The sequence below is a fragment of the Sphaeramia orbicularis genome, chromosome 18, assembly GCF_902148855.1.
Source record: "Sphaeramia orbicularis chromosome 18, fSphaOr1.1, whole genome shotgun sequence".
In the NCBI taxonomy this organism is placed as follows: domain Eukaryota; kingdom Metazoa; phylum Chordata; class Actinopteri; order Kurtiformes; family Apogonidae; genus Sphaeramia; species Sphaeramia orbicularis.
Genome location: NC_043974.1, coordinates 23,682,151 through 23,741,563, shown reverse-complemented (window position 1 = coordinate 23,741,563; position 59,413 = coordinate 23,682,151). Strand labels below are relative to the sequence as shown.

The 59,413-nt window shown below is 41.6% G+C and overlaps 2 protein-coding genes across 3 annotated transcripts; both read right to left on the bottom strand.

Moving 5' to 3' along the window:
• Positions 1 to 4,148: 4,148 nt before the first annotated feature.
• kdm6ba (lysine (K)-specific demethylase 6B, a) lies at positions 4,149 to 13,183 on the bottom strand. Of its 2 annotated transcripts, none has more exons than XM_030161608.1 (13): positions 10,728 to 13,183; positions 10,460 to 10,586; positions 10,197 to 10,302; positions 9,788 to 9,993; positions 9,561 to 9,667; positions 9,412 to 9,480; positions 9,178 to 9,326; positions 8,976 to 9,090; positions 8,287 to 8,474; positions 8,028 to 8,169; positions 6,676 to 6,802; positions 5,916 to 6,086; positions 4,149 to 5,806 (listed from the first exon to the last, which is right to left on the bottom strand). In XM_030161608.1, the coding sequence occupies exons 1-13, from the start codon at positions 13,148 to 13,150 to the stop codon at positions 5,789 to 5,791; spliced, it is 3,948 nt and encodes a 1,315-aa protein (XP_030017468.1). In that variant the 5' UTR covers positions 13,151 to 13,183; the 3' UTR covers positions 4,149 to 5,788. The 2 variants fall into 2 exon arrangements, with proteins under 2 accessions (XP_030017468.1, XP_030017469.1); XM_030161609.1 differs by having other exon boundaries at positions 9,412 to 9,477.
• Positions 13,184 to 13,378: 195 nt separating this feature from the next.
• On the bottom strand, positions 13,379 to 53,549 carry LOC115439011 (lysine-specific demethylase 6B-like; the record flags this gene model as incomplete). Its single annotated transcript, XM_030162904.1, has 12 exons — positions 53,464 to 53,549; positions 38,015 to 38,080; positions 20,075 to 20,161; positions 17,582 to 17,698; positions 17,074 to 17,197; positions 16,757 to 16,852; positions 16,320 to 16,605; positions 16,145 to 16,222; positions 15,766 to 15,936; positions 15,436 to 15,627; positions 14,712 to 15,254; positions 13,379 to 14,260 (listed from the first exon to the last, which is right to left on the bottom strand). Coding segments are annotated over exons 5-12 (2,367 nt in total), but the record flags the coding sequence as incomplete, so codon positions are not given.
• Positions 53,550 to 59,413: the final 5,864 nt, after the last annotated feature.

Below are 59,413 nucleotides of genomic sequence, written 5' to 3'. Positions count from 1 at the left end.
AAATGGAAACTTTTCTGTTGACTCCAGCCTGATTTTTTTCACACGCCTGTCTAACAATAGAAACCTCACGTTGAGGACACAAGTGACAGAGCGCTGCCAAACATTTGCCACAGCCGAGGGATACGAGGGAGGGGTGTAAGTAGATTTAGGTGGATTGTGTAATGGTTGTAAGACGTGGGCTTCATGTTGTTGCGTTCTACAGTTGTGTATTGCTGATTTTGTTTTTATTGAGCTGTACAGCGGAAATGATAGAAGTTTCGGAAGGAGCTGAGTTGGTTAAAAGGACATAAATAAATGTGTATTTATATAATCTTATGCAGAGTGTGATTGTCAAAAGTGAAGCAAGGTTATTATCGTTAACGAAAACGAACGAAATGACGAAAACTAAAATTGAAAAAACATTTTCGTTAACTGAAATAAATAAAAACTCTAATTAAAAGAAAAAAATGATAACTAACTGAAACTGTATTGTGAGCTTACAAAACTAACTAAAACGTATAAAAATTATGGATACAATTCCCTTCGTTTTCGTCTCTGTCAATGTCGGATTGATATGAAATAAATTTATTTCACTTCAGCAGTTTGAGCTGGTGACACCATACGACACTTCACAGTCTGTCATGTGTGGTCACTGGTGGTTTCCAGTGGTCTTCTGGTCCCCACTCTACCTGGAACATACAGACTAAAGCTGGGACACAGCAGCACAGTCCTGTCTGGGGTTTACTGGAGTGATACATGGGTCGGGTTTTTTTTTTTTTTTTTTTTTGGCGTACAGTGTGTGTGCGCGTGAGTGACAGACAGAGCAGAGCTAAAGGACAGTCAGTGTTGAACTAGCATCCAGGTTAAAACTGGAGAGTTTATCACCATGAAAAGGCCTTCCAAGCCCTGAACTGCACAGTTTAGAAGAGGAGAGAAGAGGAGGAGGAAAACTAATCCAATTACAGAGGTATGGAACCTGTTAGAATGTTAAAAAACGTTTGATGTTACTAGCTACAGCTAGCTGAACTGAACTGAAGCAAAGTTAGCTAATAATGGAACTGGAGATGATTAAGAGATGAGAGATCTGCTAAGGTGTGGTTTACTGATGAGGAACTGGGTTATATATGTTTATAAGTGGTTTGTATATGTTTCTGTCTGCTTTAACTGCTGGTTAGCTGGTTTATAATAGGTTCCTATCTGGTTTAACTGCTGGTTAGCTGGTTTATATATGTTTCTGTCTGCTTTAACTGCTGGTTAGCTGGTTTATAATATGTTCCTATCTGCTTTAACTGCTGGTTAGCTGGTTTATATATGTTTCTATCTGCTTTAACTGCTGGTTAGCTGGTTTATATATGTTTCTGTCTGCTTTAACTGCTGGTTAGCTGGTTATATATGTTCCTATCTGCTTTAACTGCTGGTTAGCTGGTTTATATATGTTTCTATCTGCTTTAACTGCTGGTTAGCTGGTTTATATATGTTCCTATCTGCTTTAACTGCTGGTTGGCTGGTTTATATATGTTTCTATCTGCTTTAACTGCTGGTTAGCTGGTTTATATATGTTTCTATCTGCTTTAACTGCTGGTTAGCTGGTTTATATATGTTCCTATCTGCTTTAACTGCTGGTTAGCTGGTTTATATATGTTTCTATCTGCTTTAACTGCTGGCTGCTTTGTGCATCTCCTCTCATGCTTTGCACATCTTCGCATTGTTTCACGTAAGTGACGTTGTGTATGGATTGCACCCCACCTCAACCTGCTATAGGGAATTTAGACATTGTACGGTACATTGTGTCTCTGCTCAGTCCATGAGCCGCCCTAACCCGACCCCCAAATAAAGTGTCCAGGGTAACCCATATCCACGCCTCACTAATTTCTTTGAATAGGATGATGAGGAAGATAAAATGTATGAAATAACTAAAACTAATACTAAAACTAAACTAAACTAAAACTAAGCATTCAGAAAAAAACGATAACTAATAAAAACTAACAAACCTGCTCTAAAAACTAATTAAAACTAACTGAATAAGAGAAAAAAAAAGTCAAAACTAATTAAAACTAAACTATAATTAAAAATCCAAAACTATTATAACCTTGAAGTGAAGGTAAATAGTTAGATTTTATGATGTCATGTTCGTAAGTTACTTGATTGAAGTGAATTCATGTTAACTGATGCAAACTGTTGAGTTGCAGTGATTAATTGTTGTTAATATTTATTCGTCATTAAATTACTCACCAGTTATGTTTTTAATTTTAGTTTGAGTATTTTTTTTAAACAAAAAAAAAGAAAAACTTATTCTAGTTTCTTTAAGTTTAACTGTTTTCTCATTTAGTTAATTCCTCCTAGACAGTATTAGCTTGTGAACCCAGTACGACTTGGTCTTTGGAAAATACTCATCATTAATTAATGGACTGATTGAGCAAGAACTGACAAACTAACTGACAAACAATTATATTAACCCTCCGGTATCCGGGTGCGCCTTTTAGATACACTTTGCACTTTGTTTTAAAAAACTTCATATTATTTTTCACAATTTAAATAAGGTTAGAATTCAAAAGTTGCTCATTTTTGCATGATCTTTCAAAGTATGGCCACCAACTAAAATTTGCACATTGTAAACAAAAGAAAATTGCAAGACTAGCATCTGTCTCCCAAGTGTGCCTAAAATGTACTATTTCTTCCATTTGATATGTATGATTAGGGCTGACCTTGATTTACAAAAATAAAATCAAATTAGAGCAGAAAAATAAATCAATATATATTTAATAGTTTGATTTATAGGTGTGTCATTTTGGCACACTTGGTGACAGATGTTAGTATTTTTGAACATTTGACCTAGCGCCAAAAATAATAATGCAAATTAACCAGTGTTGGAGTTAATCATTGACATATGCCAGGCTGCAAAAATCAAATAATATGTGATCCACTTTTTATGTAGTATATTGAAAAAAACTAATTTTTTTTGTATTTTGCATCCAAAAAAATGGTTTGTTTACATTACCAGCACGGCATTTACAGGGTTAAAAAATGTGACAATTATAGAGTATTTGGTATTTTTATTTATGACTCAAGTTGATGAAATAGAAAAAAGTGTAAAAGAATTAAAAACAAACTGTATGAAATTTTTTATACATTATTCCACAAGTGTGCGAAAAAGGCACACTTGGTGCTTAGTAAGGGCCTTGCTGGATGGGATACCGGACGGTTAATTATTAATTATATTAATAAGTTGTAGGTCTAGTCAATTCTGAAGTCAGCAACCACCCGATCATGTCATGAGCATGCACTATTTTATCTAAATACTTAAAAGCAGTTTTAAAGTAAGAGTAAAGTTTTTTACCTTGAAAATTTGGACATTATTTTTGCGGTCATGGCTAAAAATTTTAGATCAAATTGACTCTTTGCATAAATATGACTTATTTGCATGTAATAATATTTAAAACTGCATTCAAATGTTCAGTCTAAATGAATAAATAAATGTCTAAAGCAAAGCCTGTTAAAACTTAGCACTACAGCTGTTCATCTTGTGTTCTACTTACATGATAATATTGTGGCTATTTCATTTTTAATCTCCGCAAATCTTACCTTTTTCGTACTTACTGTTCGAGCTCTATAAATATGAATATAACCATATGATATTTTCAAAGGATGGTAATAATTTTTAATCAACGGATAAAAAAAGCCATGAGCAACTCAAACCTCCACAAGCAACAAATAAAACCCTACTTTAGGTTGCTAATTTTTTTTTATTATTTTTTTTATTTGATAACTTAAAGTACAGTTTGTAATTAAATTCTCAAAATAAGAATATACCATAAAAAGAGTAAATTCCATAATGTGAGCAGTTATTGCACCAAAGTCTAATGTATAAAAAATAAGGTTGAAAAAATAATTCCAATAATAATTTCCAAGTCAAATCCCATTATACCTTATTTATCTTACACCTCACAAAAAGCACGCTGACTTTTTTTGTAGCACAGTCTTCAGAGCCTTTGAGAAGTACAATGAAATGTTAAATTTTATGACTGCACTATCAGTGTTTTTTCTCAAGCTATGTCCAGGTTTTCCATGGCTTTTGGAACTTTAATATTTTACTGATAAATTTTGATTAACTTGTGGGGTGTATGAGATGTAACAAAGGTGAAGAGAGAAAAAAGCATCACACTCACTTCTGGGTTTATCAAAAAGCGTTTATTATTAATAGTCATAGTAATGTCACACAAATTCACAAGTGTTTAAGACATGTCTGGCTCAGTTTGGTGTGTGTGTCTGCAAGTATGTCTGTGTGAAATCTCTAAACAGTGCAGTTATAAATAAATGACCACAAAGAGAAGGAAAAGGGTAATATTGCAACAGGAAAAATAGAATTCTCATTTTAAGAAGACAAACAAAAAAAAGGTTGTTCAAAGAGAACATTTAGCACCATCTATCCCGTTATCGTATTCAACAGAAAATATCGTAGTCATTAAAATCTTGTCTAAAAGCCCCCTACATAATTAAAAAAAAAAAAAAAAAATTACCATTTCTCAAAACACTTTGGAAAAAGGTTTTGTTTTTCCTTAAGCATACAAACACAGCATTCCATTAGTCATCTTCTCTACGTTAGCAGTGTGCCTATTGTCTACAGGAAAGGTGGCGTTAATATTCAAGATAAAGATATTATTTAATATATATTCAGAGAAAAAGGCAGGAGTTGTGAGAGGCAAGCACCAGAGAAAACAGCAGCCTCCACTCCCACGGACACACAACCCCCACATTTCAGTTCTTACAGAGCAATCGGTCACCATTTAAAAAAAAAAAAAAAAAAAAAAAAAAACTAAAAAAAAAATTTGCAAACCCTGTTAAAAAAGGGAGAACATTGATATATCCAATAAATAGAGGAAACATTTTAAATTAAATGTACAATGCCAAGAAAAAAAAAAAAAATCCAGGAAATACTTAGGCTGCATACTGGAACAAAACAATCGGAGGTACAACACACAAACACCAGATGACTGATTTTTTTTTTTTCCTTTTTCTTTATAGAGCTAGTCATACAGAGATGGAAGAAATGACCAAAAAAAAAAGACCTGATGATGTGTGACAACTGAATAATAATCTCCAGAGAAAACAAATTCATAAAAACAAGATTTACAACACATACAAGACTCTGAAAGACAAAAACAAACCCCCCCAAAAAACAACCAAAGTCGTTAAAACCCGTATGTTTTGAAGCATTCCAAACAATTGTATTTTTAAAAATTCTTAATGCTTTAGAAAAATGTTCATATCTCTATTATTAGTATTTTCATTTTCTCTCTTTTCTAAATAGAAGTGACAAGGCCAATGTGGTATATATCTAGGCTGATCTAGTATAGAAAAAACAAAACAATAAATTATTTTAAAAAAGACAGCACCCCACAAAAATTGCAAACAGCATGTACAAATTTCAGTATTCAAGACAACAACAACAGAAAAATTCTTTCTGGTACTGACAGAAACACGCCATTGAAACCATCAACCATAGTTTGTTCAATGGCAGCACCAACTGCCCCCTGGTTCTCCAATTCACTGTGGCCAGGGTTTTTCTGGTTGAAAGCACCATCTGAGAGTAAACTGGTATTGTATTGGCGGCTTGGTATTTCTCTTTGTAAACAGTAATGATGAGTAAACGTATTCAACTGGCTGTTCGGCAAGTATTAGCAGTAGTAGTAGCAAAAATGATCTTAAATAATGAAAGGATAAGTTGAAAAACCAAAGTGAAACTGTGTCTTTTTGTCCTGTCTTGCAGGAGTTTTGGTTATGGCTGAGGAGATGCAGGAGGGGAGCTCTGTCACCGGGAGGAGGAGGCCTGGTGAGAAGAAACACAATACACAATTAGCCTGAAAATCTGACATACGATGTTTGAGATAAAAGTCATTCAGCTACTCGATTGTGGACAGAAGTAAGCATGTGCCTACCAGGCTGAATGAATCATAGGCGTTCATGAGCTCCTCTATGCGATACTGCTCAAGCACCACTACGTTGGTCAGGGATGGACTTCGCTGACGTGCGCAGTCCTCACAATGAACCACATATGTCTTCCTGCTGCTGTTCTCACTTGTCACAAACAACAAATTGAACACCTCCACCTGTGAGCCAAGAGAAATTCTGTTTAATTGAAGCACTCCTCATAGTCCAGTGCAATTCACTAAAATGTTTAATAACACTTGTTAAAAAAATGCAGTAGTGTAATGCAGTTTACAGGTAATAATTTCCTCTCATGGGTTTATCTAGTGAAGTAGATTTATTGTAATGGGAGAAGCAAATCACATTCCTGAAAGAATTGCCAATGTCATTAAGAAAACTCAACCAGAAACTGAGGATTTGATTAACTTTGTGTAGCCTGAAAAAAAAACTCTGGCAATTATTTTAGGAAGGTGACGAAACGTGATTTACATATTTCATCTTATTCCTCTACTCCAAAGTCGCACATTTTATTATTTAACTTGACAGCAAAATACAAACAAGCGATAGTGTGTTACCAGTAAAAAGATGTTCATTATTATTGGCCTTAGACCTTATTAATGTACTTTCATATAGCTACACCGTTCTGACTAACCATATCACTGGCAAAATTTCCAGTACATTTGTGATATTTGCTGAAGCTGTCATTTTAGTTGCTGTTATGTTGTAATAGATGACTTGCATAAACATGACTGGGTTAGTGACAATACTCACATCACACTCGTTGCAGTAGTAGGCAGGCTCATCCTTCACCCGACTCTGATATGATATCTTCTTGCCATCAGCCACCAACTGGTCCCGCAGGATCTGAATGTGCTTCATGGACTGTAGCAGGCAGTGTCTGGCAGAAGGTAAATGCACAAACATTAACATCAGGTACTTAGGATTATCTATGTTTTGTAGTTAGTCTTGGAACATTGTATACTATGTTAGTTTGTAAGTGTAGCTGAGGATAATGAGGTTTTACAACTTTGACTTGGTAATAACAGGTAGTTGTGCTCAGAATTTTTCATACCCTTGCCGTTTTTTTGTGAATTTTTATACTTGTGATGAAATGCATGAGTTTTGTCAAGTTTGTTTGACCAGTGTGACGCTTCAAGAAATACTTTTAATTTCAGGGGTATTTTATTCATGGAGTTTATACCCCCTACCACCATGTTCAAAATTAGTCATACCCTGGGTTTACTTAGTCTAAAGTCTTTTCTTAATTTTCAATAGTGTAGACCTTATTCTTGATGACTGAGAATCTCCAGCTTGGTCCTATGACATTAAGAACAAAGTCTACTCTAGGGACAATTAAGAAAAGACAGTATGCTAAGTAAACCCAGGGTATGACTAATTTTGAACATGGTGTTTGTTTTTTAAAACTCATGAATATAATACTCCTGAAATATTCTTTAAGCATCACTTCTTGTTCTTTCACTTATCGCACAAGTCATACTTGACAAAACTCATTAATTTAATAATTAAAAAAAATAAAAATAATCACAAAAATTCCAAGAGTCTGAATAAGTTTGAGCACAACTGTATCTTTTTTACAACAAAGTTTCCAATTTACTTACACTCTCCATTGAAGCTGGAAAAGTAAATTAAATACTAAAAAGACTTTATGTCTGATTTAGTTGGAGCAGAAAACTACAGCAAGAAATATTTGATTTTAGAGTTAATATTGCTGAAATTGTTTTAGACTGGTTTTCAGAATAATGCTATTAACCACGTACAGTTTCCCAAATATAGAGGTTAATTTCGATTATTTCAAGTTTGGTTGTATGAGGAACATATCGTTGGAGTCTTACCTGCATTGGACAGTGGTCAGCACAGTCCTAGTCTAGAGAAGCAGCCAAATGCAGGTAAAAATGCTAAGCCTTGATGCTCCTTCAGCAGCAGCTTCTCTCTAATGGGCCTGCACTGACTGTTGTCTACTGCTGATACCATACAGACTATGGGTATGTTTACATGTACAACCCAACTTAAAATAATACCAACTAATGATCATAATCCTTAATGGGGGTATTAGGTACGTTGCTGTTCATTATTAGGTCAAATGCAGTGGTTTCTGTACTCACTTGAGCATTTTGTAGGTGTCAGGGTCAGTGATCTTGACAGTGCGGGCCACGTTCCAGGACACGTGAATCATGGGGACGATGGACTTGACCTTCTTTACTTCATTCCATTCAAACCTCTCCAAGGCCAGCTGGTATTGGTAGGCTGCAGATGCACACACAACAGTGTTACATACAGTAATCCTCTCATTTGCTGCCACTGTAATATATAATGATCTGTGCTTGTTGAAATAAAATGTACCGTCACCAGAGGGCGTCTTACCATGGAGAGGGCCTACATTCCAGGCGATGTTGTTGCACCAGCCAACAGCTTGAACCCAGTGAACAGTTCCAGCGTTGATCCACACCAAGTCTCCAGGCCGTTGGATGAAACGGTACACAGGTATGTTGGCGTTGTAGAGGTCCTCCAACACTGGCCACCAGGACCCTGTCAGGTAGTCCACTCCATGCCTGAAAGAAAAAAAACAATCCATTTCAGTCGTATAACAGTGTTAAAGGTATACTGACGTTTTACTCCCCTGAACTTATGACCATGTTGGTGACAAGTAAGTGCAGATTGAGATCATTAACACCAAATTTACTAAATAAATACTTATGTATCTTTTTACTTATTTGTGTCTTTCAAAGCAGTCAAGGATACTGGACAGTGACTTGCTTACTTTTTTTTTACCTATATCATCAAATTCTGGCTAAGTTTTTGTATTTCTTAATAAAATCTGAAAACGATGTAGGTGACATTATAAAAATGTTCTTTTCACCTAAATTGGACATACATCTTGGAAAGTTATTTAACTAAGAGTATAGATGAACAGAAAAGTTACACAAATTAACCTTTTTCTAAACCGATTGATATGCTAATAGAATTTAACAGTATAATTAGACTAGAGAATAGTGGTTGTATCTTTGAGGTAAGTCTGCTGTCTTTGATATGTAATAACATGATCTACTCACTTTTCACAGAAGTCACTGATGGCCTGCCAGTAGTTCTCATGAACTGAGAACCATTCACAGTCTCCAGGACCGATGTTGATGTTCACCGAGCAAAAGTTGTTGTTCTCCTGGTGACCTGTTGAACAAGAACATGTCCTTGGTTTAATGTCTTGAAATAAACCTGTATTCATATGTCAGAGAAGATTGTGTCTGTCTGCTTTACCTGGCGTTCGGCTTCCTGGGACTTTCATGTAGAGCTGAACAGTGTTCATGCCTAAAATGGTGTGACCCACGTGGCTCAGCATGTTTCCACTGGACGCTACACGCATGAAGGCCGGCAGCTTCTGCAACTCTTGCAGCTGGGGCTTCCACCTGCGTAGAGACAGTGTGTTCATTAGCAATTCATAAACTTGTCCAATTATACAAAAAGGAAAACCTGTTGTAGTACAGTACTCACCTCTTGGGATCTGAGAGGTCAATGTTGGTGCCAAATTTAATGATCTTTCCCACTGGTTTCTGCTCACTGCTGTGAAGAAATGTGAATTTTTATTAAAATCAGTGTTTTAATGAACCTTGAAAGCCTGTTTTTCTCATCACAGCTCTTACCTGCTGCTTTCCTTTGAGCTCTCCTTGCTTGGTGCATCAGAATTGTTAGATGGCTTCTTCTCCTTGTCGTCATCTTCATCGTCCTCTTCATCACTGCCTTTCTCCTCCTAAAGCCAAAGATTATAGCATTTTAATTACAAGAATTCAGAAACATTTCAAGTGGTGCAAAAAGAAATTGGGGTAGGAAAGAATAGTTGAGCGGCAGAGAGATGGTCATTGTTCTATACCTGTAGACTTTCCTGGAAACTGGACGCTTGGTACTGGGCATACTTTGCAATGGTGGTGTGGGAGCGGCTACTCTCACAAGGCCATGTCTGACCGGTCCCACTAGGGTCCCAGTTCTCATCTGCGGGCTGCTGCACCTGAGTCCTCACCTCCACTGCCTGCTCTGCATTGGCTTCCACCAGTGACTTTGTAGAAAACAGCCCCAGGTCTGAACAAGAAAAGAAACATTAGATTGTAGGTTAGCTGCTGTGATAAAAGTAACAACAGTATAAGTGGGTATGTCTGTTAACATCACACAAAGCTACATTTCGTCTAGCTTAAATATCAGGTATGTCTTTATTAATTCCACAAAGGGAAATTCCAGTGTTTCTAATGAGCTTTGCATAAAAAAAACTTTAACTAAAAACATACTGAGTCGTAGAGATCCTGCCAGGCCTCTGATGACAGTAACAGGATTTTTGGGGTCTGTACAGAACTGCAGAAGCACAGGAGAGAAGGCATCCCTCTTGCTCTCCAACTATAGAAGAAAGAAAATGTCAGTGCATAGAACAGCAATCTTTCACATTCACTGCCCTCTAGTGGCAGTGCTACCACAACATGCCAAAATATCAAAAATATTATTTCACTGCAAATTCAGTGACATCAAAAAAGCTAGAGAGCACATGGTTCCTTACATAAATGCTAGGTGTAGGAGGGTTAAGTTTCTCTCGAGGAATGGGCTCCTCAGAGGTCATGATGGGCTTCACAGAGAAGGCTGGTAATAAATAAGATTCTCTGAACTTCCGTTTTATTCTGGCACTCCTGGAATAGAACCAGCAGCAAAGAAGCATTAGCATTGAGACTGTTCATATTTCTAAAAATACAATTGTGGTCCATTCCAAATTATACTGACATTTTATCTTGACTATCTCATCACCTGAATATTTTTTGTCATATACTTACTTGCAGGCCCTGATGATTTCACTGGCAGTGTTTTTGATACTGATTTCCTCCAACGGGATCCTCTTTTCCTCCACCTCAGAGGCGATGAATGTCTCCCTGTCCCCACTCTCCACTTTAATGAGGCGAATTTTCAGCTCCTTGGGGGGACCATCTGACAGCGCCTTAAGTTTCAAGAAGTCTGTGGGACCTAACGAGGAACCAGATTCAGTGCCTGTTTTGTGCTCGGAGGATCTTTCTCCAGAACTTCTCGAGGTCCACTCTGCAAGGTCCCCCTCGCTTGTCGTGCCTGATGCTTCTTTGCGCTTCTTTTTATCAGTGTCGTAACTTCTTCCTAGACTCTTTTCGCTACCCTCTTTGCTTTGGAGGTTCAGGTCCCCAAGAATCCTGCGGTCTTTCTTTTCTTTGTGGCTCTTTCCATCTTTGTGTCGCTTGTGGCTCGAGCCCGAATGAGTGGATGAAGAGGACGATGACGACGAAGAGGAAGATGAAGAAAACGCCATCTCCTCTTTCTTTTCTCTATGCTTTTTCTTTTCTTTTCTATCTTCATGTTTTCTGCTACTGCTGTGGCTGTGACCATGCTTCCTCTTCTTGTCTTTGTCCCTCTTTCTGTCCCGGTCTTTGCTCCGGTCTTTGTCCCTATGTTCCTTCACTTTGTCAGCCTTGTGTCTGTCCTCCAGTTTGCTACGACCGTCAAGTTTATCAAGGGAGTTCTTATTGGTAAGTGACTGTCGGCTAAGCATTACCTCACAGCTCTTGCCCAGCTCTGCCAGTGACGATTCAGAGATAGTTGTTAACCCGTTCTCCTCTTTGACCACCCTGATGGGCTTTATTGAGGGAACTGTCTCCTTTTTGCTCCTTTCCTCTATTGTTTCACTGCTGTCCTTCCAGGTATCTGCATCTTCTATTTTCAGTTTCTTGTCTTCCAGCATTTGAGGTGGGGAAGACTTAAGAGGTGGGACAGCTGGACTGAATGGTGGATTGGTTGAATCTGATGTAGGAGAGTTGCCTTGCTGTTGGCGGCAGATATCAGGTTCCAATGACAGTGAAGAAGAATATTTGACCCCGACCAGAGCAGACGGAGGGGGTCTGCCAAACGGACCACCACGGTACGCATACTTCTGGCTTTCTATGACTGTTGCCAGGGACTTGAACATGCTGTTGACACCTGTTTGATGAAGGTGGGGCCGCTGCGGTGGAGGGGAACAGGAAGGGGTCTCTGAATCCTCTTCGTCGTCATCCTCATCTGCTTCGCTTTTAATGGCCTCAGGGAGACCATAAAGTTTAGCCAAATCACTGTGGCGGTAATTGGTGTTTCCTGCACCAGTGATCATGTCTGCTGACTGTTTGGGGTTCAGAGGGACATTTGGAAACGCTTTAATGTAGTCCTCATCCTCCTCGTTGAGGGAGGATGTTCGACTGCAAGGAGATGCCAGCGAGCCTTGGCGGCTGAGCACAGGTGGGCTGGCATGGGGGTTGGATCCAAAGTCGTCCTGGTTTGGCTGATGCTTTGGGGCTGGAATTAGGTCAGGGGCGCACAGGTAGCTTTTAATTGGCTGGACGTTAGGAGTAAAGTTATCCAGGAGACCAGAGGAGCCTGTCTTTTCACTGTTAAACATCTCCTCTTCCTTTTTGATAGATTCATCCAGCATTGCCATAATGTTCGCTAGGCCATCGGGGAGAAGCGTGGACATCTCGGAGGGTTCCTCTTCAAACTGAGCGCTGTCAGAATCAGTGCTGCACCTGCTGGGCTTGTTTAACTCACTTCCTGTCACCCGCTTCTGGATAATTCCCCCAGTAGAGCTGGAGGATAAAGGTGGTGGAGGAAGAGATTCTCTGGGAAAAGCTTGATACAATTTCGGGGGATCTCTAAGTGCCATGGAGGGGAGAGAGTGCTGGCTGCTGCCATCTCGCTCTCTGGCTGAGTCTTTGGATTGGCTGGGTGCGGCTTGCATTGCCGGGGGTTTGTTGGGGTATACCGGCTGGTTCATCCCTGAGGTATTATGTGTTGTTGAGGGACTGAATGTCGTTCCGCTATTGTTGCTCCACATCTCCCGCTGCCTCTGCTTTTCTCTGGCGTAGTCAGTCTGAGGTGTAAGAGGAGGCGGCCGCAGCCTCTCCAGAGGAGTTGTGGAGGGGTTCTGGCCTGGTGGGCAGGGTGGGATGCCACCGCGGCTTAGCCAGGGGTAGGGGGGTGAAGCCTGGGAGCTGGGAGGTGTGGAGACAGAGGAGGAAAGGCGAGGAGGTGGAGGTGGAGGCGAAGTGTTGCAGGACAGCAGTCTCTCCAGATTTTCTATGGCGTTTTGCTCCTTGGCTTTTGCGCTGCACCGCTGCTCCTCCTCCCTCTTACGCTCCATTTTCCTTTTCTCCTCCTCTTTCTTCTCCAACTCCCTCCGTTTTCTCTTTTCTTCCTCCTGCCTCTCCATTTCTTTCCTCCTCCTCTCCTGTTCCTGCCTCTCTGTTTCTCTCCTCTTCCTCTCCTCCTCTTGCCTCTCCCACTCTCTCCTCTTTTCTTGCTCCTTTCTCTCCCATTCTCTCTTCCTTCTCTCCTCTTCCAGCCGCTCCATCTCCTTCATCTTCCTCTCCTCGTCTTGCTGCCTCTTCTTTCTCTCTTGCCTCTCCCATTCTCCCCTTTTCCTCTCCTCCTCCTGTCGCTCTAGTTCTCTCCTCTTTCTTTCCACCTCCTTCTTTTCCAGCTCCTTCCTCTTCCTCTCCTCCTCCTGCTGCTTTTGCTTCATTTCCCATTCTCTCCTCCTCCTCCTCTCCTCCTCTCTCATTTTCCTCTGCTCCTCCTCTCTGTCCCTCTTCCTCCTTTCCTCAGCTTGCATGTGTCCCTCGAGCTCAGCATCAAGCTTGTCAAGAGCCTCTTCGATGGACTGGGGAACGGAGGCCGGGGCTGGTGGACAAATCTGGGCCTGAGAGTAAGCCTGATTTGAGGCACGGTCTGGTTGAGGACCCAGTCTGGAGGAGAGGGCTGGATTGGATGGGCAGTATGTGGTAGGAGAGTTTGGAACAGGTTTTGAAACTTTGCTTGTTATTACACTGTCCCCTGACCTCTGGTGCACTGAGAACAAAGACGAGGATTCGGCCTGAGAATAGTACGACGTCTTCTTCATGGGCTGGGACTCGGTGGATCCCAGTTGTGGTCGTCCCTGATTGTGAAGCTGGTTGGCAGTTGCAGCTGGCTTCTGCAGAGCACCCAGCGGAGAGTTGGGGCTAGTCACAACGCTGGTAGATTTTTGGGGTAAGGGATCTCTTCCTCCCCAACTGCTGCCTTTATACATCGAGCAACCAGCAGAGGGTGATGTCACTGTGGAGACACTGGTGGCGCCACTGGAGCTGTTGCTGTAGCTGCTGATAGAGCAGGCCTGGGATATGGGAAGATTGGGTGTGATGACTGGGGTACGGGTTGGAGGCAGGGGAGGGCTGACGTGGTGGTGATGCTGAGGGGGAGCTGGAGCCAGACTGTCCACAACCCGATTGTGGTTCTGCTGGCGCTGAGGTAGCAGTCCTGGTGGCTTGTAGGTGCCTGACTCCTATGGAGACACACAGAAAGCACAATTCAGTTCAACTGAAGCCAGATTCCGCTGTTCAACTGACTATCTTTATGTTGGAAATAAAAAGTGTGCACCATTTTTTTCAACTTATGACAACACATTTAACTCCTGAGGAATAAATTGAATTTCTGTGAAGTGTGTTTTATTAAAGTTTTCCAATCCTCTCCATATTTAAAGGATGAAAGTATCAGAGAATATGACCCATTTTCATTGCCTTTATATGACTGATGCTTAGCTTATGTCAAAAGCACTCTGCTTTTAACGAACAACTGCTTATAATTGTAATTAATTTCATGTTCCAATTAATTTTATGACAGCTCAAAATTATATTCAAGACATTAACACTTTTGAAGGACTTACAGAAACCAAGAATAAACATAAAATATAAATGTAGCCCAAATGATCTGCAGCCCAGATTGCTTATACTCACCAGGGAGTGACTGCTGGGCCTGCTGTGGTATCTCCAGGCCTCACTGGGCCCACTTTGCTGTTGCTGAGGTACCGAGGTGCAGCTGACAGGAGGAGGCGGAGGAGGAGGGGGACCCTGGTGCCCCAGCCCTGGAGGCTGAAACTGGCTGTAAGGCACACTGCTGCTTCTGCTGTTGCTGGTTGCAGGAGGGTTTGCTGGTGATGATTGGGCGTGTAGGTACTGATCTCTGTTACCCCTGGTTGGGGTAGATACCATGTGAGAGGTAGCTTGGTTGCCACCTTGGCCCCCAACGACAGGGCCTCTCTGGTTCTGAGCACCTTGAGGCTCCATGGCCTGACAAGTGGGAGCTAGTCCCAGTTTGGAGCTGGGGCTGGAATAGGAGGAGTGAGGGGACTGCTGATTCATAGCCTGAGGTTCAAACTTATCTTTTTGAAACTGAGGGCCACAACCCTGGTTGTAGCCCCCGGGAGAGGAATTTGTTGGGGTGGAAGGGGCAGGAGAGGACTTTGGGGTATAACTGCCCATTCCTTGTTTGTTATTTTCCTGTTAAACCAGACAACAGAGGAAAAATACAAGGATTACAAGGCTGTACTGTATACTACAGCATAAGGACCTGATAACTGGAACAAAATATTGAGCCTTGGTGTTCAAAAACTGATGATTGCAGAAAAATTGGTACATGTAAACCATGAGTTTATTTAATTAATGAAGGTTTTTTTCTTACAGTTCGGACCTGGAAGTCCTGTGAGGAGGGTGGGTTCTTGCGTTCAGATGTGTGGGGCTGCCATGGTGTGTTGTCCTTGTGAAGGGGGTTCCAGAAGGCCGGTTTTGGTGGGAGGTGGTGGGCTGATGACTGCTGCTGAGATAACAAACCCTGAGGAGGGCCAGAAAATCGCTGCAGCCCAGAATGAAACACCTGCACAGGAAATTAGACATTAAAACATTAAATAATTTAAAGATCTGACATACTATTTTAGAACTGGGGTTTGAAAACACTGCTCCCTGAGACAGCTTTGGTACAAATGGAAACAATGAGTTTGTTTCTGTCAAATACCTGATCTGAACTCTTTTTCCTCTTGCTGGGACTGGGACAGTCCTCAGCAGCTGGGCGGGAGGATGGGTGCAACGTTGGTGGAGGAGTGTGCTGGATAACAGAATGCTCCCCCAACGGTGGGCCCGGTCTCTTCAGCTGACCTCCAAGCATTTTCCCTGGGTAGCCCCTTTGCTGCGATGACAAATTTTTTAGAAAAGATGGTTAATAAAAGCAACTACCTCAGTCATAATCACTCAGTATTTCTTCCACTTGACGTAGCTGGGGTATGTCTTTCAGCTGGACGGTTACAGTCAGACTGACAGGCAGTAAAAGGGTTTTTGTGTCCACAGCATACGTAAACATGATGAAACATGATCACAGCCAACCAGAGAGCTCGTACCTGGTGCACCTGAGCCCACATCTCCTCTCCCAGAAATGGTGGACCCCTGGGAACATGCTGCTCCTGAGAACCCCCAAACTAAAGCAGACAGGAAGTAAAAAAGCATTAAAAGTGAAAAACAATGAAAACTGCTCACACCTACAATCATCTGTGGAATCATATTGATGATGCTCACCTTCAGCAGTTGGGTTGGCCTGTTGGGGGGAAGATGGGGGTTAGGAGGAGGTCCGCCACTGCCTGCATAGCCTAGGTTATGGAGACGAAGTGAGTGCTCATTGGGTAGGGATACAACAGGATGTCCTTGAGGAGGGAGGTGGGATTCATACAGCTGGCCCAGCTGCTCCCATGCCCTATGAGGAGGGGGGGGATGAAGATGATGAGGAGGAGGTCTCTGCTGCTCCCTCTGCAGACCTGGTAACATTGGTTGTAGGATCTCCACCTTCTCACTTCCTCGCATGGGACTGAAGAAAAGAGAAAGAAAAAAAAGATGAAAACTATTTCAACCTTTCATAAGACACTCTGAAAATGTATGTTACATGTCAATCATGTTCACTGGTCATTTTCTGAACTAAAACCTGCTGTTTTCTAACAGTGATTTTGTCAGTGCCTTACCCATTATTAAAGAATTTACTGGGTTGGTTCAGTCCGCCCATAGGACCAGGAGGTAGATGGGGAAGAAGCTGGTGTTGATTCATTCCAGGCAAACATCTAATAAAAAGAGACCATACACATTGATGAAAAGATGATTATTTATTGTGTAACAGCAGTTCAACAGCTTCAGTATTATGGTGAAAAGAATTTAATCTACTTCAGCTCCTGGATAGAACAGCAGTTTAGAGTTCTCATTACAGGTCAGGTAAATCTGACAGGCTATCGTTAACAATAGTGTTTGTGAAAGTTTTTGTTTTTGCGTTGTCACAGCAACTGACCTGGCAGATGGCTGCCAGGCGCGGCTGCCCACGGGAGCCAGTGGTCCCCGGTTGAGTCCATCCAGAGGGAAGGAATCCCGTGTGCCACGCCCACCAAACTGCTCTACTGCGTGATGCATCCAGCCTGTGGATGTTAATGCAGACATACAAATATAACACTGTATTTAGAATTTCATTCACTGAATTGTTCATGTTACAACATTCTTTGGCTCTGTGGTCAAATGCTTATTTGCACACAGACCTAACAGATCACTTTAAAAATCAGGTGCACAGCAATCACTAGGTAGCCCATCAAAATTATAGACTGCAGCTAAAGAATTTGATTCAGAAATGTAACTATTTTAAGCCTGCTTTGTTCAAGTTCGAGGACAGAAAAGGAATACAAGTGATATTTACTGGAATTTCTTACTGAATCTTTAATATTTTCACAATGCTAATACCATATTCTGTACATTATATATTCCCTGTAGTAAGACTCCATTAAAGAAATCATAGAGCTTGTACTCACCAGACTAGCTGTGTCTGTGAAGCCCTCCACTGCAGCAGAGAGAGGGCCTCACTCCAACACTGAGAAAATCTCTACTGTCCAACTTCTCTATCTTCAGCACCAAGCACCCAAAGCTGGCTATAGGGAGAGAAAGAACAGGAGAGCCACTGTGAGAAAGAGTTAGACAGAGATAGGGTGAAAAGTCAATAAATGCCAGTGGGCTCACCGTTATATAGGCTAGTTGGTGGGTGTATGTGTGTGAGAGTTTGAAAGCTTGGCAGTGGAGAGCACAGGATGTAGGTATTATGTGAGACAGGGGAGAGAAATGGGCAAAAATCCAAGAATTTAACAGCAGGTATAAACGAAACGAAGCTCTCTTACTTGTGCACATTTAGTTCTCATATTCCCTTTGCTTCTGATTAAGACATTTACCCCAAATGACATTAGGACAACCAAACTTTATGTGATGTTTCAAACCATAAGTGCATGTGCCTTTGTCTTTTGTTTCTCCAAATATTTTTGCTGAAGAAAAATAGGACAATTCCAATCACAGAATTACAATTTACCTTCCTTTTTGCCAAGTATATACATATATGCATATACACACACTATTTATTTATTTACACACACATAAACAACATATGAAAGAGCACTCTAATTAGAATGTAGCAAATTAGATAAATAAATAAAAAGTGTAATGAAATGAACAAACTGCACCCCCCGACCCCAACCCCACCCCACCTCTGCTCATCCTCACCACTACAAACTAATGGTTACTTGTGTATTATAAAGTACAACAACAACAACAGGCACACATTCAATTGGGCAGTACCTCTAAGTTTGTAAAGTAAGAAATACAGGTTTATTATTTGTGGAAATACATGTCAATACACCTTTTCAATGTGTGTTTAATTTTCTCGAGTTTTAGAAAAGACATGTTGTCTTTAAGCCACTGGGAAATGGAAGGATATTAAGCAGACTTCCAATGCAATAATAAAAAAGGTCTTGCTAGGAAAGATGGTGTAAGTTAGAGTACCCTTTTGTATAAAGCTTTGTCTTTAACTGGTTAAGTTTTAGCAAGCCTGTAGGCGGCGCCAGTGAGCTATAATGTACAGAAAAGGCCTACTACCGAGACCCAGATGGCTCAGTGGGGAGCTCACCTATGAGGACCGACCTGGGGTTACTGTAATCCTTACTATGGGCCTCCTGATAACAAGAAACACAGGCAAAGACTAAGAGAGAGGGGCCTTGGTCGCACGCCAAGTGTGTGTACGTGTGCACGCACAAGGGCTGGAAGTACTGCCAATTGTGCTGCATGGTTGTGTCAGTTCTGTGGTGGTTTAGTGCATTTGGAAGAGACAGTGTGCACTCCTAAATGGATGATTGTGTGTGCTGTGCTCTAAAGGGTGTGTGTGTGTGTGTGTGTGTGTGTGTGTGTGTGTGTGTGCGCATTGCCTGGTGGATACACTAAGGTTTAATCTCATTACGGCAGGCGTGATGGAGAAGGGGAGGGGGGTTAGCAGCGACAGACGGTCTAAACAGGATGGAAGGAAAGATTAAGGAGAAAAGATGGAGATGGAGAAGAGGGAAGGGATGGAGGGAGGTGGTGTGGAGTGGAGAGCAGGAACGGTGCCATGAAAACACCCACACCTTCCCACACACATATACTGTATACACACATACACTGAGACAGCACAAAGGAAAAGCAGTTAAAGGTAAAATGCATAAAAGAAGCAGCGATATCTCCCACCCCTCCCTGCTTTCTGAAGCACTGGACACACACATACACACTACAACAAACAGAAGGTGTCAAGATACAAAGAAATCCACAGTTCAAAGTACCTCCATTAAGAATGACAACAAAAGAGGTTGTGTTCACACCCAGACAGTCACCGGTGCTTTTAAAAACTAATGTTACATACCTCAACAACTTCTGTTGTACTGGAGTATAAAGGTATATCACAAATCATCTCATATCCTTATTTAGTCATCTGTGTTAAATATTACACTATGTCCCACTGAGTAAAGATAAGAATACTATTGGATCTTGTCCAGGTGAGATGTAAAATGTGCAGTTTAAGGAACTGAACAAATAATATACCACTATAAAATGTAAAGTAATGAGCCTGCTGCTAACAGACACATAAAGGTTATGATTCATTTTCTCTTGCTCAGCACAGCAGCGCTCTTCCAACAGCTTTCCTAAATTAGCTCTGGTCATACGCAGTCCTTCCTCCCACCAGTTCCTCTTCTATTCCTTTCTTCCTCCCACCAACTCTGGCTCGCTATGTCTCTATTAAAAGCTCAGAAAGGGATATATCTGTGTGCCTCTAGCTCGTCTGTTACACACCACCCTCTCTATCTTTTCCCTTCCGCCTCACAGGGATCATGAGCCACCAGACGCTGCTGCTGCACAAAGATAGGTTGACAGAAAAGTCTGGTGCTAACTGTCAAGACTGTATTCGACACGTGTTAAGACAAACTGAACCAAACACAGACTCATGCTGAGCATACCTTTTAGAATAGCACCAAGTTATTGATTCACAGTTGTGTCAAGTCTCAGCTTCGGCTGCCAATCATCTCTCTGGGGTCTCCTCAACCCTGAAAGACAGACAAGAGAAAAACATTCATGTCAAGCTGTCATAAAAACAACATGAACGCTGGATCAACACAATACTCGAAGTCATGATCAAAGCTGTCACGCATAGCTGCCTCTCATGAGCCTGAATTGTCACATAAGATGATAGAATACAGTTTTAAAGGTTGTCCTTATGAATCTCTTGGCCCCGGCTTTTCTTTCTACACAGCGAGTCACCCCTGCGCAGCTGACTTCTAAGGTGACGCCTGGTTTCAGAATAGTGTGGAAAACCTGAGGGTGGCTCAGAGGCAAAGGGGAAAATCAGCAGGGAGGCCGACACAATAGGAGCGAGGGGGGCTCTTGTTCGCTCACTCACTTTTCTTTTCACACACAGACACAATGGTGAGACTCACTGTGGTAGCTCTACACTGATCCTGCTTTAACAGGAAAAGCTGGGCGGGCTAAGTCAACTATCACATGTGAAAAAGCAACATTGAGGAAATATAGTAAAAAATAACTTGCATGGCATTGTGGGGACAGGAAAGAGAGTGTAAATTGGCCCAAAGTTCTGAAAAATCCAGCAAGAGACCCAGCTGTGACTCAGGAGTGCAAGCAGGGACACAGTGGCGTGGTTGTAATTACAACTTTTATAGAGGGTGTGTGTTTATGTCTGTTGTGACCAAACGGTCGTCTATTCCAGTTGCTATCCTGGCTATCACATTGCTCACAGCCTCTCTCCCAGCAGAGTGTGAGAAACTCAGTACTCTGAAACCAGATCGTGTATACAGACGGCAGACAGTGTCACATACCAGCTCAGGTATCTGCGATATCAAAGTGATGAAATGCGTTTATAACAGCTATGAGTTATTGTACTACAGTATGTGACAGGGAAATGTACGTCTGAGTATGCTTTCATTTCTTTTTTTTTTTTTTTTTCGGGGAACCCCCAATGAGTCAGTGCCCTGGAAAAGGGCTTACCCAAAACCGCTCCCCCTAAACGCCGCCCTCATGGGACACTTCTTACAATCAGGTGACCGGGGGCGTGTTCCTTTGATGCTGATGTCACAACAGTGGGAATTTCTCGGACGCCATGATGTAATTTCTGCTTCCTATGTAGCCCATAGTGTTGATTGTGCATGCAAGCGATTGTGTATTTAGACAAACAGGAAGTGATGACACACTGTAGGGGGTTTTATGACCAAGAGAAGCTCCAAGACGATAAAAACCACAAGTTTAAAGAGAAATGATCATGCAAATTCTACAAACACGATCAATCGCAACTTCAGGTTACCTCTGATATCATCATATCATACAACCATTAGTAACAGATTTTGTCCTATAAAACCCAAATATTAAGCTTCAGCAGCATCCCTAAAGCTCATGTTGATACTCGTGTTATTTCATTTTCACCTGCTTACCTCAGTACTCTTAGGTCCTTTACGACACCCAAGTGTATACAGGTTCATTTGTTTATTTATGACACATTATTAGATTCAGTTAATTACAACAAAATTCCCCCACGGTATCTTTTTCAAGTGAAATCCCCCCATCGATGCCAGACAGCAGAGAGTGGTTCCTGTCAACACCCCCGCTGTCATAGCTGTGCAAGTTTTTGTCCTGACAACACCAACAATCAGCTGGAGGAGGAGGAGGAGGGGGGAACTTTAGCAAAGCTGTGTCAGCCGTTGTCAAACGCACTGAGCAAGAAGTTCCAAAGAAAATGAAGCAGCCGTGTGGAATCAAACAAAGAAGCACAACCAAACAACTGAAATGAAAAAGAGGTCCACCATAATCCAACATGTCACAAAGTTATAAGCTTGAGGCTGTGAACAGGCTGCTTAGTAACCAACAGAAGCTGAGGAGGGGAACAAATGCTTGAAATTAAGATGTTCACATAATGTGTGACAGTGCAGTAGCCTAATTTATTCACCCTCCTTCATCCTCCCCCTGCCAATGACTGGCCCACTCTGGTCTCCAGCCAGGCAACCACACAGAGGCCATGAGAAGAAAACAGACTGCAGGGAGGGCTTACACTGCAAAAAATAACAACATAAAAATACACCATAAAAACACGAATATATATATAGAAAAGGGGAGAAAATAATAATTTCACTTTGAATGAATCTGGGGCAATACAGGTAGAGAAAGCACAGGCTTATGCTGTCTCATGTAAGAGAAAGATGAATGATACTAAAGGCTGAACTTTTAGCAGTGTGGTGTAGGAGTACAACAGAGACATAATAAATATAAAGATAGTTTTTACAAGACATACCCACAGGAAAAATGACAAAGAATAAGATAGCTGCATATTAAGAGCTGGAGGGGTTGAATGCATAGATGGACAGTGTTGAAGTCCTCATCAAGCCACTGCAGAGACTGTCTAAAAAGACATGACCAGATAAGCCCAACTACTCGAGGCAGATGACCAGAGCTGGGGTCTGCTCAAGGTTTCTGCCCATTAAAAGGAAGTTTTTCCTCACCACTGTTACCGAGTGTTTACTCCTGGAGGATTCTGTTGGATGTCTGTGAATTAGCTTAAGGGTCTGGTTTAGACCAGCTCTGAATGTAACCATGTCACGAGAAAAGTTTTGTTATGATAGGCCGGGAGAAATGAAAGATAAGATAAAAAAAAAAAAAAAAAAAAAACAGTGACGCAAAGTGGTGGCAGTGTTCTAGTGAAAGACAGCATAAAGGCCAGCATGGTCCTCTCTGACTCTCTCTCTGTCTGTCTCGCTCTATCCTCCCTCGCCCTCTCTACTCCATTTGGCCATTACATAATCAGTCCCAGATAGGGATCGTGTTCTGGAGGAAACACCACAAATTTTTCTCTCTCTCTCTCTCAAACACATTCAGGAACAGTCAGCCCCTGCATCCGTCCGCCCTCGCCTCGTTGCCAGGCTCCCTGTGTGCGTGCATGTACGCCACAGTATTTATTTGTTTGTTCTTGTGCAAACGTCAGTGCGTGCCGTTCCAAGAGAGTGATGTGGGCTATCACGTCCACATCCATACACACACACACACACACACACACACACACGCACACACGCACACACACACACACAGCACTGCTTCTGGCAACTCACACATAGTAGAACAGGTCAGCTGAGGACACAACAAGCAAATGTGACGGCTGCGAATCAGACCTCTGTGATGGATGATAATCTCTAAAGAACATCATCCCATCAAACCAACCTGTACATCCAGAGGAATGAGCACTGGCCTAACCTTTACCCCAGTTACACCCAGGTCCTTAACGCTCACCAGCAGCACACCAGGCAGTCACAACAGGCCAGATAAAAGCTCTTATTTGTTTCACTTCATCTGCTCCTGACTTAAACACATCTGCTCTACATTCAGACCATGACAGAGAAAGGCCATAAAGCAAAGAAGACAGAAACCTTTCATTTCACCTCTGCCGGACTTAAGCTGCTTCTAACATCTAGATGATATTTAACAGTGATTGGTGGCTGCTGTTGACTGAAGGCCTCTCATGCTTACGCTGGCCTGTTTTGGCTGTTAGTGGAAATAAAAATGTGGTTATCCTGCCAGCATACTGTGTGGTTTTGTCACCAGCTTATTTTCTTATCAACTTTTTATTCTAAGGAAGTGCTTTGGCTGCAAAACAGGTGATGAAAAAGTTCATTTCCGGACCCCCTGTGACATGCTGCTGTTAGCCTATATTTTTGTCTGTTTCAGGAGGAGGAGCTTGAAGACAAATACGAGAACATGAGGCCCTTTTTGTCTCCTGCACTCACCGCTGTCACATCTGGGCCCTCGACTGACAGCACACAACAGGGTTACTGTGGTGCATCACACACACATAGATGACATGCACGTGTGTAACGTTAACGTGAAGGGGAACAGAGCTGAAGGAGAGAGGAAGCTGTCGTCACAGCCACAGGAAATAGGCCTCCCTCAGGGGTGTGTAGGAGAGGCCTCAGGGAGGGGTTTGGAGGCTGAGGCTTCCTGCTGAACAGACAACTCAGAGTATCTGTTTAAGTGCATCTACAGAGGCGTTTTGGCTGTAAAAATAAGATAAAAGTGATCCTGGGTGACTGTGAACCTCGGCAGATGTGAAACACAACAAAAAATCTGTCTAGTTTCACTTACGGTTCTTAAAATATAACTCAGACACACAGTCATCTTGTGTGAATGGCACGTGTGTTTAACTCATGACTCACACAAGCCTCGTCAACAAAACAACAGTCAACTGACCTGAAAAACCATTTACTTGGCTGTGACCCTGGGTGCTAAGTGAAAAGCCTTGTTTCTCTTCTTTTTAGCTCCTGGTAGAAATGAATGACAAACATATGATGGCAGAGTGAGTGTGTGTGTGAGTGTGAGTGTGTGTGTGGGTGGACTGAGTAACTCCTCTCTAAGTCACAGGCACTCCTCCCCGCTTCACTTTCACAGAAACTCTGTGTTAGAGATTTCTCGACAGACTTGATAACACCTCAAAAAACATCAGAGTCTAAATCAAGATGTGTGTATGTGAAAGCTGGGAAGAGGATGACTCAGCATCTGGCTTGTAACTGTTAAGAAAGGAAAACTGCATAAATCCTGATAAACCGGAAACCTGAAAAGACGTAGGCGTTTCAGAGAGAACTGACAATGGCTTGAAAATCATCATTCTCGATTTCCACACTTCACCAACCTCAAAAGCCCCAAATTCTTCTCTGTGTTTCTGGGGTGATTTCTGATAAACAATTCTGAAAAACAAAAAACACAGAACATCACTCTGCCTCTTGTATGAAACACATCCTCTAGTCAGAATGTCCTCTCATTTTTAACATTCTGTTTGTCTCCAGGTGCTTTTATCACCAGATCAAGACCAACACACACTCCTAACTACGAAAGAAATGCACACACAAGCCACAAACAAGATGAGACTTGGATACCTTGGCAACAGTTGTCAGGGGAACAGGCCGCGTCTTCACTAACAGTTATTAAACTAAGCTTTAGAGGGAGAGATAGGCACAGGGAGGAATTCATAATAGGTTTATGAGAGGACTACAATAATCAACATGTTTACTGTGGTACAGGATGCTCTGACCTGATACACCATCCTCTTCCTCCTTGGACTCACAAGCAGCAATATGTCTCATCAGCAGTCTGCATGAATACCCTGTATGCCTCAGAGATAATGACAGCATGCATACAGATGGCCAGTCCAGTTCTGTTTTTACTGTGGGTGTAATTATGCACGATTATTTTGACTTGACCAGGACAACAGTGACGCAGGCAGAGTGGTTTTGTTATGACGTTACCGTTTGTTCCTTTAGTCAAGCGAATATCCAAGGTCTGCTTACTGATTCCTTAAATACAGATGATGATAACACATTTTTTTCTTCCTCTGTATTCTTCTCCTCCTCCTCTCATTTCCCATGATGCTCTCATTGGCTGAGTTATCTTTTATTTTACCAACGTGGTCGTAGTGAGGGGAAAAAAGCAGCCACAGGAGGTGAGGGGAGGTAAAATAGGAAGGAAGAAAATTCTTTCCAAGGTGTAAGTCTATTTGTAACACTATGAGTCACAGACACACACACACACACACAGCATGTAGGTTTGTACACCACCCTTCAACTGTGTCATCATCATCAGTGGCAAAGAGCCAGAGATAATAGAGGAACTGAGCTCAGAGGGAAAACTTTCCCTTTTTTCTCCAACTTTGTTACACAGGCAAACAGATACAGCACATAAACACAGCGAAGTGTGGCAGAGCTCTTCCTTTCCATTAATTAAATCCTGAGATATTCTGCCATTCTCTTATGTAATTCTATTGTTGCCTATATCCATAAAATGCCACCATGGCTTATTTGCTGCAGCTTTTGGCTGCATTTGATTTACTGTCTGTTCTTTTAAAAGCTCTTAGTACATTTGCTGCTTCACTTCTGGATTACATTACACAGATCTGGTTTTCTTTACTGTTTTCAGGCCCAAAACTGAGTGTAACAGAAATTGGAGCAAATCCACAGCTGCATCATGACCACTATTTATAGTTATGGATATTTGCGCCTCGTGGTTGGCTGGCAGTATAGCAGAGTCCTGCTGTTCCATAGAAACTAATGAGAAATAAATATCACAGACCATGACTTCATCCATAAGTAAGTGATTAATGTCATCCAAAGTGTGTGTTTTTATATTCCCGGCCATAAAAGCCTACAAATGCATAAAAATGGTTCAGTATATAGACCTTACAGAAGGCTGCCTGCATCGTGTTTTTTGGCACTGATCTCCACTTTACAAATGCAGGATCTACGGCAGGCAGTTTCACACTGCGTGGTGGAATTCCACACCTGGTGAAGTGAGTTTTTCCCCCTATAACCCTCACCACCTCTGAAACCTTCAGCCTGTTGTCAAGAAAAAGATGCAGTGTTTGTGTTAACTACGGGACACTAAATAAACTGACCAGGGTTTCAATCTAATGATATGAAATAATCACAACTAAGACAAATGGTAATTCAAAATATTCAGTTTCTAGATTCTAAATAGTTCTGCATTTAACGTCTATCACGTAAGTAAAGAGCAATAAAACATAGCAGTGCATCATGAGGTGTGAAGTGTCTGCTTTGGTTCTGACCAGATGTAGTGGAAAATGGTGAGTTGTTTTTAACTCATGTGCCAGCTACTACAAAGAAGAACTTGTGTTTTGACACCTGACCTGTTGGGAGTGTGGCAGATGTTGTGCAGCACCTCCCTAATTCCCCCCTCACTCTCTGTGTCTTGTTTTGACCAGCCCTCTAGAGAAACGACACCTTTTACAGGAAAGGCTGCGAGAGTAGTGCCACAAAAACCAACGTCATTTCATTCACTTCCTCTTCCACTAACATCATTGATGTACACAGAGAGAGGTTGTGTGTGTTTTTTAATTAAGAAATAGCTCTCAGTAAGGGCTTCAAAAGGACAACTGACCAAATCTGTAGATGGCCACACAGCTCCTGTTTCCTGACAAAGTGGTATTAGATGAGTAAGCACTTCAGCTCAGCCTACTGACCCATTTCTCATGCCGGTCATGTTCATACACACACAAACACACACACCCTTAATGTCAATCAGGTGAAAATCATTCATTTACTTAACACTCCCCCCAACTCTCCCATCATGGGATCACTTTGGATGGGGGTGTTGGGAAAGTTGCACACGTACAAACGCCTCCCCTGCTTACTTCATGTGTAGATCTGTGTGACTCACAATAGTTGAGTTAGCAACCTCATTTCCACCGTCATCTCACTCACTTCTCTCCCTGCTGGCGGCGTGTGTATCACTTTAATATTCCTCCATGTTCGTCATCACTCATAGTAGAATGGGCGGCGATTGTTCATTCACACACACGCTTCTATTGAGATCACGGGACAAACGGAGGCGGGGGAGAGCTGAGGCAGCACACAGCCGGCCCAGAGTTTGGAGCTTTAACTTTTTACAACCTCCGACATCAAACGCACCACTGATTTCCATGCCAATCGATTTGATTGAGGGGAAGTGAACCATCAAAGTCTTTTTTGTTTTCTTCGCGACCCCATGCCAGCACAATGCGCTCTTCCTGATCATGGCGCGTTTATAACGGGTAATAAAGCGACAAATACCCCCCCAAAGTCAGCAAACTCTCATCAACTACTTGTCCTGTGGCTGGTGAATAGGTATGCTGTTAAACGTCTGAGGGCGGTGATGCAATGACACCATCAGTATCAACAATGGCCAGCTAATTATATCACTAATAGCTATTACTAAGAACACAACGAGTATCATTATTTTCACATGCCATGCGCATTGGCACCGTGCGTAATTACGGTGCCAAATGGTTGTGCGCACTTGGCACACCTTAAAACCTCTTACTCTAACCAGTTTCATCGCTTTAGGGAGTTGGGAGGGAAATTACACTTCCACAAATACAATATTAAAAAAAAAAAAAAAAGAATCCCTCCATTGCGCATTCGGTGTCAGTGGCCGCTCCAAAGTGATTTTTAGACAGCGGCTCAAACAGACAAAACAACACTATGTGGTCAGACTTTTGTGCACTGACGACCCCCGAAACCCAAATTTCCAGGACCAAAACACCACCCCACCCCCCAAGAAGAGAGGTGATGCAAATCACTTCCTTTCAGTCCAGCTCTTTGTGTGCGTAAGGATTGACTGGGGGTGGCAGCTATCCATTCACTTTATACGGCTGCCGACCTCAGTGCTCCTGCCCACCCCCACTCCCACACACACACATACACAATGGCGTGAGATCTCCTTACACAGGCAATTTTCTTTCTCTGTCCTCTAGTTCTCCTTCCCTTTTCTAGCCATGGAATGATCATGTGTTTTCAGGACAGGAATGACTAACATAAGACCGGGGGTGTACCACATGAAGAAGGGTGGAGGATGAGGTTATTTCCAATATTTCATAAATGTACGACTAGATATATCCTATTTACAAGCCTGGTCAAATATACCCAAAAAATAATTCCTTGGGGGGGGGGGGTATGTAAAAAGTTGCCGGGGATATTTATGAATGCTCCTCCTACGTATATTCACAGAAGTCAGAAGTTACTCTAATCCACGTGTTATGAATGATTAAACACGTCCCGTAATGATGAACAATCGCAGATCTGGAGGAAAACACTGAACGCTGAACCACAGAGACACGCGTGGGATTAAACAATCATGTACGGGTGAGAAAAAAACACTACAAAATTCCCCCACCTTAACAAATCTAAGCGATCAACATCTCCTTTAATCGATTACCATAATGAACTCATCGTTATCTTGACTCACCGAAAAGATAAAGTTCTCCAAAAGCAGCTACGGAATCTGGGGGGGGGGGGGGGGGGGGGGTTCCCTCCAGTCAAAGCGGTTCAACTTCTTTACTGACACTGACTTCCCTGGTTCCAACCAAAACAAAGTCGGCTGGACATTTAAATAATCCCATCTCAGTTAACACTCACCGTTCTTTCAAGCATTTTCCCGATGGCCGCTCCACAACATGAAATATTTCCCCCCAAAATTAAATATGTATCCGGCTGGGTCTTTATCGGCTTAGTATCCGCAAGTTTGGAGTTCCGAGTCTGCAGAGAAATTCCCGAGCAGCCGGCTGAGAGCAGCTCCAGCCCTGTAATCCTTCCAAAGTCTCCGCCGCTTCCTCCCGACACAACCACCAAACTTAAGGCGCACGGCGTTCGTTATTCGGCGCGTTCCTCTGCGTATTTCTGTTATTATTATTAGTATTATTATTATGATTGGTATTCCGTTTAGACGCTGCCTCTGTCTGTCCGCGTCGAGCTCTTATATTTTTTCCTCTGCACACACTCGGCAGCAGCAGCCAGGCAGGGATCCTATTGCGCTGAGCTCTGTTGGTTTTAAAGGGACAGAGCCACGCACACTCACAAACACACGCACACGTACGCCCGTCGTGACGTCACCGCACGGCCCAGGAATTCCCTGACAGCGCAAACTGGCACCGACTCTTACTCCCTCCACGACTCCCGGTACCGGAGCACGTCCCACTGCCGCCTCCTCCTCCCGACACGGTCTATTTCAGTCTAACGCACTCCTGAGGGTTTAACTCCATTTTTTTGGGGTTTTTTTTGGTTTATGTCGGGCTCGTGACTGACGGTGGAGCAGCGCACGAGCTATTTCCGTGTAACCGTCTATTTTTGGAGGAGGAAGAGTACTTACCCCCTGACGCCACGGAACCACAAGACAAAGATCCAGTAACAAAATGTGAAGATTAGATTCATTTGGATATGTATAAATAGGACCACATTTGTGTGAATGAGCTGAAATAAAACCTTTGGGTGTTACGATGACTAATAAAACAATGTGTCATTACACCACGTTTATGTCATTCTTATTTTTTTTTAATATATATATATATATATATATATTATATTCTGTCTTTGATATACTTCATAATTTTATTGCTAATACATTATGCTCAGTGATAATATATGACTATATATGTCATCATTATAATAATCAGAATAACTAATTTGAGTTTTTCTTTGCAATGTTTACATACTGAATCACAAATATTGTTCTGGAACTCCATCCCACCATCCATCCGTAACTGTGATTCTCTCCCTACATTCAAATCCTGACTCAAAACTCACCTTTTCAGAGTAGCCTACCCCCCATTAGCTCTACTCTCCATTTTACATCTTCATTTCTATATATAGTAATTATTATTATTATTTAATCTGTTTATTTCTCTGTATTTTATTGATTGCTTGTTTTAGCTTGTTGTACAGTGTCCTTGGGTGTCTTGAAAGGCGCTTAAAAATAAAATTTATTATTATTATTATTCTAATATGCAGATATATTTATGAATAGAAAAAGGACTTTGCTCGTTAGTCTTTAAATGAAAGTACTATTTTCCCCTACGTCCATGCATGAGAGAAACTAGTCACTCATGAATATGATAGAAAATGCATCAAAGACAGAATATAATACAATAAAATGGATATAATAAAACACTGTATTATTACATTAGGATTGTAATACATGTTTTACTTTAATAACCTATATATTATACTCAGTGAAATTGAACCAATAGTATATTATTAATATTCACACTAATATTATAGCAACAATAATATTTAATACTACTAATAATTTGCAGCTGCAGTTACAGTGTTACTAGAAACATTTCCTGTGATCATGTTAAATTAAAAGGACAAACATAAGTTTTGAAACGCACTCCAGGAACAAGCTGCGGAAAACTCCCGGAATGAATTTAAAAAAAAAAAAAATATATATATATATATATATATATATATATATATATATATATAATTGTTGATATTTTCAATGCTTGCTTGGTCGATACCTTTAACTACTGATTTTAGTAACTTTTGGCATTATTTTTGAAAGTGCAAAGCCTGAATTTCTTTTGATTATTGAAGAACTTATATTAAAACAACCGGGAACATGAATGCATGTTGGTGTGTCCTGAAGTTGTTGCACTAATTAAAGATCAAGGTGCAGTGGGTTTGCATCCTCTCTCTGATGCTTTTATCATGTTAACTGGTGAAAAACTAACCATATGCAGTAATATAGAAAATTGTTGATGGGATACATTGAGATGTATTAAGATTCACTGTGGATTTGAAACATTGACGGATGAATCACAATCCAACCAAATCAGTGGGCTAGTGAAGATTCACACCTCTGCTTCTAATACGACTTAAGTGCACAGTATGCTTGACATAGTTTGGGTACATATTATCAGTCTCTAAATTTCATTGGTTTCAAAGTGTAAACAACACAGTTCGAACTAATGTGGGTTTGCTAGAGGGCAGAGGAAGCAAGAAAAGATAAACAATAAGGGGAAATCTTTGTTCAGATTGTGATAGGATTAGAAACCCCTCCTCCCTTAAGTGTTTTAATTTTGTTTCTTTATTCATGTTCTTAAACTTCACTTAAATGAGCCGAGTATATTGCCACACCCTCTTTGCACACTGCTATCATGCAATTTGAATGGCTGCTCAAAGGGAAACTAAGCCTGTTTCCTAACAGCAAACACTGTTGCAATATTACCTGTGCTGTCACGGAACAATGCAAATGGTTGCACCTATGAATAAAATTTGAGCTATAAAAGTAAAACACACAGAATATCAGCTCAGGTAGCCAGCTGAGCTGCTCTATGAAGTAAACAAGGATTAGACAAACACACATGGGTCTCTTTAATGCAGGAAACATTTGGTGTTCCAGGCTTTCCTGGCCAAAGTTACCATCCTGCACCACAACCAACCGTATGCGTCACACACTGTTAAATACACACACAAAACCAAGGGGTTATATTTAGAAAGGACTGCCTCAGCAGGACAACAGGAGGCAAAATTATCTGCTGCAGGAAGGATGGTAGTGTGTCATGGATGATGCTGAGGTGATGACATAAACATACACACATTTATTTATGATCGCAGAGATTCTAAAAACAACATAAAACACCATATGCTGCAATATGAGAACCACAATAATGTCTGAACATTATAAAATGTCTCACTGACTTGGCAATGCTATCAGACTCTCATATCACGACAGGTTACTAAGTATATTTTGTGCTAACTGAGGGTATTTCTACTATCATAGGCATGCAATGAGGTGTGACAAAACACGTCTGCGGGTGTGTGTGGGTCAGATTCAAGCCCCTGATGAAGTAAGTGTGTGGCATGTGTGGTATGTGCCACCAGGGTGGATCAAGAGTATTGTCAAGTGATAACGAATGTTCAATAATGTGTTTTGTTTTGAGGAAGAAGAGGCATGCAGCACAGTGGGGCTCTTCACAACACTGGAAGGCAGTGTGTTTGTACGGAGGTTTTGTTTAAGCATTTGTGCTTCTGGGACCAATACAAACCTCTGTGTACCTTCAAACATAAAGACATGCAATAAATGAAATGAATCAGTGAAAGAGTGACTGCAGAACAAATGCTTGCATCAAATGGTAATACTACAACTATCCATTTTGTTGGCTTTAATAAAAATAACACTTCTGATTTAGCTGCTGATTACCAAGCTCTGCTGTGATTCGAGCAACGTTAATAATGTTCAGGAATAAAAGGGCTTTGCATAATATGGGATACTTAATAAACAATGATTTTGTAAAACTCTATTTGCATGGGACAAGTACTACATGTAGACTGGTTATTTGCAACAAGAGTGTGAATCTGATATAAGCTGTATAATAAAAGTTCCACCACAACTATTCTGCCTTATCCCGGCAAACACAGTGGTCCTGTGATAATATTAGTGCAGTGCGAATGGACATCTGTTTCCACTGTGCATTTATTCAGCCTATTTCCAGGTTGTGGACTATTTAGGCTGCACTAGTGACTCTAAATGAAAGTTTTAAAAGTGTTTTGGATGGAAATTCATGAGGCTAATGTTGGGAAATAATATGAAGATTGCTTAACTGAAAGAACAAACTTAAATTCTTCAGAAAATCAACCTCTCAAAAAGATGAGGAGAAGGATGACAAGCTAAACAGCTACAGCAAGGATAGTTTTCTACATTTCTACAGTTACCTGTAAGTGATGAGCCTTGACATCAGATCTGGAGAATGTCAGTAAATATGAGTAAAAATAACAGACTTGCCCCACATCAAACACATTCAGAGGTTAAATTCCCAAGTACCAGAGCTCCTTGGGTTATGCTATTCCCATGTAAGCTTCAGTCATATTTTTTATCAGGTATATTTTCATTAAACTAATTCAAGTTTCTATGATTGCTTCATAATACTAGAAATACTAATGCTTAAAGTACACAAAAACTGATTAAAGTTTGAAAATTCTCCAAACGAAAACTACTTATGTATTTGTAAGACAGCTAATATTAAATCAAAAATCAAACCGATGGACTAAATTATATTAAAACTTTCTGAAAATCTCAACACTATAATAACTCTACAAATGAGTAGAGGCTAATAATTAAACTCCAGAGGTCCTCTAGTGTTTGAGTAGCCAGTGTACGAATTATGATGCATCTAGTCAAATAGAAAGACACTTTACACATCTGGGAGTCATCACGTTTTAGATTGCTAGTCTTTAATTATACTTTGTAGAGCTGTAAACTATTGCATTCAGGCTATATATTATCTGCTGCTCACTGTTGTGTATTCTGCCTCCTCTTACTACAAAAAATTGTCCTGCACAAAAATACCCAGACCGTAAATGTCATACAAATGCGGCGCCGCTCATGTTTCTTGTCGCTTTCTAGTGTCCGCGAAGCAACTTATGTTTTCTATTTTACCCAGATCATCAAAAAGCTTTATTGTGTTCTCATGTTGCTCCCACAATGTGAGATTATTACACCCATATATTCCCTTAAGTGTGTGTGTGGAAAGTGTCTGTAGTCTCAAGTGTGTGACTCTGCTTTATGTATTGTATTGTATGTGTGTGTAATTGCACTGTTAAGAGTGCGGTGGGAGACCATTAGCCATGTAAAGTGAACAGGAAGAGGATTGCTGATTGATGTGGGCACGGGTGGGACTCTAGTGTACCACACACACAATACCCCACACATACACTCATACGCGCAGCTGTTTCGATCATAAATGCACCACACTGCAATATAATAAGAGTGTGAGAATATTAAATGTATGTCTGAGTTCAATCGGCGTCCTTCCTCCCCCAAAACAAGGAAGCGGAGGCATTATTGTGTGTCCCTGGGGAACAAAGTATGTTGTGGGGGTTTTTGGTGTGTGTGGCAGGAAGGGACAATAAGGGGGGTGGGGGGGTCAGAGACGCACTGTGTATTTAAGTGCTTACAGCTCATATGCTATGCAATCCTGTATTAATGTGTGTGGACTGGAAGCAGGCATGGGTGTGTGTGTGTGTGTATGGTGGGGATTGTGTGTGTAATTAAAGAGATCAGGGACAAGGACGGCTCAGTTCTCACACTCCAAATATATATATATATATAGCAGCTCTCTCATGGGTACAAGCCCCAAAAAATTCCTGTCATACCAGCTACATAGGCAGATGTTGAAAAAATAAACAGTACATTATTCTGATGAGGTCCAGACAGAGCAAAGAAAAAAGTGTGTAAAGTATGCCGGTAAGTTAATGTGTCTTTGAGTGTGTACTCCAGTCGTAGGAGACCATGTCCCTGGTACAGATGGAACTTCTCAGCCTCTGATATGTAGGATTGTGTGTGGGATTGTGTGTGTGTGTGTACATGTGGCATACCGTGAGTCAGCCTTTTGGGTACACTCAGCCCGACAGACATGATAATAATCACCTCCACACACAGTCACACACACACGCACCCCACCAGGAGACGTACTGAACCACACAGACAGACTCACTAAGCACACCCACATATAGCAGATATGAAGCTGGCTGAATGAAACACTACAGCCCTGATAATTAGGGTCCTTATTCAAGCAGAGAGGAGCCGACAGGGAGCCCGGCTTTTAATCTAGTCCCCCAAACAACCAGCAAATCCTGACTGCAGCTCGATGATAACTTAAGAACTACAGTCCTGTTTAATTATACTCAAAATCCCAAAGTTATATACAGGGAAAAGTATATTTTAATGTAGCCTTAGAAGCTCTTCCAGAGATACAGTTTAAATAAATTGTTTAGTTGGTTGGTTTTACTCTTTAAATGTGAAACCATGATTGATAAAAGCTAATACTTAAAAGGTACAACATGTAACGTTTACTTGTGCTTGTGTGAAGTTTGTGTTGGAGACTGTTTCCAGTATTAAACTGCTGGTATCGGCTTGACTCGGCATGATTTGGCTCATTTTAATTAACCCCCAATGTACTGCATTTCCACTGCAGGTGTAGAGCCTGTCCACACGGCTATGAAATTATGTCAATCCGCAAAAGTTTAATATCGTTTCGGCCTTTCGTCCATATGACACCAGCGTTGTCGGTGTCCTGAAATGGTATTTTTTGAGAACGGGTCCAAGAATGGAAAAATCTCACAACGCCGCCCTCGTGTTGCTGTGTGGATAGGCAAAACACTACTTTTTGGAAATGATGATGTCATACCATGTGACCAGAAGAAGAAAACCCCTGACGTAACATCCGGTAACAACAACAACAGTGGATTACAGAGTTGTGTTTGTGCTGCAGGTGCTGCTAAGTTTATTAGCACAACTACAACAAAACCTGGTAATGCTGTATCAACGACCAGAGACGCATAAACAGATACAAGCGTCAGATACTTTTAAATCTACCACAGTGTCCTGCTAGAAGGGCGAGCTGGACCCTGGATTCTTCTGTGATTTTAGTGTATCCTGCGGCTCTTTCTGTGTTTGTGCACAGCGCCACATATAGGTGTAGCATATGTATTACACTGTTTGAACCCAGTTTTTCTGTTTCCATATGGACGCCAATATTTTTTGACACAATACATGTATGAGTGCTACCTCACCACGACTGATCTTCACAGCAACGCAGCATAAAACATTGTGAAGTTGCCTTCAGCGCAACTGTTGCTTTAAGTGGCACAACAATGGATTATAATCATACTTAAACAGTGAGTTAGAATTTTAACATTATATTAAAGTGTTTATAGAAGAATATCCAACTGTTTAGACTTCAAACCTATGGTTGATTTATCAAGACAGAGCCGACTCAAAAATTTGCTCCAACATTTTCAGAGACTTCACAATAGCTTGCTTTCACAGCACCATGACATCCATATGGATTCTAGATCAACCAGTCTATGATCTGCATGACTTAATGCCATGTTAAGGCAAAGACACACCAACCCGATTTTCAGTGGTCGGATGACGTCGGGCAGTCTGGCGAGGTCACTGACATTACACTGTTTGGTGTGTTCCATGCGATCGGCCATCGTTTCTGCCGTAGCCAGTCTTTTCTGCCAATTCAACATGTGTAATCGGTCACCACCAGTTATTCAATCTGATTGGTGGAGGGATAGCCCTTGACTAGTGAATCAGTGAACAAGCAGTTTACATGTCAATACAGCTACGCCAAGGTACTTCACACCATTATTGTCTCCTATAATAGGCCATTAACTGCTTTTATTGTATCTGAATGAGTGCCAGTCAGTGTTGCCTATGGACTTTATTCATTCCATGAAATGAGCACTGTTAGCATTGTTAGCATAGTGCAAATTCTCCTCAGTTTTTGCCTGCGACATCTTTCTTCTTCCACAAGAAGAAGCCTGAGAGCTGACAACACCAGTATCTTCTTATTACTAGCCATCCGTTCAACGAGTACAACAACAACAACCCTTCTTGACCACTCAAAACTCTATGCTGACAACAATGACTGATGACAGTGAGCTCTGTGTTTTGGTCTAGAGACATGTACGTCTTTTCATCTCATGCAAGTGCAGAACGTACGCTCACACTGGTAGCCGATTTGGTGCGTTCTTCAAACTTTTTTGACCGTGTCAGGGAGACGAGAGCCGACTGATAAGTCGGGCTACCTTTTCTGGTGACGACTGGCAGTCGGGTTGGAGTGTCTTCGCCCTTAGGTATCACTTTGACCTGCTTAGAACCTCTGCAAAGGTGGTACTAGACATAGTATTCAGCAGTATCTAGTAGTCTATGCTTTCACACAATGGAAGACCCCCAAAAATTCATGCCCCATGGAGCAGATACCAGCAGTGTAAAAGCACTGAGAAACTCAAAGATGAAGGTTGGAGTAGTAGCAAATTTTTCAACACAGAAATAAAAAAGGGCACTTATTGTCACATATTGGACTTTAAAACCTTTCACATTTTCATTTTTAAGGATCTGACAATATTAAACAGTATCAAGTGCAAAAAACCCCACAAAAAACCTTCAACTTTTTTCTTTGTCGACATGGGAGTAACAGCAGAGCAGCAATAGTGGGGATATTTTTGACAGTAGCGTTAAAGGCTAAACACATTGAAATAATGTTTTATAAGTGGTTGTTAACTTATCCAGCCAATAAATACAACACATACATATTATAGAGATAAGGCTTTGAAAAGCTGAGTTGAAGTATCTGACTCAGACTCCTATTATCTCACTCTTTAAAGACTTGCACAACCAAAAAACCACACAACACAGTCTCAGTATTAGTTGACTGTTGGTGAACGATTGAAAAAGGAGCAGCAGTTTACACACACCCCTGATTTCACAACCCACTACTTTCTTTATCTCTATTGAAATGTGTGTTTGTATAATGTACAGTTTTTCTGTTTCCTCCTACTCTTGGTTACTCACACTTTTCACACATGTCTAGCCTGGTTCTTTCGACTGTTTAACCTGCATACAATGGTGTTATGCAGTATAGTGTGGAATCTTACAAGTGTGCTTAACTAAAACACCAAATAAAAGTTATCAGTTCAAGCAAATACATATGGTAGGTGCTGTGCTATGGGATTTGGAAATTAAATGAAAATCAATGGAAAACAAATAACACAGAGTACAGAACATAATGTTACCTGATGATCACGCATAATGTGTTTGGTCTCTTTCTGTCAGCAGGCCACCATGACACGTCCCACCTCCTGAAAATTACAACATGGAAAAACTGAAATCAGTCTAGCGGTCAGTGTCAGCATGGACAGCAAGAACCTGGACAAATATCAACATTAGCACAGAGACATACAGGACATACATATTAGCATAAATAACAGTGCATTTGAACCAACATTTAGGTTTATTTATCACTGATTTTGATGCATTTTTCCACAACCTTGCTTGAAATTAGCCAGCAGCAAGTTTGTTAAGGACTATATCTATTTTTACCTTTTGTCAAAACTGGGTCAAATACATTTATGGGATTCCAGCGCGGGTTGAACCAGCGGTCAGCAATTCATCAACACTTTAGTCAAGGGTTAAAAGATCAACAGCCGGTGCTGGCTTCACCAGAGAACCACAGCTCTTTTCTCCCTCATTTGCTTCATCATGCACGCATGACGTTTGCTAAATGTTATGTGGTCATAGTGTTGTGGATATATCGTCTGATGTGGCTTATGAAACCAAACTGTGTGCACGTGTGTGTGAGTCCAAATGCACAGCGTGGCCTGGACCGGTGCTGTGGCCATCTGTGTGTGTGTGTGTCCCTCATGTGCCGCCTGTTCAGTGATTCACAGTGTCAGTGCAGGGCCACATGACTGAGAACAGGTGGCATTCTGGTACGACTCCCTACCCCCAACATGCACACAAATACACACACCTCCAGTTGCACCCTGAGACGCCGCCGCACCTGCACTAGAGCTCAAACCAGTCATGGTTAGACACAAACTCACCACACACACACTGAAGAAAAAAACCCTCAAACTCTCACAAAAATGCCTTAAACTCAATAAATGTTGCCCCTTCTTTCTTCCTCTTCATATGTGATTACATTACCCTGTCCTCTCATCATAGATTGTGTTGAACCTTGCCTACAAATACGAAGGTTGCGTCCAAAATCACTCATTCATTTGCATACAATAGTTCACTCAGTAGTGAGCAGTAAAGACACTTATCACTGACAGACAGATCTGTAAAAAGCGACACATGGCACTGGATTGTCAGCAGAAAGTGGTGTTACTTCTAAGGTTACCACTAGTCACATTACACTGTTGGATATTTTGAAACAACTATATAGGACACTGTATAACATTTCTATACATTTGGTGTTGCCATTCGGTTCCTACTCTCTCCATCTCCTCCTTTCCTGGCTCGAGGAATCATTGAATTAATTCACCAACACAAAACTACTGATTGATTTGAACAAAGCCAATCAGTTTCTGTGACTGTGCTGTTGGTTGTAGTCCATGCTCAAATGTACCATGTAACAAGAATGTGAATGATCTACTAAAGATACCAGTTTTACTCTGTTCTCATTATTTCAAGTCAGTCCTATGCTAAAAAAACTTGCTTTTATATATTCTCTCTGTCATTCCTGTTTTATTTTTCTGTTTTCTTGCCTTCCTTTCTCTCTCTAATAATCTACCTGCAGGGCTACAACATAAAACACGCCCACACATAGCGGTGTCCATATGTTTTCCTATTGAGCGTGTACACACAGAACCATTTCAGCATACATAGCCCGAGGCAGGTTGTATATGTGTGTGTGTGTGTGTGTAACAGTTGTGTCAATAAGAGGCAGATATAGCTGGCTCAGCCTTCACTGATCTTGAAGCCTGGTGGTTAAGACCGGCACCTTTGAACCAAAGGTCAAAGGTCTCACCCCCTAAAGGGCCACAGCTGGCCTCACTGTAAAGGTGGACTGATATTTGTCTGTAGATGTAGGTGGGTGAGGGAGAATGTCAGTCCACCTTAACAAAAGGTATCCTGAATAAAGTGAATGCGTGTTAGTGGCATGAGTGGTGTGAGTAGAATATATTCTTTTGCGACACATTGAATAAATGTCACAGGCTTTGACATAATCATTTGACCTTGATCGATATCAGGACTGTGAGGGGAGAATAGAGGGAGGGCTGTATGGGAAAACAAAGACACAGCAAGAGTAAGACCTTGAGAAATGAAGAAGAAAGGAAGAAGTGTGGCAAGGTGCAACAGAAATGCACAATGAGAGAGAAATGCTATGTTCATGATTGGTGTCGAAAAAGACAGTAATAGATGAAGAGTACGAAGTATGGGTGAGAGAAAGCATGCAAGAAAAGATCAAACGTTAAGGCTGAGAGATAAAGAGATACACAAAATGGTGTTATCTTTTGTCTGTAAAGGTCAACCTGTGGGAGCATCTCTCTTTGACATTAAACAGCACACAGAGAGACTTGAGGGGGGTCAGACGGGAGGAGTTAAAGTGACTGTGCTCAGAGGTGGAGAGCAGAGGAGGTGAGTAGGTAGAGAGGAGGATGAGGGAGGAGGACAGAGAGATGGACCGAGGATGCACTGAGACAGGACGAGAAACAAAACAGTGAAACAGGAAAAGAGAGTCATACCACAATGAAAAAGAAAGCATCATATATGCAAGTGTCTTAAGGTGCAGTGAGAATATGCAATAAAATTCAGAGAAACCTGTTTTCTAATAGATTCAAGAGTTTGAAAGAGTATTAGACTCCAAAGCAGTATGAACAGACCTCACCACATGGCAGTAGTCTACCCTGATATAGACTATTCACCAGTAAAGTCTGTTTCTGTCTGTACCCCGACCAGTGAAAGGCACTGACCAATGATGATACTATGTTTTGAAAATGTGTGGGTACATTGGGTACACCAGCCCAGTGAATACTGTTTTTATTAAATACAATATTCACAAAGTTGCTTTGAACATCTAAATGTGCTACAATGTGTCACAGAGTGAAAAAAAATTAGAGTGAATATTAAAAATATTGTGCAGTACTATGTGTTAGTCTATGTACAGTTACAGTGTCTAAGCTATGTTCAGACTCACAGTACTGCACTACCTGTTTGTTTTACCAGCACATCATGGGTCACACTCTACCATTATGTTCTAGGAATGCTTTTTAAAATGCATCTTATTTAAAACTGCAAGAGTTGAAAGAAATCTGAAATCCTTCCTAAAAGTAAACCAGACATCATACTATTATGGAAACCACTTCTACAAACTATTGTAGTGAGACATGGAGCAGAGCAGTCCAGGTCATATCTGACAAAATCTGATCAGTAATTACAGCCATCATTTATATATTTTAACCCCTACTGAAAAGGATTAGTCAAAATCTAAGTGTCACAAGATAGATTTAATACAGCTTGAAAAACACACGCAAGGAACAGATGCAGGTCTTACATCGCCTCAGACCTTGAATTTCAACATACGAATGGTAACCATGGAATTATTGCCCACTGACACACAAAAGAAACTCTCTGCAGCTTTAATAGTGACTTTTACATTGTAGTCCTCATGTTTTGAAATTGCCCCATGGGATAAATGAGATGGCTTGACTAAAACTGAGTGGAGTTCCATATGTATGCGATATGTCAATAATGTGAATCACAGAAACTAGGTTGGCTCTTAGGTTACGTAGATTAAGAAGGTAGGGCTGCAACTAATGACTATTTCAATAGTCAACTCGTGATCAACTACTGTAACAATTAGTCAGATAATAAACTGCAACAAAAAAATACAATGGCTCTTATTAATATTCATTGCTGCAATAAAATATAGTTTCTTTCATTTAACCAATATTGGTGCACAAGTAGAATGCATAACATTTGTTAAACAAATATTCAATTCAATATTCAACAAATATAGCAAGCAGCAATAAAATACTTTCCACTTAAACGTGCATTTGTGAATAACAATTACAGTGCATAATATCTACAGTTTGTTAAACAACTAAATACTAAATCCTAAATACTATTAAATTAGTAGTTAACTAATTTTGCTTTTGTCTATTTGTTAACTAGTTGACTAGTCGTTGCAGCCCTAAAAGAAAGCATTGTTTTTGTAGAAGTTATCTAAAACATCATGGTCAGACTTGTTTTCAGAAGCAACAAACCTAAAGGTTACACACCCCCACACACACACCACAGAAAGTCACACAAACCTATCAAAAATATTCACCTTTGCTATGCATGTCACGGCAAATACTGTCATGTACAACCACAGCAGTAGAGCTAAACTGCTTTACTGCAGGTTGTACATGTTGACCTAGAGTCAAATAAATCTGCTTAGATATTCATTTAGTGGAGAACACACACGTGACCAGCGTGTGTGAGCTTGTATGGCGTGAGTAGAGTGGCCATGCTTGGGCTGCTCAGGCCCTTAGTCACTGGTGATTCAGTAGTTCAAGTTGAGGCAACAATCCTCATACCTACACGCATGCGCACAAGCACACACACACATGCGCGCGCCCACACACACACAAATTGGCAGCAGCTGCTGCAGGAGCATTAGTAAATGACGGCTTTTCTTCTTTTAAGTGTTTCTTCTTTCTGTCTGGGTGCACAGTCTGCCGGTGTGTCTCTGGGCCTTAGCCATTTGTCTGCTGTGTAAAGTGTTTAAAAAGTAGCCAGCTCAGACATTAATGAACCCAAAGTAATCAGCCTGTGGTGGATAATATAAATATTGATTTACGTAAACAAGTCAGAGAGCCTATCAGGAGTGAGGATGCTTTATTTGGGGCATAACTTCAGATCTTTTTGGAATGCTGGAATGCTGTTACACCACATCCTGAAGTTTTGCAGGATGCGGCTTATAAGGCCAGACATAAATGTTGTTTGAAAGATGACAGAAGGTGGAAAGACCTGCCGTGACATGAGCATTCAGTACTTTAGTTTACAGATTCAATAAATTGTCAGTGCTTCTATTAGATAGTTGAAAATTATGAGGGATCGAGGGCTGTGATTTTGTGTTGTTCCTTAAAAAGCTACGGTGGTTAACATATCACTCACCACTCAGACCCTATAAACTGGATTTAAACTCTGGGTGGAGGACATTATTTTTGTCTGCATGCATTAGAGAGGCTACTGTTTTCTGTGTCATGTGCTTGTAAACATGCACGTGTGTGCAAGGCCAGAGCTGGCAGCACTACAGACAGCGAGGAGGAGTGTCAGGTTGGCTGTGGTAGGGGATGTTTGGCTCAGTGAACTTCTGCCACATGGCTACGGTAAAAGGTCATGGTCAAAACCCAAGCATGGCTCACAAACCATCACACCCACACTGATTCCCACGCACAGACACCCATGTGTGCATATAGGGAAGGATGTAGAGATGCAATGACAGACGAGACACACAGACAGACAGACTTCCTCTTGGGGACAAGCAGAGAAATGACACCCACATAAAGAGGAGGAGGGTGACAGACAGACTCACCGACTGCAGCCTGACACACACCCTCTGTCTGAAAATCCTGCAGCCATGAGCCCACAACCAGACAAATAGGAAAAAAAGGAGACAGAGAGAAGAAGAAAAGGCAAGAATGAACAGTTGGTAATAAATCGTGTCTAGACAGACGCTAATGAAAGCAGCCCGGCAGTGTCTGCTGCCAAAATCAAGACCTGTGAACAGTAGAATTTGTGTGCAAGAGAATGTGTGTTTGTGAAAGCACATGCAAACGAGTGTTTGATTAATGTAACCCCTTTAACACTTGTCATGCGCTGTGTCTACCCTCACTGTCCTTTCTCTCTTTCACACACAAAGCACAGCAGTCGAGCAGATACTGTAGCTTCCCTCACAGCTGTACGCAGCGTTCAGCGCCACAGCAGGTGACAGTGGCGCAGCTGTGTGACGTCAGTCCTCCGAAATTGAACATGACTTTGTCAACTTGTCAACTCAGCTTTAAAAAAAACATTACTAGATTCATATTTATAGTGTTAATGACCAAGCATAAAAATACATTAGTGAGATATACTTTGTTCTTCTACTTCCACCATCAGGATAGGACTCATATTTTACAGAACTTCAGCAGACTCAGCAGACTTTTTGTGAAACTGTCTGCACATTAACACACTGCAAAATGGTGAAACAGACAAGGAATGCTGACCACTAAATCTTATAACATGCAACTTACACTGCATCAGCTACACAAGTCTCTTAACACTGAAGACTGAGGTAGCTAAAAAATAACAACACGAGAAAGAAGAGGAGTACGCGGTCGACGAGCCTAAACTTGCATCACCCACAAACATACACATAGTCAGAAAAACGTGGCCTGAGGCACCCCCTACATAGAAGTTACACTAAACAAACACTTAAAGAACAAGAAGAAAAGAAAGCAATCTCATGTTGAAAACTGTAAGTGGTGGGACTCGTAATGAGACACAACAACACCTTTAAGGAACTTGCTGTGTGTATGAGCAAGGACTGATTGTGTTTATGAGCAGGATGTGTTTAAGGCATTACCCTGATGCAACCTTTAACATCTCTAGGGCTTAGTATGCATGTGTAACTGTGTGAGACAAGATGGAGAGCAGTTAGACAAGCCCTGCCAAGCCTACATACCTGTACAATTGTGCTAAACTGTAGTGTACTATCCAGTTGCACAACACCATTTAAATTAACTGTCACATACCAAATGGACTGACTCAGGGCTTTATAAAAAGGCTGCTCTGTGTGTGTGTGTGTGTGTGTGTTCACTCTAAACCACAATGATTTCATGCCTATTAAATATCAAAGGCGGAAATGGAAATGTCTCATTGAGTCAGCTGAGCTCAGGATGGACTTGGAGGTAGAAGCTGGCTCAGGTACAGTTTGCATGCAGTAGACTGTTTTTGTATAGGTTACTATGTGGGTGTGTGTATATATAGTGTGTGCAGAAATGACTGTGTGTGACCTAAGCTGCATCTTCTGCATCTGCTCACAAAGACCCCTTTATCTGGCTGTGGCACACGTGATCCCCACATGGTGGCTCACACCGTCTTCTCAGGACCACACACACTTGCAATATGACAAGCACTCGATCACTTTTACTGGCAAGTATGCATCCAACTGTACGACATATACACATACGACCCCCTCCTCCTGTTCTGTGTCTAAATGGTGAGTCTCTTCCCATAGGGACTGCACTTAAAGGCAACATATCAGTGTCTGGGAGGAAGGGGAGGCCGTCTGGATCCCCTCCAGACACTGTGACCCCGTATTTCCGGACTTGGGCCGGCGCCACAGCAGACGGGCGCACACATACACAAACATACACAAGCCCATCTGTAATCAGACTGCAATTACACATCTACTACACACAGATAGTACAGTACAGAGGGTGCAGATAGACAGTAAAACAGATGTGTGTGTAGGTGGTGAGCCCCTCCTAGCTTTACCTGTCACACTTCACTGTGTAATATCTATTAAAGTGGAAATACCATAACAAAGAAACCAAGTCTTGTGTGGAGACAGAAAGCAGAACAGAACACAACAGAGAGAGGCTTTGCAGAAATCTATTTCATGGTGTGGATGAGAAACATTTCAGATCCTCTATCTCACCATATTTAACGCAAAAGGAGTGTGACAAGTAGGGCTAACCTACGGCTTTAGATAAACATGAATGTGAATATTTTTCATCACAGTCTTTGTATTGAATTTTTATGATAATATACATCTCTAGTAAATCCAAGTATTATGGATTTAAATACATTTTGCTGTCTTTACTGGCTTCACCTGCTGATAGATTAGTATATAAATATGACTGCAGCTAAATGCTTTAAACGACAATTAAAATGTGGGAAAAGGTCTTTAGTGGAGGAATAATTTTTACTATAAATAACCAGCTCTCCTGTATCTTATAAAATCTACCTTGACATGAACACAACTGCGCTGATGTCTTCAGAGGACGGTGATTCGCTGTGTGTGTTACTGATCACTATGTTTTACCACATCTGATACATCTTCAGGCATGAAAAATGAACAACTAGTATGAGCGTTGTCTCCTCAGAGATAAATAATCAAAGATGCCTATAAATATTGCAACATGAGAGTGTTGCTGCAAATATGTCTGAACTGAACAACATGCAAATATCCCACTGCAATTATTTTGACAGCAATAAGGTTGAGTGGGAATAGTGGGAATATTAATCATTGCTTTTCATTGTCACTGAAAAAAATATCAGAAAGGTGTGATGTTTACAGAAGTCTGTACCAAACGTGTTCTTTTACATGTGGAGTATAATATTTGTAGGCTTGAGCATTAGTGTTGCACCACAATGTTCATGTACAAAAAGGTATGCTGTGATACATTTTACCATTATGAGAAAAATGCAGTTCATGTGATTTGCATATTGCACATGGTAATACCGCAAGTGCAATAGCATTTAAATGAATCATTTGGCCCTTGTGTCAATATGACCTGCATGAGGAGGAACTCAAGCGACTTTATTCCAGGGGGCTGGTTTTTCTTGATTTGCAAATCTGTCAGCGTCGCCATGGAAATACTCTACCAATCGTATTGAAATCATTCGTGTAATCCTTTTCCATAGGAATTTGAGAGCAGGCAGCCTTATGAACATTCACCACACACACTAACATACTTCATCTACACTAATGTGGCTTGTGATCCATTCACATTGTGTATTGTGTCTTTATTTGAGGTGTGTGCAGTGTGCATGCCTCTGTTCTCATATTTGATGTGAGCATGTGTGCGTGCATGTTCATAACTATGTGTTGGAGACATGCCTGTGTGTGTGTGTGTGTGTGTGTGTGTGTGTATAAATGTGTCCTTGACCAGCTGCACAGAGCAGAGGAAATGAGGCGGAACTCAATCTGGTCCACACCTGTCTGTCTCTCTCTAGAGGGTGGAGCCTAAGGCCTCAAACATACATACACATACATGCACACACACACATCCTCCAAAAGGCTGTGTTCACACTCTGTATGAGCAGATAGATTATGCATGCAGCAGCCAGCTAAGGAGCTTGGATCTATTAATGTATGCACCGAGACAGTTTTATGTTTGTGTATGCTTCATGAGAGACAGGGAAGGACGGAGAGAGAAGGGGAGAGCAATGATGTGTATGTGTGTTTATGCTTCATAATGTGCAGCGAGAAAGGGAGACATTAAAAGGGTGACACACATTAAGTGTAGAGGAAGAGAGGGTGACAGACGGCTGAGTGGAGCGACTTCTTTAGGAGGAATCAGACAGGAGTGAGGGATGAGGTGGATGGAGAAAAGATGAAGAGAGTCAGAGCCACACAAGGACACAGTGAGAGAAAGAGAGAGAGAGAGAGAAAGAGAGAGAGAGATTGCAGCAGTATGGGAGGGTGGAGGGGGGTTACTCCGGGACGCCAGAACCCTGTGACATGACACAGATGCACAGTGCTACTGTGCAGAGCGCAGAGGGGCAGGGGAGGAGGGTATAAAACAGCAAAAGAGAAGAAGAGAAAAAGAGGGGGGATGGGTGTGTGTAAGCGCTCACTGCTTTACTGCTCTACTTCCACATTATTCTGTGGAGAAGATGACACCAGACACAGAGTGGCGATGTAAACATGAGCGTTTGTGTTACACCGTAGGAGCTACATGAAGCATCTTAGCATCGAATTATAATGAGGAAGCTATCATGGATATTATGACAAAGAGCTATATTTTTTACGTGTCTTTACCAAGGTTTCTCTGGCTGTTTTAAATTCTAGGGCAAAGCTAGTAGACTAAATTATAGTCTCCGCATTACTGCAAGATCAGTGGATGGTTTTCTGCAGTAAATTTCATCATGCTGAAGCCTACAAGGATAGAAACTGCACATGGTGGGTGTACAAAGACAGGCAATGTAAAATGCACACATCTAAACATGCACTATTTTGGATGATATGAAGGATTTAAAGGAGATGTGATGTGTTTTGACATTCAGGGTACTTCAGTGTTTCAACCTGACAATGTGAAGCTTCCAGACTCAGTGATAATATGTGAAAAGAACAACCTGGCACCTTTTAGGGCTGTTACTGATCAATCTGCAGATTATTTCCCTGTTTAGGTGACATCTTCATTGTGCTTGTTTTAAGCACAATGCCAAATTAATAAACTGACATCTTGAAAATTTTCCAAGAGCTGAAAAGCAAATACTTGACATTTACCCTCTAGAAAAATCCCTTGAATTGCCTGTTGTCTTTTTTTTTTTGATCCACTAAACTGTTATGCGATTCATCACCTAAGCACCTCAAGTATCTTTAGAAAAACACCAGATCTAAGATGTCTTTTCTATTTTACTTTATAATCATATAAATGTGCCGTCTGTGATGTCATTATTATTTATTTATTTGCCTGATTTAGCTCATAGTTACCCTTTCTAGGTCAGTAATCATTAATATTGCTCTCTAAGTAAGTGTGACTTTTTTTAATATTTCTAATGTGTGTCACTAGGTCAGAGTTGGCTGAATCCTGTCTGCATTACTTTAGAGAGCAAAACCTAAAGAGGGTGTGTAGGTACGAGATTAAGCTTCATCTTGTAAATGAGGATTCGAGGAGTCAAAGGAAGACTTTCTTCCAGTACGATTATCCTCTTCAGTAGGTCTTCGGTAGACGGAAAAACACCAGGGAGCAAAGTAGAAACAGGAATCTTTGCGACAGGAAAGTGGGGGTACAGGAAATGTAATCGTAATATAAAATCAAAATTAATGGCAGCCAGTCATCTTCCCTGTTATTAAGTCTTGTGATGTATTACAGACCGACAGTGATGTTAAATTATGTGTCACATGTAACAGTTTTTATACAGAAACACACATTTGATCATGTATGTAAATTATATATGTTCCTCGATCACACACACCCACACACATTCCAATCTAATTTCCAAGTTGCATGGAGAAGACCTTTGCAGCACAAGAGATAGCTCCCACCCACACATACAGTACAATTATTTCATCTCAGTGCAGAATGCCAAACATTACCATACATATATGCACACAGGCAGGCTATCAGTCTGCCAACATGCAACAGACGAGCCCTCCATCCATCTCTACCCTCTCCCCCAATTCATCTCATCCACAGCCTGCACTCCCTTCACACCTGCCAGGCCTACAGCAAGGTCACACACCTCAATTACCCTGCGTGCACACACACACAACCACACACTCAGAGGGAGTGTGATAGGGAGAGAAGATAAGAAAGGAGGGGGCGAGAGCAGATTTCACGCTACCCTGAGCACTGGCTAGCATGCACCAGTGTTTCTGACATTTTATTTATGATCTGCAATGTTCAGTACCTGCCCTCTCCTCTTTTCTTTATCTTCCTCTTTGTGTCTCTGGTTGGAGCATTACTCTCAGATAAACGCCTATGAAGACAGACAAATGATGGTTTCCTGCGGTATATTCTGACTAAAAGTAAAATCACAGTAATTTATAGAATGGCAGAATTAAAAACCTCTTTATTGCAAGAAAACTATTTTTTTCATCAGCCAGTGCAAACATAATTCTGGTGAACATTTCATATTATAATGCTCACAAAACTATCATTACATTTTCTAAACAAAAAAAGTCAAAATAGCCTAAAGCAGTGTAACATGAGCGCCTGTTAAAAGACTTAATAATCAGCAGCTTAACATCACTACCAGTCTGGGTATCAGGCAGAATCATCGACACTAATGTGCCTTCCAAATAACACACCGTGAATCCTAATGTGTCTAATAGCCATATTAATGTACTAGCCCTGAATGTGATCCTCCTATTAAGGCTTTTTGAGTTTGCAGACAGACTGCTGTTCACCCATGCAGCCACAGGAGGCAGCCAGCTGTGTTTACACTGTGAACTAATACAGCCGCCATATGGCAACAGAGTACAGGACACACACACGCACACACACACAGCTCCTGGTAACTGCAAACACACTGCCCAAACATCACACAGTGTACGTTCAGCCCTGTGATCACAACTCAAAATTGATTGGAAACTCTAAGGACTCAGTGTTAGCTGGGATAAAAATGACAAGGGAGAATGAATAGAAGGATTTCTGAAAGAACACTTTGTAGCAGTGGGTGGGAGGAGGGTGGAGGACATCAGTTTGGGATGAAATGCTTGTTGGAAGCACAACACTGCTCCGATATATTAAAACCACCTACATATTTGGCCCGTGGCCATCAGTTGATGAATGTAGGAGTTTTTAATGTGTAAGCAGTCTCATTTAAGGTTTTCAGCTATCAGGGCAGGCTGTTCTTTGTTTTTTTTAAAGAATATATTTACAGTCTCATGGTCATACTGCATTTTTGGTAGATTTTTCAGTGTTGCTGCTGGATAATTAGAGGAGGAGAAGAAAACTGATTATGCAGTGTTGACCATATGAAGGTAGACTGAGTATACCAAAGTTTATACGTCTTTACATCAGTGATGGAAATCCTGAGGGAGAGTCAGACTGTCTTACAACCTCCTCCATCACCCGCTCCACCCCATCTATGACATGTTGTACTGGAGCTGTACAGTAAAAGGAGCTTCCAAAGTCCTTCTAGACAAGACATCTAACACTAGCCAAACAAAGGAAACAAGAGAAAATCAATTACAACACCAACACTGACCCTTCAAAATGCGCACACCCATCTACTTCTCCCTCCTCTGATCTTTGTAATCAAAGACTTGTGATAACAGCGTGTGTGTCTGAGTGTGGGTGCATGAAAGAGAGTGTGGAAAACCTAAGGGTTAAGGGTTTGGACAGATGTGTTTCAATGTTTTGATTGACACAGATGGACAGGTTTAAGGTTAAAGGAAGAAAAATGGCACAGGAAAAGGGGAAAGCACAGATGAAAGAAAGAAGAGAAGGCTGTGAATGCAAAGGGAAATGTATAAGGCAGAGGGAATGGGGGGAGTGCAGACAGACAGAAGAGGGATGGAGAGCTGGACTGAGACAGATCATGTTTCCACTCTGGGGGCACACACACACACACACACACACACACACACACACACACACACACACACACACACACACACACACACACACACACACACACAGACCCATAAAGGTCACAGTGCACCCGCTGCCCTCCAGACACACTCATACAGAGACACAGATATCCTCGTAAACACTCCAATGCAGACAGCTTTTAATTACCCACACACTCAATACACACATTCCACCTATAGAAAAGCACGACTGTCACAGTTACACTCACGAAAACAATCCCAAACAAAAGGACAGAAAATACATGACAAGAGAAAAACTGAAAATCACAACACACCAAAAGTGGATTTAGCAATAGAGCTGCAAATCTGACAGCCTCAGCTGGATCTTACCAAAGAGAAAGGACTCCTCTGTGGCTCAGCTGTGACTTGTGACTCATGTATTGTGAAGAAGTGGAGCGAGAGACATTGTAGGATACACATGCACATACACACAGAGTGCAGTTATCACAGAAGTTACACAAGTGAGGAGTCAGGGTTCAGTGTGGAACTGGGTTAAAAACACCCAGGGCTATGTAACACAGTGGACAGAAAGGACGAAGTGGAAGACAAAGGTGAAGATGCTGAGAAATAAGGAGGGGGACAAGAGAAAAGAAAAACAGATGAGTGATACTGTAAACAATTTAACCCCCTCCTCACTGATCAGTTGGTTCCTGTTGTCAGATACACTGATATATTATTAATCCCAGAGGAAATGCTAGACCCTCCAGATACACCCAGACCATCTTCCTCCTCCGCTTCTCTTATTAACCCTCCATCTCCTTAGAAGCATAATAGGTAAATGCATTACTGTAAGGCAATCAGCTGGATCAATTAAGGTCACTGCAGGGTCACAACTTTGTGTGTGGCTACATGTGAGCAGAGTGGATGACTGGGTTACTGTAATGTGCATTTGCCAATTCTAAATATCTACAGAATGTGATCTTGAGTCAGAGCAAGAATTTTAATGTCTGTGTCATGCTGTTTGACATGACATGTGACTATGAACTGCTTTTGGATGTTTGAGAAATTAAAGATGTCTTTTCTCACATTCTGTAAAGAAAGAGCTTGTGCATTTGACAGAAGAAAATGATTTTTATTAGGTTCACTGCACTCTTATGATGCATATGCAACAATATTGAGTCCCAGTGCTGCAATAAAAATGGAAAGAGATTAAAGTTACCATTAAAAACACTAAAATAGTACAAAGGAAAAAAAAATCCTGTCATGTAAAAAGTCTGTAGCAGCAAGAAACTGAAGAAAACATCAAAGAACCAAAAACATAGTATTCTGTTTGTATTAAAATGGGAGCAAGTGAGTTCAGGGAGACTTCATGTTCCCAGGCTTCAGCTGTGCAAAGTGCAACAAAGTTACTGCTGGGAAAATATTTGACAAAGCATTATCATAACCTCATCAACAAACATCATATATATCAAAGCTCAACTGACAAGTTCGACCAGTGAGATTAGGCAGGATTTAACAGCGTCAGTCTTACCTTAGAAACATAGCCAATGACACATCTACAAGCAAACCCTGCTTCCTGACTAAACTGGAAAAAGTATTTTGGTTTTTCATTCACAAAAAAGTGTCAGGTACACATATTCAAACACAAACTATATATATACACACTTCTGACAGCCCATCTCTAAACTCAGATGCAGAAGTGCTGAAGCCTCCTCACGTGTACATTGCACAGGCATAACAGAATGCTGGGCAGGGCTGCATTACTTGATGAGAAACACCACGAATAAACAAATACAGAGAAAACGAAAGGGAGAACAATACAAGAGGAGAAACCTTCAAAGTGACTGCACATTTGTACCATGCACAATTACAGAGCGCGGTAAAAACACACAGCATGACCGGTTGTCATGGGTTTGTCTGTGTTTATGTGAATTTGTTCATGTGCAAGGGTGTGCATACATAAAACTGGTTTTGTGAGGGTTACATTTCAGGCATTCTGAACATGGTCTATTTAAGCTGTAATGCAGATTCTATGAATGTTGCAAGAAACTGTAACACCTTCAAACTTCTTTCTAGTATTAAAATGACTCGAATGCAAGACTTTCCTTTTGCTTCCTCATTGTCTTCTCTTTCATCACAAGCTTTCTAGAACTCTACGCCCTTCAGACTCAAACAATCTCCAACCTTTCGCACACATTACGCAAGAGCTGCCATAAACATACACGTACTTACACCAATGACCTCCAAGCTGTGATAAAATCAGGCAGCAAGGATTTGTGCGTGCAGATGTACATACACCTGTGCCAGTCGGTCACAAGCTTCGAGGAACAGTGACCGACAAGGAACTCATAAAAGTCATGCCATGTCTACGTGTACATGTACATGAGTGCATTGTGTGGGTTGTGTGGGTTTCTAAGTGGATTCCGCCTGCTGTCTAACCCCAGTAATAGTGACACAGCCCTCTCCTGACTGACACAACTGGAAGCCATTACCTTAAATCAACAAACCCCTAGCCGTCTCAGTCTCACAAAGACGCCATATGCACACTCAGCACACTACCTCCACCAGCAGCTCTTGGTAACGCTGCATTCAGAATGTCCCAGCATGCCCATTTTTCTTTCACTTTCCCAGACATCTCTTTACCTCCAGCCTTTCTTATTTCTCTCTTTCTAATTCCTCTTTATAGTGTGCTTCTCTCTGGCTCAGACCAAGACCAACCTGAATAAATAAGGAAGTCAGGCTGCAGCATGTGGATCTGACCTTCCAGACTGCTGAGCTTTTTCTTTCATCATATCTGTCATTCACACTGCCTTTGTCTTTTTCTCAGCTAATGACATACAGCTACCTACACAGGGCTAGTTTCTATGGTGGATATTAGCTCCAAGGCCAAAGCTAATCTGCCTGAGCCCTTTGACCCTGCATAATAGAATTATCCACAAAAGCCTTATCCCCCTGCGCCTTCACGAACTAAACCCAGTGTAGCAGATAAAGCCTCAGACCAGAGTGCTGTAGATAAAATACCTTCTCCATGTACTGTCTATCTATATGCATCTACTGTGTATATGTGCTGCACATATACACTGATCTCATAAGAAACCTGGCATGAATTCTGGCTGAACAGATGAGTTGTAAGAGGAGCACTGACTTTATATACCATTAGCAGTTTCACCAACGTGTCAAGTGTAGTGAGGATGAAAAAAAGAAAAAAAAAAAAACAACACTGCATAGTACTTTAAAAATGTTCTTGAAATTATACAAGACCAGCTGGCAACACCCACTGCACATACACAGTTAGGTAAAGCTTGTATGCTTCCAAACTACATAATTAGTGGACACACACCATACATTACATATATTTAAGCAAACAACATTCAGTGCCAAACTGAATTCTGCTTCCTTCACACACACTGTAAAGCACAAACTTGCAAAATAGCTCACTTCAATCCCTGATGCTACACACTGACGTAAAATAGTCCATACAGTGTACTAAAGCGTCTACATTTCTACACTTATTAGCATGAAGCTTTATCCTTCTGTTGCAGAGGGAGGGATGTGTAGTAATGCAATAAACAAAGGGAGAACTGTGTAGTGAGGTTTGGAAGGCGTAGCTCTGATGTGGTCAGAGGAAACTCCATCTCTGAAGGAAAACTATGTGAACTTCACTGAGTTTTCTTTCCATAATGAAAAAAAAATATCACATATTAGAAGAAGGTGAGGTCAATTAAGTTTGTAAAAGTTTCTTTATGCCCTGTCATTCAAGTCCAAACATCTTAATTACTTCTCTTTTTAATTAATATCTAACACACATCACATTCTGTGATTCATTTAATGAAACTTTCTATCAACCACAGAATCATTGCAGCTAACATTATTCAATAGAGTGTATCTGTGTTTCTGTTATTTGTCCAGCTCCAGACCCTTTTGATGCAGACACAACTCAGCCTCGGCGCCAGCCAGCCTCCCCTCACCTCCACCCCTGAACCTCCTCTCCTGCTTGTCTGCTCCTTTCCCTCTCCTCCCCCTGTTTTTTAACACAAGGCAGCCAACCCTTCCCCCTCTCCTATCCTCTCTCTTCTTTCGGTCTCCCCTTTTCTTCTCCAGGCAGCACACTCAATCACCCTCACCCTCCTCCTCCCCCCTGCCATCTCAGCCTCCATTCCAATGAATGCACAATCTCCCCCCTTCAGCTGTGGGGGGTAGGAGGGGGCTGCCCTGGGGCTGAGGAGGGGTAAAGAGGAGAGCAGCACACATGCACACTCAAATTCAATCACAAAACACCCCCCTCCCTTCCATCTCTGTGTGTTTGTGTGGATGTGCACATCTGCAAAGGAACATGGGAGCACGGTGAGGGACAGACGGGGGTGGGAGGTTTTGGTAGGCGTCCTAATGGCTCTCAGTGCAGGAAATGACTTGTTGCTACACAGACAGCTCCAGAATCAACTGTCATCACAGGACACATCCCCATATTTTATCTGCACCGGCAAAACACACACACATTGACTCACAGCTGGGGCTGGCTACCCCCTCCTCCAACTAATGACTATGCAAAACCGTAGCCTACAGAGAAAACCAGAAGTATCACCTCACGGTTTTAAGCCTGTACCAACCAATCGTGTTAGAGTTTACATCCTGTCCGACCAGATTTGTATACATACAGAGGAGTTTACAAAAGCGTATTGCGTACATTATTTTGTGAAATGGAAGTTGACATATATGACTTCTGTGACTAATTTCTACTTGTAAACATTCTGTCTCCACAAGAGACCATTTTGGCATCGGATAACAACAAGAAGAGAAGTGCTTTTGAAAGACAGTATGATCAGTGGATTTGACCTGTGACATTACAGAAGTGTCAACACATTGTCATTTTATCCTACTCCACACTTTTGTGAAAACGTCGTCATAATTATTGTCTGTGTCCACTTAATTTATGTCCCAAAAATATGTGTTGTGAAGCCACAGCGACCTTTGACGAGCACACTGTAATCAGTTAATCCTCGAGTCTAAGTGAACATTTGCGCCAAATTTGAATACATTCTGTCAAAGCGCTCCTGAGATCCCATGTTCACGGGAATGAGACAGACGAGCATAAGGACAGACAGATGGACAGACAAGTCGAAACATACTGCATAAAAACAGCAGCCGTAATGGACAGTAATGGAATCTCTCTCACCATAATACAGATACTAGTAGAAGAATCACCTTTAATCTGCATTTAATGTATATTTACAGCAATAATGAAGGATCAGATTTTATTCTAATACCTCACTATTATATTTTCAAGAGAAAGTGTAGTGAAGAGTACTTTATGAAACCAACAGATGTTTGCAACATTTGTTCAAAGCCTGATTATTCTGTTAGTTTCAGCTCTGATCTAAGTTTTCTGTACCATATGCTGTTCAACCCACTGGACAACTGCTTACTTAACTGCAGAATGTAATGTAGATAATCTTCTATAATATATAAAAGTCCATTCTATTGTTTTCAATCCCTCGTGCAATACTATTTATCCTCAAAATGTATTTAAATGTAACAATCCCATTTGCTTTATTCTATTTATACCATATCTGTTGTATGCAATCAAACTGTTCTCCATCCTGGCATAATCACTTCAGTCATATATCATATTCTCTGTAATACACTACACTCTGTGCTCTGTATGGGAACAAACAGCACAGTATAAACAGATTAGTGCAGCATTAGTGCTGGCTGTGTCCTGTATACAGTACTTCCAAATCGGGCAAGGCTATGTTAGATAGTGTGCAGCTATGATGTATTCCAGCCCACAGCAGGCGACCCTGGCTGAACCGCGCCTGGCACACCACTACTGGATAATCATAGACGGACACAAGAGTTGAAGGCATCCAAAAAAAAAAAAAAAAGAAGAAGAACAAACAATGAAAGGGAAATGTCAGAGAGTAGAAGATGCTCTACTTCCGCCGGTAATGAACTAATGAAAAGAGAGCAAGGAGGAAATTCCCCAGGGGGAACAGGAAGGGTGGGAGGTTGAAAATGAAATAGTAACACTGATTTTTGTCTTGCGTGGGGAGTTGTGTGTGCGCATGTGCAGGCCGGTCGCTCACGTGTGTGCGTATGTGTGTAGCACCACTGTAGGGATCAGTTTACAGTAGTACGCGTGAGACATCTTTCTAGCGAGGCTTTTATTCTAGGAATGTTTGTATTGGTTTTAACACAAGCAGGGGGTGAGGGCTTAATTGGGACAGGCACCAACTCTCACACACACACATCCACAAACACACATGCAGAGTCATATACGGACACCAATATTAGCTCGAGGCAGACGCCGGCACAAGTGTTGTGTTTCTCACGCACTCACAGTGAGGACAACGCATGCACACACACAAATACACACAACGCCGGATCCTATTAGCTCTTTATATATCAGTAACACACATTTACAAAACGGCTGCAGACCGCAGACCAGACTACTGACAAGACCAAGCTGAAAGCCCCCAGACCACAACACACTGGAACACACACTTTCTATTAGTCAGTGTTGTGTGTGTGTGTGTGTATGTTTGACTGATATAATGTGTAAAAGCTAATGGCAGCTGTGTGTGTGTGTACAAGAGATATGCATTTACTGATTAATGCTTAGGCAGCAAAGTCACCAAACCCAAAGTCAGTACTGTCACCTGTTTTTATATGATGGTGTGATAAAGACAGACAAGGCAGAGGAGAGTGGAAATATGAGGAAAAAGAAAGATGAATAGAAGAAACACATAGAGCAACCTTTGCCTTCAGTCAGCAGAGGGGCTGAAGGGTGAAGGTGAAAGAGGAAAAAAAGATGACAGGGAAAAAAATGGAGTAGAAAGAGTGAGAAATGAGGAGACAAAGGTATAGAGAGCTAAAAATTAACTACTTTTGTGTTTTGTTTTCCGTGCCGGTGAGCCAGCTGGCTGCAGAGCCATCGGGGGCATTTAAATTGCTCTGGTTTGACATGAATTGCTGGTTTTTAAACTAACACACTGGGACAACCATGAGTTTGATTTTTTTGACTCCTCATAAAAATGACAAATACTGATCTTTATAGAATATTTGCATTAATGTAAAGCTCTCGGGGGTCATAATATAATGGCTTATTTTGACAGGAGCTTCCACTATCTCCACCTTTACTGAACCATCAGTGAAGGCAAGGCAAACGATTTACCAAAAAGAGGCTCTGTAGTCTGGTGCATGTCTATTTTGGGGCATCCTTCACATGCAAAAGTTTGGGAAGCCCCGTGACATAAACATTCAAGCCTGTCCACAAAGACACTCACATACACACACACAGCCCCAGCTGGAGCACACAAGCTCCCTTTGTGCTGCATTCCTCATGCCTTTTAGCCTTAGCTTGAGCCTTTAGCTTAGCTCCTCTCCATCTGCACACACATACACACACGGCAACTTTCTCCTGCTTTTGTCTGCAGAGCACTAGCGGCGAAACAGCTGAGAGTGGTGGTGGATAGGAAGCTCGTCTTACCGTGGCCAGGCTCAGGCTGAGCTCACAGGGAGACACAGGGTCGGCTCCGTGGAGTAAAATCCAAAAGAGGGTTGTTGGTTAAAGCGACAGCCAGCTCAGCAAATTCCCACTATCTTTGCTTTCCTTGCCTTTTCCTGCTGCCTTGCCTGCCTGCCTGCCTGCCTGCGCTCCCAGCTTTGTGTGTGCCTTGTGTTTTCCCTTTAAATTGCACAGGCTGTCTCCCCCCACCTCTCCAGCACACACACAAACGCAAACTGAGCCAGCGCACAAAACACACACAGCGCCTGAATATGACACTGTTGTCAAAAGCATGCAGAGTTGTTGTTGCTAGTATATAGATTTTTTTCCCCTTATCCTAAAGCTTGCAAAGAAAAAAAAACACAAAATCAAAGACCAAAATAGAAATCCCCTTTGTCTTTCTTCTCCTCTCCCTCTGTACCTTAAAAAAAAAACCTGACTCTCGTTTTGGATCCTCTTCTATTTCTCTGTGTTTCTATCTCTCCTCATCACCCACTCTCTATCTCTCTATATTCTGTCTCGCTTTTTTTCCCACTCAGTATTCAAACAAAGAAAGGAAAGGAACAGAGCGAGCACACACACACACAAACACACACAGACATTCACAACACACATTCGCTTGCTGCTTTCTCTCCCTCTCACATACACATGCACAGGCTTGGAGCCCAACCCCCCAGCCTGCCTCCCTCTGCTTTTTTTTTTTCACTCCCTGCCTTTCTCTAAACAGCACCTCCCCCCTTTCCACCCCCCACACCCCCCCAACCCACCCCTCCCTCAGCCTGATCTGGCCTCGTTCTCATTCGTCTACCACCCCTCCTTCCCTCCTCCCACTCTCCATGCCTCCCCTCCCTCCCTCTGTGTGTCAAACAGATGGGATTGGTGAGCAGAAGGAGCCACTGTGTTCACTCTGTACCTCTATTTCTTTTCTTCATTAGTAGCATGATGTAAGCCTAGCAGATATACGCTTTGACCTCTAGTGTGCACATGCATGTTTAAATAAATAAATAAATAAATAAAATAAAATCATCAGTCTGGTTTGTAAAACTCTGTTGCTGTGCAGATGTGAATTTACTTCACCAACATCCCTTCAGCATCATGTAAGAAGTATAAAACATGCTAACGCTACATGCCAACTCTTTTCTTGCATGTTCTGACTTCCATCAG

What these genes read in the sequence shown, in the direction of transcription:
- kdm6ba (XM_030161608.1), bottom strand. Translation starts at nt 13,150, where the DNA reads ATGGAGAGGCAGGAGGAAGAAAAGAGAAAACGGAGGGAGTTGGAGAAG. An exon ending in GGCAGGATCTCTACGACTCA is followed by an intron (nt 9,994 to 10,196) that starts GTATGTTTTTAG and finishes TTTCTTGTTCAG; the next exon opens with ACCTGGGGCTGTTTTCTACA. An exon ending in CCCAGGAAGCCGAACGCCAG is followed by an intron (nt 9,091 to 9,177) that starts GTAAAGCAGACA and finishes CTTGTTCAACAG; the next exon opens with GTCACCAGGAGAACAACAAC.